Source organism: Fulmarus glacialis, unplaced genomic scaffold (genome assembly GCF_000690835.1).
Source record: "Fulmarus glacialis isolate BGI_N327 unplaced genomic scaffold, ASM69083v1 scaffold12913, whole genome shotgun sequence".
Classification (NCBI taxonomy): Eukaryota; Metazoa; Chordata; class Aves; order Procellariiformes; family Procellariidae; genus Fulmarus; species Fulmarus glacialis.
Window position 1 is genome coordinate 10,985 of NW_009204939.1, and position 71,607 is coordinate 82,591.

Here is a 71,607-nt window from a genome sequence, read left to right on the forward strand (position 1 = left end):
GAAAGGAGACGACTGGATGAAAAAGAACGGCTGTGCAGGTCAGGCAGTCTCAAGTGACAACCATAACTCTTTCAGTGGCTGTCTGCATGATGCAGGCAAATTTGTTCCTCTTCATTTCCCCATCTCTAAAGCAGGGTTTGTTGCTTTGAACATGTGAAAGTTACAAATATTAATGGAACTAGGTGAAGTGCCAGTTTTTCCTAATGCAGTTAGTTGCATTAAGTTCTTGTTAGTTCAGTTTGTTCTCATCTTGTGCACGTTTTTGCCTTATTTTTTTTTTCTTTGCAAGAGAAAAACTGAACAGAGAAAACGATGAATTACTGTACAAGGAAGAACATAAAAAAATGTTTCAAAAATGTCCTTACAAAGCATTACCTTTACATCATTTAATTTAGTCAACTGCTTCCCCACATCAAAACCAAGCAATCTGACAAATAACCAAGCCATATTTGTGGGACACCTTGGTGGCACCAAATTCTGATTGGTAAGCTTTCCTTCATGCTATGTATGTATATAGATAGGACTCATCCCTAATTAAAGTATAGCTGATCCAGTCTAATTGCTATGTTATTTGGCTGACCTCTGGAAAGAAGTATTCTCCTAATGTTTTCTACAGTGTTCTATCTGTGTGCTAGAAGCCTTAAAGCCTAGAAGTGAATTAAGAAATAGATCTGGATAAATGGCTCTTTGCATACATCAAGCTCTGCTTGATGGCCAGATGAGAAGTATGGATAGGGGAGTACCGTAAGTGTGGGAAAAACAAAAACATGAAAATGTAAAGTCCAAAACCATCAGAACCCAGAAGGCAAATAGCATGATTTTTTCTTTAGAAAAATTATAATTAATTTTAAAATAATGGATTTGACTCTTGGTCTTTAGACTGTCTTTGATGATGACCAGCATCACGGACAGAAGACTGTGGGAGCATTGTTTCATGCCAGGTATGTAAGTAGTGATCTAATCACCTCTTTCCACTATCTTGGCCTGTCACCACTAATGAAACAGCAGCAGTAAAAGCTCCCCTCTTCTTTCAGCTGGGAGGAAGGGACAAGGAAATAATAGAGACCATGGGATGACAGTTTCCTGCCATCCTGAAGATGACTCTCTGAGCTCCACAGCACATACTTGTAATGGTTTTAACAGAAACTCTGAAGAAACTGTCTAGACTGTAGCTCAGTCTGAAAAGCACCTGGAAGAGAAATTCTCCCCGAAGAAAATGCTTCCTAAGGGACATGTTATAAACTAAAAAGATATTCACCACTCTGTCCTGGTTTGTAGATGGGTTTGTCTGTCTGCACAAAGACAATGCTCTCTGTGTTCCAGATCATCACCGACTGCCGCTCTTCTAGGCTGACTGTGGTGCCCTTGGCAGAGAAGGAAATGAAAGCCAATGATGCAGAACGGACAGGAGGAATCTGTGAGGAAACAGAAAAACGGGGAGGTTGTCTGGAAATCATCTGCTCCAGAACCTGTTGAACAGCTATACCTGTGGCCTGGGCTCCTAGAAAGAGACACCCGTCTCACTTCTATCACCTTCATCACCTTCCATCACCTTTCTTGGACCATTCTTATTTCTTATGTCTATTAAAAATGCCTCCTTGTCTGTTACTATGTATCTCTCCTCTGCTTCCGTTTTCCTTCAACAAGTCTTATTTCTTCCATTGCTTGTTCCTCTCTTGTACTCTCTGCTGTGATTTTCTTGTCCCTCCTTACATTTCTTTTCCATTGGGATATAAATTAAAATTAATTTACCGTGAAGTTGAAGCACTGTAGACCATTGCTTGCTGTCATGGTTTTCTCAAAAATAGTGGTATTAACAGCACCATATTCTAGGATGACTCTGATGGATATTGTCTCGTTGAGGTTAAGGAACTGCAGGCAAACCTGACCTGGAGAGTCGATTTGGAGGACAGCAGGCACCATCAGGACATACTGCCTGTGAGATCCAAACATCAAAGTGTTCACATCATAGAGAAAGGAGAAACAGCCTCAACAGGACAAAACAAATACAAAATATTGTTATTATTCAGTACCTGCTGAGTAGTTTAGATTAAACATAGGACACTGCCACTGCCCCTCACTCCTGCCTTGCAGCTCCCAACTAGCCCCCAGCCCTGGGTTCCCCACACAGCTCTGCTAGCACCCCAACTCCTGCCCGTTTGCCCTTTATCTGAGTCCTGGACCCACCTGCTTTTAGCAAAGCACACTGCTGTTACTGTTGCTATTGTCTTTTCTGAACACACACACACACACACACACACAACTTCTATGGAAGTTCTGCAATAGGCAGAAGGTCTGCTCCGTATTAAATGAGAACCATACACTTGACATCCAGATTCCAGTTTAACTGAGCTCTCCAAATAGAAAAGATGAGTCATGGCAATATTTATTATTTAAAGTAAAAGTAGTGGCACTAATTAGCACTGTCTTTAAAGCCTTATCATGAATACTGTTAGTAATAATATGGTAGTTCTTACGGCTCAGGTTCCTTTGCAGCTGTTACATGCAGGAGAAGAATAGCCAAAAGAAACTTCAGCCACATTTTTCTCACTGGGAGACAGAAGAAAGAGATAAGCTCTCTTCCCAAGAAACAATTCATTGCCTGCTAGTTTAACAGTTCTGCAGCATTCCTCACCGAGCGCTCCAGAGGAAAGGAGTTGGCCCTTCAACTCCTCCCTGGCTCCTTCCCTAGATGTTAGTGCCTTTATAATTGCAGCAAGGGGTGGAGATCCCAGTCTATCCTACTGCTTGCAAGAACCTCCCCTAACCCTACTGCAACCTAAACCAACCCACTGTCTTCAGACTGTAACACTTCACTGCAGTTCTCTGAATGTCTGTGCAAAATGTCTTTAGTGGTCTTGTTTTCAAGGTGAGGGGCTTTGCTTTTTACACTGATGGTTGGCACAGCACAGAAAAGCACAAAATGACCTAAACCAGAATAAGCCTGTTAAATCAGATTAACATTTGAGGGTTTTCCCCATTGTTCCTGGAATTTACCATCTGGATTCACAGTCTGGGTTAAGTAGACTAACTTTCTATACTTTGACACCTGATTCTGGTTAAAATAATGTATTGGCCTCTCTTGTCTCATGCTTCATAGACATTTTGAATATTGCTGAAATGGAATAATAGAGAAGCCAGAGACAGAAAGAGATCTAAAAAGTCATAATTATTTCTACCTTGGCCACTGAGCACTTTTTGCAGTGGTGTTGAAGTTTGATTCATTTCAGCTTGAAATTAGCCAGTTGATGGGTCCATATAAATTTGTTAGTGCCCCAGGTTTATAGTTTTTACACCTGTGTGGAAGCTAATTGGTTTTTTTTTTAGGGGTAAAAACATCTGCTTTCAGTCAAAGACCTTATTTTAGGATAAAGGAGGATTACCTCCCCCTTTTGTTCTCTCGTGCTCTCAAGAGAAAATAAAGCACTCTGTTCTGCTCCCCAGAAGAAAAACAAAGCTGGAAAGCAGTTGTTTGATACCTGTAATTAATTTTTTTCCATTCATATTGATACTGGGTCTGGCTGGGATGAAGTCACGAAGTCAACTTTCTTCAGAGTAGCCTGTATGTGCTGTGCTTTGCATTTGTGGCTCGAACAGTGTTCATAACACACCAGTGTTCTGGCTATTGCTGAACAGTGCTTGTACAGTGTCAAAGCTTTCTCTCTCCCCAACCTCCCATCCAAAAGCCAGCAGGCTGGGGGTGGGCAAGAGACTGGGAGGGGACACGGCTGGGACAGCTGACCCAAACTGACCAAAGGGATATCCCATACCATATGACGTCATGCTCAGCAATAAAAGGTGGGGGAAAGGAGGAGGAGGGGGGACATTCACGATTACTGCGTTTGTCTTCTGAAGCAACCGCTACGCATACTGAGGCCCTGCTTCTCAGTAAGTGGCTGGACATCTGCCTGCCAATGGGAAGTAGTGAATAAATTCCTCTTTTTGCTTCTCTTTCACATGCACCTTTTGCTTCCCCTATTAAACTGTCTTTACCTGAACACAGAAGTCTTTTTGCCTTCCTTCTATCCCCCCCGCCTCCTCTGGAAAAGGGCGGTAAGCGAAAGGTAGGGTAGGTGCTTGGCTGCTGGCTGGGGTCAACCCACAATTGTACGTTATCAACATGGTTAAATTTTGTAGACCCGAAGCCAGAGAGATACGGGTTCAAGGCAGAGTACCTGGATGGGAGCATGCTTTTCTCTACTCTCCTGATAGGTTGTGTGACTATCTCTTCTTGTTTCTTGCTAGTGTGTAATGCAGGGAATGGTAGCACCTGCCACACAGGGCAGCTTTGAAACTTTCTTCACGTATGTCTTCAAATTTTCACAGAAGTATCGAACCATATGAAACTAGAACAGGGCAGCAGCAACAGGTGGTCTCCCAGAGGTCTCCCTGTTGTTGCTTAGACCACAGACAATGGTCTGATGTTCTGCTCTGAAAGCCCAGCTCCCTGTCATTTCTATTTAAAAGGATCTCTACCAGCTTCTACAGTTCAGGAGCTTCACTAGGGATCACTCTTGGTTTTCTCTGCAATGGGATACCCACACGAGGAGCTGTCAGGAACTGAAATTCACTGACGAAGGCTTGAACTTGAGTTGACACTGTAAAAAAAGTAGATGATCAGTATTGCATGTTCTTGCTCTTCCTGACTTTCTCAGGTAGTTATGAATATATTGCTACATAATAAAGTATTAATCCCAAACAAGCCAATTTGGTAATCATCACAGTCTACATCCTTTTGCAGCGACAAGTTTTCTGAGGCTACTTTTGAAAGTTTAATCAAAAGATCAAATGGGTTAGGTGACATTCAAAGGTTGTATCGATAGAGGAGGAAACCTGTGTATAACTTACTGTTATAAGGAGCAAGTTTTTTGGCCCAAATGTAGATTGGATTGTGGCTTTGATTAGAAAGTCCACACTCATATCTCCAAGAACTGGCACTAGTCACGATGTCTTCTGTGCATATATGCCTTCTGAATGGTAACCAAATACAGGACAAAAATGATCCATGCATCCTATATCCAAATAGCTCACTGCACAAGTCTAAACTCTCCACTAACCAGAATGGAGAACGTGTATCTAGTAACGAAAAAAGCAAACAAGAAATGCAATTATCTGGAATAGAGAAGTTATTGGACTAATATGTTTGCAATCAAACAAATACCCTGGATGAAAAAAAGTCACTACACCTTATCACAATAAAGGAAACTAAAAGTCAGCTCATCTTCTTGGCTATAATATATAATCATTTGTCTTTCACAGGAAAATCTAACGACATTCCACTTGATACAACAAAAGGGTTGTTTTCAGGGCAGATATTTACAAAACCATCGACATTTGGTTTTTCTGTTTTTTTTTTTTTTTTTTCCCCTGACCGCATCTCCTTGCTCTTCAAATCCTACCCATGTCATTTACCTCATCTATATATGTGCAAGAAGCTTGTGGAGATTGCTCTGTAGGAAAATCAGAGATGCTACGTCATCACTAGGTCAAGAGACTGTATTTGGGGTTCTGTTCTTTCCTTATAGAAGAATTAATTCAGGTGACTAGCACCTAAGTTAACCTGAACCTTCTCCCCACGCGCGTGCTCACACAGAAGGCGTATAAGATGCTCTCCTTGGTCCGCTGTCATTGAGATTTCTTGGAGATAGGTCTCAGGGCTGCTGTGTTTTTTAACACCACCATGATTCCTCCTCAGGAGATTTTGGAAGAACTCGTTGATCTTTCTGGGCATATATGAAGGACTGTAAAGTAATGTTGGAGAAATATCTGTATACAAATGGATTATCTTGCATTCTTGACTCAAAATGTTGTTTTCCAGCCTAACTTTGAATGTCACCTAAGCCATAACTTCGGACTTCAGCTAGTCTTCTTTAGTAGTAGCACCACGCTCAGCTAGATCTGTGTGTTTGCAGATGGAGAGCAATGAGAGTGAGCCTTGGCAACAGTAGAATAAGCTGATTGATTTAGTTAACTTTATGAAGAAACCACCCACTACCTGGGTATAGATAGCTTTCTGCCACTTAAACAGCTCTGCTGTTTAAGTTAGACTGTAAAAATTGTGCCTTTATGGTTGTGGTTTGGTTTATTTGGGGCACTGGATATGTTCTATCAGTAAAAGCTTATCTTTATGATTAAAAGCTGTCTTATTATGATAGACTATAGTAATACTACTCAACTGCAAAATTTTCTTCATAAAGAACTGGTCACAGTGATTTCTGTGTCAAGGAATGACCTGACCTCAAATTTCACTGACTATTATTGCAAACAGTCCATTTCTTTCCTGTGGGAGTCATAAAATGGCTCTGGGAAAATTCCAGTAGTCTCTAGAGATCCATGTTTTCTCCTCTTTTTGCAGTATTTGTAGCTGCTCACATTTCATTTCATTATGGTAGTCCTCCTTATTCTTGCAGTTTTTTGTCATCACCCAACCATTCTTTGTGCTTGACTGGAGCAGTGGAGGAGAGGAGAGTGGTAATTCTGTGGGAGTTTGCACAGCTTAGCACAGCAACTTTGAACTAGCCAGCTGAGCACTGCAGTAGGTAGTGGCATGACCTCTGGCAAAGCCCATTTGAGGGTTCCATGATTGCCTTGCTAGCAGCACCCCAGCTGGCAGTCTGAAGCCAACTTGGTTATGTCTGCAAGAGCTGTAGCCATATCTTTGTGGTGTAGACACTGACACCTTTCTTGTAAATAGGTTAATGGCTGCATTCAAAGGAAGATCAATGCAAAGAAACTCAGTCATTACAGCTACAAAAATTAATTGAAAAGCGCTGAAGCGATCTGTGACTTTGACTATGACTGCTTCCTATAAAACCTTCTTTAAGCAGATTAGATTGTATCAATTTGTTTAGGCATAGTAAAGGTCGAAATGCTTGGTTTGGCCCAGGTGGTTGGGGAACAATGCTGAAACATGGTAACTACAGGTAAAGTCCTACTTGGTCAATAGGGTCTCCAGTCAAGCATGCAAGATTTCTTTCATTGTTCTTGGACATGTGGGGCCTGGCAAAGTTCTCTAGCAGCTCTGCAAGCTAAGAGGATGGTGAGCTCGTTAAAGAAAATAAATGTATCCCTAGAGGAATAGTCACAGCTTGCAGTGATTTTGATGAGTGATGGAATTTCTTTCAACAAAATGGGGGGATGGGAGGGGGGAAGGCTGCAATTTATTTCAGTGGTCTATGATGTTTTCACTCCTGGAGAAGGCACTAGTGTAAAAGATGCTATGCGAAGGTCAGCCAGTTGCAAGGATTCTGTTACGTCAGTGACTCATGTGAGTGTGGATGGGTCATCCAGAACCTATTTTCAAAACTGAGACTTTTATCCTCCTATGCGAAGAGGCTGAGGTCTGAGCAGGGATAGCTCAGTGTGAGCTAAAGTATTAAGACTGTCTTTGCTCTGCAGTTCTGGTGGCAAATGTGCCAGTCAAAGGTGAGTGAAGCTGGAATCTGGCTACTGTCACTGCATCTGCATAAGCCTGGGAGTGGATACTGGTATACTAATGAAAATATCTTTCCTAGTTGTACACAGTTTACCTGGCAAAGCTCGAGCTAAATGCAGTGGTACAGTTAAGCTATTGAGTTAGTCTGCCCTTCTTTTGGGAGTGCTTTGCTGTTTCACTCTCCTTGTATGGACAGGACCAAGGGTTATTCAACCCTCCTTTCTGCTTGGTCTTGATAAGCAGCAGGAAGGGTTGGGTTCAAATGTAAAGAGGTCACTAATAAAACACCTGAACAAGCCCCACAAAAGATCTCTGGTACTTAGTAAGTTCACTCTTCATACTTGCAAATGTAAATCAAGTTTTTATTAGAGGGGGAAAAGAACGTACTTTACAAGAGGTATCAAGAGGGGAACATTTGACACGTAATTCCAAAAATATAGCTAGTTAAGCCCTTTCCTCTGGTGAGACAACTAGACTGGCTACGTGCTCCCTCCCTAAATCTCCCATGCTAGCAATCAGCTTGTGGCTGGTACTGAGAAATCATCTTGTCTACCAAAAGCTGACACAAGCTACACGTGATGTTGCCATGTATTTGCTCTCCCGGCTACCAGAAAGGGCCTTGAGGCTAAAACGGTCATCTCTAGCATGGGGAAGTCTGCCAAACCCATTCTCTGACCTTTCAGCCTCTGAGGAAAATGCTAAACCTTTGTTTATATTTCACAGCTATGCACAAGTCTCCTCTCTTCTGAGGAGACTTCTGTAACTTCTGCACTCTGTAGGTAGAAGCATTTGCTTTAAGTTCGGGTGACAACTTGTGCCAGTCACACGTAGAAAGAAGTAGCCGTCTGAGACTTTCATATTGCAATGGCTTTTCTCTGCTTTATGGAAAGCCTGCTTTTTAATTTCATTCCACAGAAATGCCTCATAAATACATTGTAACAACAGATTTATAAGTATTTGAGACTCCCTTAGTCCCTCTTACTTTCCTCTCCTTCCCTCCACTACTTTAAGTGGAGTAGTCTTCCCTGGCTGACTGCCCTTCTTTGGAGTGATTTGAGAGGGGTCATCCAGGAGTTCTGCTTACCCTTGGGATCTCAGCCGTCAGACTACAGAGCCTACAAGGGCTTTGCTGACATAATTGTACCCCTCAAGTCCTTTTGTGGAGTTGCAGGCACTATTGACATAAGAGATCGGAACCGTCTCTCTGAACAGCAGGCTGGGCTGTCTGTGAGAAGGGAACTGTGGAGGAGTAATGTCTTTACGTGCTCCTTCGGATGCGGCTACATGAATGCAGCTTCATGGTATGGACCTGGGCCAAATGAAATACCACTTTGCCAGGCTTTCTGCTTCATTTCTCAGACACATTTTTTGGGGAAATGCTGTATGGCTGTTCCAGCTGCTCTGAGAAGGGAAGTGTGGATCTTGGTGTAGTCAGTTCAAGGTTATAAAATGATGTTTTCAGAACCAAGGATTCATAGAAGATGAATCTGAGAAACGAGACTTACATCTTTAAGAGCAGGTGCCACCTCTTCTCATTTCTTTCAAGTCTATCTTCTGTATAGGCATAATATCGCTAGGGCTCGAATTTGAAAAAGAGCATGGACTTAGGAGTCTCTCGCAACTAGTTGATAACACCAAATGTTGGAGGCTACAGTCCCTTTGTGAATACGAGGGCATCACTTCGAACTTTTTGCCATTGACCAACACTTAGCTTCTAAATCAATTTTTTTGTTGTTGCAAAGGTTTTTTCTTTCCACCATGACATACCAGAAATTGAACTTGTTCCAGACACATTATGGGAGGCATGCAAATGCTATTCAGAGCCTGCAGCTTTCTCTCCCTTTATCTGTTATTATTATCTACTTGGCAGCACAACAATACTCTTGTGTTACCCGGTATATTAATTGCGCTACTTTAAGGATGCCCCCCAGGGAGAGCCTGTTTGTGCCTTCAACCCTTGACCTTATGCCTGAAAAGTTTTTTTGGATTAATTCTCCACACATAAAGGCTATTTCTGCTTCGTCTCCAGTGATAATATATTCTGCAGCTGTATATTGAACTACTGAGCACTGTACAGAACAAGCTGGAGGATGTGTCTTTGATGAAGAGCTGTCATTCTTTATTATCTTCTATTATCTTTCTAAACAGTTGAGGCTTCTGAGTTGGCTCAGGGCAAACAAGCTGGCCTCAGGCAAACAGGGAGCCAGAGAAAGTCCTAGTTGTACTGTTTTCCCTTTTAAAGAACTAGGTGTTTTTTAAGACTACTGCCTCATAAACGACCAGTGCTAGGCAAAACTGTCTGCTGGAGAGCACTGGGTGGAGATGAGGGAGTGACTGGAGAGTCACAGCCATGTCTGATGTCACCCCCAGTTGCTAGGCTGAGGGGAGCACAAGCGCTTCGCTATTATGTGAAGCAATGGCAGAGTCCTGGCTGTTCACACCTCTGAGGAAAGCCTCCAGAGTCTCTCCTGTCATGTTTCCATGGACTGCAGCAGATGGATCCCATAGGAACTACTGGAAGAACTGGAAGCAGATGGGTGACCTTTTCGCACACTGAAAGTTAAAGGGAAGATTGATTCATGGTAGTTTTAAGGTTCTCGAGCATCTTTCTAACCATAGCAATCAGACTAAGAAAACGTGACTCAGCTGACTTCTTTTTAAGACAGAGTGTGTCAGTTGGGAACAAAACTTGATGGCATCTTTGGCTGTGACAGCAGAGCCGTGGGTCCTACTAGTCCTGCGTAGGGGCTCAGCAGACTCCGAATCCTGCCAAAACCCAGGACTATTCACACTGGCTTTGGTAGGAACAAGACTCTAGAAATGGCTGGGCACAGCAACAGCGAAGCCCATGAGAGGCGGCTCCCTGGAGCTGTGCTGAATAGACAGAGTCTGTGTGGTTTGCACTCTGGCTGCGTCGGCAGCTGTACCCCAGGAACTGCTCTGAGTTCAGAATGCTCTAACGTTGCTTCGTTAAATACACAGTGAGAATAAAAAAGTAAAGTTACGGTGAATCTTCTTGCCTTATCTGACAAAAATAAAATGCAGGAGCAGCTAGGCACTGTAGGATCCCCCATATGTGCTCTCTTTATAGCCTCCAGCATGCAAGGCCTCAGCCTCAACATAACACTTTGCTGGCTTCTTGATTCTTCTGGCTCCCCTTTGCTCTGGCTTTCAGTCATTCTTTTTTCTTCCAATATATACCAACAGGCTTATAGTTCTTTAAGCTGTTTTGTGAGCCCTCCACTGACACTGGCAGGACTTTATATTCCTGGAAGAGACAGAAAAGGTCCAGGTAACCCCATCACACCAGAAAAAGTCTGAAATTAGTTTGAAAAGAATTATTTAGCAAGCCTGCTAGTCATAACTTGTGTCCAAGACTGACTACAAATCATGAAGCATGTTTTCAGAAATGCACGTAACGTCAGAACAGAGTGACCAGCTTGTTACTGAAATGGTTGAAAAGGTTGAAATTTTTCTGAATACCTTTGGCAATTCATTCCATCACTTTATGTAGGGGCTGGCTTCTTCTGATAATCAAAGGTAAGAGTCACATACATCCAAGAAACAAGCAAGAATCTACCCCGGATCATTTTATTTAGTTTCAGTGCTCTATGTCTTCTTCCTAAGTTTCACCTAGTCTTCCAGGGCTACATAAATATGAAAGCTAGGGGCATGTATGGTTTCACTATTCCCACTGTTTACAGGATCACAACTCAGATCGTGCTAGTCCGTGTCATCGCTGTTTGTTTGAGGTAAAAACAGTAGGAGCGTAACTTGAACAATGCTAAGTCACTGAATCCCCTCCAAGCATTCACATTCAACCAAACCAAGTGTCAACAAGAATGAAGAAAATCACGAGACAACAATGAAAAAAGTCATGATAGATGACTACAGCAAGCAACAAAGGTTAAAGGAAAGAAAAACTGCAACTTAACTGTTGGAGTCAAGTTGCAGAAATCAAGAAGAGTGAAACAGAGCGAGTAATGCTGCATATGTTTGCTCTGGGACAGGCTATTGAGCAGGGCAAATCTATTGGTCACGAATTCAGCAGAGCCTCCAGCACTGATCAAGAGCTTCCACAAGGTGCTGAACGTTTCATGCTGCTGGTCATTGAGTTGGAGGCATTTCCTGAAGTCTTACCTGGTAACCAGATGTTGCTGCTAAAAGGATCAGACTATCATTTAGGCTTTTAAACAGGCATTTCAAGGACTTGTTTTTATAGGCAAATATACACAGAAGACTAGTGCCCATGTTCAAACTAAAGAACTGAGCTTGAACATATTGTATTTTGCATCTAATAAGAAAACATTTGGCATTTTTGGAGATGGGAGGTGGCCCTTAACCATTTTGCCTGGTTGATTCACATGGTCCTAAAAACTCAGCATCTGAATTCCTGTCAATTGTTACATCTTTTCATCTGGAATTTTAACAAGAAAATCCTTGGCTCAGGTTTTCATGTATTTATTGTAGCCTCAAAGAGCAGTGAGGATTACTGCACGTTCCCAGTGCTTTAGGTGGAAAAAAGGTCTTTGCAGGTGTCATTGCAGGACACAGACTGCAAAGAACGTGGAAACAAACCTTTTTATCAACTGGCTGAGATAGGACCCAAAAGCTGCATCTTCTGCTTGTGGAAAAGGACGACATTAACATGGCTTCTAGTGACTTGTCTGAAACATCAAGAGTGAGAACTCTCCCACGCTCCCAAATTGATCTCTCAAGCTTATGTGGCTTTTCTAGAGATTTCTTCTGCACTTGTTCTGCAGCTTTTGTCTGTTCTTTACTTCACCACTTCAATTAAGATTTTCATCAGTTCTTTCCACAGGAGGGAGTTCCCTTTGGTAAGGCAATGCTAAGGGTTGGGTGGCTCAGCCGTGTGGAGAAGAAAGGAAACACATAAAGAAATAAATTGTACTGTACAACTGATTGAACAATAGCAAGGTGTCATGCTTGTTACTGCACATGATAGGTTTCTGCTGTAGTCTGCTGTGCAACATCTAGTTTTTTGCATCATTTAAAAATCAAGACTTTCTTATGGAGCTTATAAATCAATTCTAAATAAAATTTCTTAGGTAGCGACATGTAAGGGGGAAGAACATGAAACAGCATAACATGGAAGTAGCCAAATTTCTCAAATTTACTGCATGAGTTAGAGAAATATATACAGATATATCACAATGAATGCAGGCCAAACAACCTCAAAGCTCTACTTTACCTCTGGCAAAAAAATAAAATTAAAATCTCAGTGCAGCGAGAGCGTGGGACATAGTTCAACTTGTCTGACTTGCATTGAGGTTAAGCAAACTCCTGAGTTCCTGAATCAGCAACTTCGCATGATGCAAGCTCCATGTGAAAAAATTTGGGTCACTAGTTGTGCTGGAGGTAAAAGAGTTATGGAGGTGAAAGAAGGCTATAAAATGCAGATTTTGCTAGATACGACTGGCATTGTCCCAGCCACTCCCTCTCAGCCTAGTGTTTTGGAAATGTGTAGCAAAATTTAAATGCTGTACTTTTGAAAGAATCTGTATTTCATATCAGTTTCCATCTGACCAGGCTTGCAGTTGGCCATTCACTGGAATGGCATTAAATAAAGGCTTTTGTTTAGCAGCAGGCTGAGTGTACACAGCTGAAGAAGGTGGATTGAACCAGCCTGACTGACGCCTCTTGAAGCTCACACAATCTTTTCTGCTGACAGGGATGGGAGAGCAAGGGGGAGTTTGGGGTCACGGAAAAGCAGCTTGGCACCTTAACATCTTTAAAATCGTAGCTGATTCCTCAGCACGTGTCCGTCTGTAGCAAAAGCCACCCACAGGTCTCATGCAAACATGAAAACATTGCTTTCAGTGTGACTTTTTGGGTCAAGCATTGTGCTCAGGGCGTGCTTCTGATTGGAAGAGAAATGCTGGGGATAGGACCTCTGGGTTTTGAGCAGAACTGGAAGAGGTGAAAGCCACTCAGCTCACTACATCCTTTTCTCAAAATGTCATTCTTTTTTCAAAAGGTAGAAACTCTCATGAATCGCACTGCATAGAATTCCACCAGAATTGTCAGGGAAGAAACTACTCCTGTCCCTCAATAAAGCAAAGCTTAAATTCAACCCGAAGAAAGCAGAGACCTCCGTTCCCATATTTCTGTCCATCCTAAGGAGAGTACCCAATAATATTGGCAGCATGACATGTGCTCATAAATGTTGTTTTATGCATCAAAGTGCCTCTTCAGGCTCGCCTGCATGCACAGTGCTACCACATGAAAAGCTGCTACGTGCCTAATGCTGTCAAATGCCAGGTGGTGTATTTAAAAAGCTGAGAGAGATGTCAGAGCATGGGGTCAGCTTCTCTAGGGTGTTAAGGCACTTAGCTCACATCAGCCAGGATCTAAATTCACAAAGAGCCTTAGGGTGCTATGCCCAATTCCTCAGCTCTTTAGAGCAATGGTCCAGTTGCTTCCCAAGGTTTCCTAGGTCCTGATGTTGCTGAATTGTTGAAGTCTGCTTTTTTGCCTGGACCCCAGTGCCGTTCTCAAGCTGAACACCCTCCTGCTAGCTGATCTGCAGAAACTCTTCCCCTATCTCAGGCCTTCTCCAAATGCACACGAAAGGCACCCAGGAAGAGACTTCTGGGGGTTGTTACATGTGCTTGTACCTCCACCAGGCTAAGCTATCCAGTGGTAAGGGTGTTTGTCTGTGATAGAAATTATTTGTGAAGTCCTCTGTCTCTTTGGACAGAAGACCTGAGTCTCTGGGTGACTTGATGCAAGAGTCAGAGTAGCTGGTGGTGAAGCAGACTATGGATATGTCTAAATAGGCCAGTTAACCTCCAGATTTCAGCTTGTTCATGTCTTCCCCACCCAGATTTGTGCAGAAGGATTTGGATTTGTCTGCCTCTGTTGATGCATGACCAAGCAGAGACAACTAGGAAATGCCCAGAGCTATTCTTTGTCCTCAGTGTATGAAACCATCTTCACAGAGAAGATTGTGGAAATGGCTGAAATTTGAGATCCAGCAGATACTGGGACCTTGTGGGGAGAGACGTTTAATTGTTTGGTAGACTGGGTTATTTTTACGTGCTTCATGTCTTCAGAGCACAGCTCAAATTGCATAGAGCTACAACTTCATAGGACATGTGAGGAAAGAGAAATGGATTTCCAAGGACGAGAAAAGAAGGGACTTTCATATGACTAGAAATGCCACAGTTCACACTATTTCTCATTCTAGCTAGTACCTGGTATTCGGGAACCAAGGCTACCACAGGTTAGGTAAGACACACTCCCATTACCACCTTTGTGATCTGAGCAGTCAGAGACCAGAGCTCTCTGGCTTTGTTAAGTTGGGTCAGGACATTGTCTTTAGCTCCATAAACACAAGCAGGCAAATTATAGCAATGGAAGGGAAGGCTTATCCTGTTGCTGGGGTTTTGGAGGGAGAGCGGGAGAGACTTGTTACAAGAAGTCAAACTGGAGATCACAGTTGTGATCCTAAGCAGGAGCCACTGAGCACACACAGAGGCAGGGCTGTGCTGTGAGAAGGTAAGTAGGGTTGGAGGTGGAGGGCTGACACATTGCCTGCTCAGCTTCCTGCAAAAGCTCCCAAGATTTGCAGCATGGCTCTCTGAGGTAGCTGAGCTGTGTGCATGCCTTGCTGAAAGGGACAGTGCATTTTTTCCTGCCTGCTTCCTACTGCTTCTCTGACCCCATGGTAAGCCTGTTCAAGCAGATAGAAGGAAGAAACATACTTTTCCCCCTTAAATCTTGTCAGTTTTGAGTCGGGTCCCTATCTCTGACCTGCTCTCTGTGGGGTCAAGTTGAGCACCACTTTAAGGGTCAGGAGAGCATGGATGGGAGCAAAGGCAGAAAAAGGTGAGCAGGAACAAGACTGTGCTGTTCAGCAACACCTACCAGTTAGGCTGGCTTAACTGCAATGTGATTTGGGGTCCCAGAGGACTGGTGTCCCACCAGTAGCTTCTCTAGAAAAAGCTTCTCTTCTCTGTGAAGTTGCAGCCTCCTGCCTTTGGCTTTTATCCATGAAGGTGTCTGAGCAGAGGTTGGTTCACAAGGACTGTCCAAGACAAGACCAGTGACTGTTTTTGCATCTCCACAATCCCTTCACACACAGAGATGGCAAGGTTTGTAATGAAGGGTATTGTATTTGATTAAACCACAGACACCTGTAATAACCCAACTCATATAGGAGCACAGGAACCCTACTGCACTTCTGAACTTGCGGAAAACTGAGCAACAAGCCAAGAACTACCTGTACTGGGAGTAACAGATTGATGAGTAGGCTCCTTGTCTGTAGGTATGTGTACATATGCATAGGTTAATGTGTGACTCAGAAGAGAACCCCCCCCGCAGAAAAATATTGCTTCACACAGTGTGGCTGGAAGTTCAGCATAGAGAGTCCCTAGCATTGTGCTTTTGTTGGTCAGGGACAAGTGGCACATCATTGTCCTGGATGCAGCGAGACAGGTGATGTCAGTAAGCCTTTGCTGACCTTTAGGTTTTAGGTTCTGGGATCTTATCTCAGTGGAAATATCTGGTGCTAAATCACTTTACAGTTCTTTTTTAAAAGTATGTGAAAGTTGGTAAAAGACATAAAGAAGAAAGGAAGTTGTTTTGGGGATGATAGGTTATATTTTTACAGATTTCATGTGAAATGTCCTTCATTTCTTTCTCTCCCACCCCTTGGGTCTTTCCTTAGGGAACCTCCTGGATGGCTGCCTTTTACAGTGCAATGAAGGATGTAAGCATGATTGCTTTTGGCTGCAAGGAGAACTAACATTTAGTAAGTTGTTTGGAACTACAGTAGTAATTGCAGTGCAGACCTGATGGACAGTTCTGCCTGAAGGTCTGGATGACTTCTGTTACCTGAGTCATGCACCTTGATACACTGCTCACAGTTGTACCTCATCTTTACAGAGCCTGCATCCCTCAGGCCAGTGCTGGGGTCCTGGGAAGACAGCGGAGATTCTTCCTTTGCAACTGTCTCCTGCTTTGAGTTGCAGGTTCCTGCTGGGTGGTTCTGCTTAGAACAGGAGGTTTCAGTTGATGTCCTCTACAGGTCCCTTCCAAACCAACATTTATGTGCTTCTACAGCTTCCAAATTTCTTTTGCATCTTTCCGGGATTACATTGAGCCTGTGGGTCTCTGTCATGGCTGCCCCTTAGCACAAAGGTTCCGGCACTGCTCAGTGCAGTAGGATTAGTGTCACTTGAGCCATCCCTGGGCAAGCCTGACACCCTACTGAACAGTGGTCTCAGGGTGTACAAAGGGCTGCTCCTCTCCTACCACCTCCTGTGCTATTGTGTGGTCTGCCTCACAGCAGGCACGTTGCTGTTGAGTAAAGTGTTTGCAGGAATCAAAAACTGCTTTGAGAAGCCCATTTTCATGATAAATAAGCATTTCATGATAAACTAGCTTACAAGTTACAGTTTACAAGACTGTAACTAGGACTATGTCTAACACTCCGACTGAAGAAACAGCAGTTCAGTGATATAATTCAATTGGCAGATGTCTGCTCAGACTGTTACGCATATGTGATTGATTTCTGTGTCCTTCCACCAGTGTGATCTGGTCAGGACGAAGGTTATGTCAGGTCACTGCAGACTGTGAGGGACAGTAGCCACAGTGTGTGGCGGTCTGCTGTACCCATTCACTAAATGCATAAAGCAGGACAGGAAATTTCTTGTACTTTGCAACACCATCATAAGCTCCTGTGGCTCTCTTCATTTTTCACTCCCTCCAAATCTTCTCTTTTTTCTCCCTCCAAGGGCTCCATTGGATCTACCATTCCTCCCTAACCCCTTTTCAAAGAGTTTCTGTGTTACAGCTCTCTCGTTTCTCCCACCGTTAGGCTTTGGGTAGAAAGCTGCCATCACATAGGCCAGGGACCCGATCCTGTCTGTGCCACAAGATGTCACTGATGTCAGGATGTCATTGTCATTCATTGACCTGTCCAAGGTATGAGTTTTTTAGCTTATGAAATACTTTACAGCACCCAGTTCTAGATAAAACAAGGAGTGGAGACTGGGACAAATAGCATTGCCAATCAGAAGGTTTTATTACAAAGGACAGTAAAATATGAGACATTAATCTGAAGAAAACCTTTCTTTCTAAATAGAGGCAAAAACTGCATAAAAGTTGTCTTCCTGTGACTAGAATTCTGACATCTGTAAATGATTCAGTTCAATCACTGAAAAAGGTGAGGACCAAAGTAATTTCTTCAGATTTTCCTTCAGGATAAATGGAAAGACCAAAACAAATAAAATCTACAGAAGCAGCAGCAGCAGCAGATTATTCTCCTAATCTTGGATTTCTTAAGAGGAATTTGTGGCCAAGAATACACGTTTCAGGAGTTTACTTTTATACAAAGCTCCCACTGGAATATACGATCCAAAAAGATCGATGGTCAGGGTTAACAATTGCACAGTATCTCCCTTGTTAGGCAAAGCACTTTGTCTGGAGTTTCTGATCCACACTGACCCCAAGCTCTTTTGAAGTGTGGGCCAGAATGGGTCATTCTGATCTACTGCAATTTGGGATTTGCTTATTCCTCATTCTTCTACATGCTTTTCATTACCCTCCCAGAAACGACCAAGTCTCTTGTCCTCTTTTTCCTCTACAAATGCTTGCTTGATACCTTCTGAACCATTACTTCTCCTGGGACACATCTGATTTCAGTTGGAAGGTGGTGAGCAGGGTGTTTTATATTCTGCAAGGGCGTATTCATCTGAAAAGAAGAAAGGAAGACGACATTTGCATGAGAGTGAGAAATCATGCACATGGAACCCCAGTCCATGTGTACCTGTGATTAACACACTACGAACCAGAAAACATTTGATAGATTTTGTGGTAGTCTTCCAGTTGTCAAGGCACCCAGTTGCAGGGGTGCACAGTCAGAGCCCAATGCACTCCTCTGGCCATGTTTGTCAGGACGTATCATTAATGATCATGCAGGATGTGAATCAGGTGGCAGAACATGCACTCCAGGGTCAATTCTCTAGATACTGCTGCTCATCTGCTAGGATGCAGTTCTCAAAGCTTGTGCCAAGCTTGAGAAAAGCATGGGGGAACTTGAGCCACAGTTTTGATAACATAAATTCCACAACTGGGTAATGTCTGATGCAATTTTAGTTGCTTGAGGCCAGATCGAGAACGGTGGTCAGGCACTTAATTTTTTAGTTAGGCGCTTAAACTCCTGTTGGGTTCAGTGGGACCGTCTTTCCTACTTAAGTATTTAAATTCCACTAAGGGACAATTCTTTGACTGCAGCCTACTATGGCAATATAAAGCAAAAATATGAGATAAGCCAGATCAGGAAAGTCAGGAACACTGCTGCCTTTCAGTTATTGATTTTAACCATCATGTTCAAACTGTGGAAAGAAAGTGGAACCACACTTCTTTCTGTATGTAGTTTGTAAGACAGCAACTATCTAATCTGCTTTATGTTGAAATGAAGCAAGAAATTAAAAAACAGGGGGGCAGAAACTGTCCATGCTTTTGCAAACCCTTTGCAGTCTAGTAATCAAAAGCAGCAGAATTGCTAGCTAGCTCTCCATTTGTCTCTCCTGAGAAACAAAGGCAGCAAATGCAGAAAAGTGAAGAGAAGCTTTCACAGAGAAAGCAAGGGAAAATCCACTGTCTGCATCTTGTAAACGCTGAGATCAATACTTTGATTTTACAAGTTTTGCTCCAGCCTACTGAGGTCACCTACCTGTTTCGTAGTAATCGTAAATATGTACTGACGCTGGTTTGATATCTGAGACAGGCATGCTTTGCTCCACACTGAAGGAGAAGCTGATTTCCTTCTGGGAGACCTGGCAAGGCAAGAAAACGCATCACACTTTTTCTTTTCATATCTACCCCTGAGGCTAAGGTTGAACAGATGCATTTCTGGGTCAGACGGGGTAACAAAGCGTCATTCTACAATTCTCTCCAGATTGTAAACTTGATGTCAAATCAGATAATTGTTTAAAAGCTGTTGCTAAATATGTTTTGTTGCTAAAATTGTGTGCTCTTTTCTTTCTTCCTCTTCATATTTCCATTGCCAATTACCCCAACCATTCCCTGGTTACTGCGGCTTTCTGCACATCAGCATTCATCCTCTCATGGAAAGTTGCTGTTAGTTTCTTTCCTTGTGTTTTCCCAGCTAAAATCACCTTCAGCATCCCTATGAATCTTCTCCCCACTTTTCTCTCTTTAATCACATTGAACTCAAGATCCCCATCCTCCCCTGTGGTTCTGTTCCTCATTCCACACTCTTGCAGCCAAATGTCCCAAACTTTCCTCCTTGCTCATCTTCCTCAGCTTCAGGCTTTCTCCTGCGTGCCTGGGACTGTGCCCCTGCTCTCTTCCCCTTCTGTCCTTGTTTTTATCTTGCAAATCTCTTTATAGGAATGGAGCCATGGACAGGGGCTTTGGAGAACTTTCAACATCACTGAGGCCTTGCTGGGTAAACTTTTTACATCTCAGCATCTCAGCTTCTCTAAGAATTCAGAATACTGACTCCAATCTTCCTTATTAGATCCTTGGAGACCAACTAATAAAAATTAGTGTTTGAGAGGTAGATATTATTATTTATTTTTGCTTCCTCTCTCCTTCCCTTCTTGGTATTTGATGATCCCTTGTGTTTTGATTTTCTTCTTTCTCCTCTCTCATTCCCTTTGTTCATGTTATTGATGTGGGAGGGCTACTCTTTTCATACAGAAATCTCTCTAAATGGGAGGGTATGATACTGTCTCCCTGTAAACACTCTCAGATCAACTGATGAGAAGCATCACTTAGAGGCTGAAGAATATTATGTAGACTGGGAACTTTTGCAATATGGAATGCAACTTAGCTATGTTTGTGAAATGCTATTTAATCACACAGCATTCTTCACAAAAAATAATACCAAATACGTCTCTCTTCACTGTAGACTACAACTACTGTGTATATATATTTGATGTTGGACTGAGTGAAGCCCCTTTACATCTTTAAGACATTTGTATTTCTAATCTGCTATTAATGAGATTATTCTTTTATCTGTTTTAAACTTCTAATTTAATAAAACCAAAAAGAAAGCTCCCAAACTTACTTTCTGGAGGTAGAAGAGGACGTGGTTATTCCTGATATCTACACGATCCACAACAGAATTCTGGTACTGAAGCTTTAAATAAGGCAAATGATAGCAGTGTTAGCACAGGAGACTTGCCAAGGAGACTTACAAATAACTATTGGATAGCAAAACATGTTTGAAGTGGCTGCCATGCTCCTGTGGTGCCACCCTGACATCTCGTGGCCAAAATAAGAAATGCAAGTTGAGTATTTTCATAACATGACGAGTGCAAACCAATCACAATGAAAAATAGTTTTACTAGTCAGCTTTGCTGTGTGTGACTTTTATCGTTAATTTAAGAGTACTCTCATTTCAGTGAGAATTCACAATTACACGACCATTTCTGCAGCTCAAGATGACTCACTTTCTAGTGCATTGTATCTTTTAAAAACCAAAATTTTTAAAAAAAGTTTTAGAAAAGCACATGAGCAAAATTATTTTAGTATAAAAATACACAAAAATAAAATATTCCAAATGTTAAAAACTAGCTATTTTTTCCCATAAAAATAAGGAGGAGTACATATAAAGTACATATAATTACATAAAGTATGTATAAAGTACATATAAAGAGGAGTAGGATGTCAAACAGTGTAGCATCTCAATGGAAATATCTTCCAAAAAAAGTTATGAATTTCATACAGTTCTAGTCAAAAAAGACATTCCGACCTGAGTGCTGAATGGTTATAAATGCACCTAGCTATGAGTAGACTCTACAACGAATTGCATCCTTCTTTTTATCTACTTGAAGATTAAAGCTCATGGCTTGAAGATAATGCATCTGTTGCAGAACCTAAATCGTACCAGGAGCGGAAATGAAGTGCTTATCAATGCTCTCCCCAGAATTGTCATCATTGTGACCAAATTTCTGGATAATAAAGGAAGAGCAATACCCATTTTCTTCTTTGTTTGTTAAACTGTGCTGTAGAGGAAGGAATAACCACATCAAAGGGATAACGTTGCAAAATGCCCATTTGAGCAATTCACCTATGGCGGAAGTATTTCTTACATAGATTCCGTTAGGTTGTGTGATTAAAGGCTCATCCGCACAAACACAAAGGAACAGAATTAAGCAAAAGGAACAAGGGCAGGTGGGGAAACCCCGGTAACCTGAGCAGAGCCACCGGAGCACCCTGACCCGGCTCCTCCCAGGGCTGCCACAGGGCAGTGACCAGCCCCGTTGTGGGGGAGTGAGACCCACCAGGTGAGTATCCCTGGATCACCTTACTGACTTCAGGGGCATGGGGCTGAGTACGGGATGCTGGGACTCGAGAAACAGGATGTTTAGGGGAAGAACCAGAAGTAACAAAGGGAGGGATAAAGTCCGACTCGGAGGAAAAAGGGTGGGAAAATGGGATAAAAGAGTGGGAAAATAGGATAAAAGGGGCCGGTTGCACGTAAACTGTGCAGATTGGTGGTCAGTACACTTGTCTGGCCATGCCCAGCACCTGGGCACCACAGTCTCTCCTCTCTTCTTATTAAATTCTGTTCCTGAGTATTTTCCTGGGTGAGGGGCTCTCCATTCTGTGTGCACCTGTGTGTATGGAGTGCAAGCCTCTGAAGAGGGGACCACAGATCACAGGGACCATGTGTCTGTGGTGCCAGCATCTTGAGAGACTGGACTTCAGGCCTGTTGTGTATGTGTCAGTGGATGGTCACTAGTGAATATAAAGCTGGACTAGCTGGTAAGTTAAGTGGCTTGGCAGCCACCTGCTGAAGCAGGCATAAGTCTGGGCCAAATATTGAAGATAGTAGAGGATCTGAGTTGGCTACAGGAGGGACCAGGAGGTCTGAGCCTGTTACTGGAGAGACCATAAGGTCTTGGGGGCAGATACTGGTCAGGCCATTGGGCTGGACCAGCTGGTGGAGACTTATTTGGGTGTGTTTGTGTGTGTGTATGTGTCTGCGTCAGGCAAGTGGGAGACCAGGGGATCCAAGCCCAGCTGCAGAGACAGCATGTCTAAGGCTGGTTACTGGAGGTACCCACCATGCATATATGTGGATGTTCCAGCCACTGGAGTGGGGCTGCAGTCTCGGGGGCACGTAAGTCCAAGTGCCAGCGACGGGGTGGAACAAGGATCCAGGGCAGCTACTGGGCAGACTGAGTGTCTGAGGTCAGTTACCAGAGGGATCCGTGTTGTGTATTTGCATGTATATATGTGTGTGTGTGTGTACATATATATATATTTTTATCTTTTCCACAAATGAGCTTTCAGTCTGATCAGCCAGAAAGGGGAACACGATAAGGCCATTTGTGCTATCTGTGTTTGTGTAAGTAAGTGCTGTCTTTTCTGTCTCTGTTGATCTGTGTGGCCAGCTGTGTATATACGTATATATATATATGCATACATGTATATATGTGTGTATATGTATGTACAGTGTGCACGTCTGCCTATTGGGAATACACATTCAGCCTTGCTGTTGGCTGGGCCTGGGGGTATGAAGCTGCAGCAGTCTCACCTCTGTTGGGCTACTGGATTTGGCAACTCCTAATAGATTTGTCTTCAACAGATGAACAGCTACAAGTCTGAGACACAGAGCATGTGACAGAGAGCTATGCCCAGGGGACTTTTCAGAATCCCTATGGGGCTCCAATTTGCCAACCAGAGACTATTTTTATCAACTTCCTATGTTTTCAGGGTTTATCATTCACTTTGCTCCCATTTTTTACCTTTTTCAGGGAAGATCTTACAGGAACAAAACCTGAGAGCATCTTCACGTCAATAATAGCCATGTTGGAGACTTCGCGGTTTCCTGTGTAACTAAAATGAGAAAAGTTCTGTTAGTCTGGTCTGCAAATGGAGACGAGACCAGTGAATGACATTTTCAGCTCCCAGTGATCCTGTTTGTCTTCCTGCAGCTGCATGGTAGCAGTTAACTGCTTGTACTTAAATCCTTCCTTGGATGCTTTACCAAACTGTGACTGCAAGGGAGTAGGTCAATAAGAAGTTACCTGGCAGAGAGGACAAGGACAAACTTTGGTGGGAAGTTGCTTGTGCAGGATACATTGGCCGGCCGTATGGAGAGAGAAAATCCTGCAACTTTTTTTGGCAAATGGACGTTGTATCTCAGGGTGGTCTAAAAGAGATGGGAAGTGTGAGATGGTCACAGACCTATAGGCTTTTGTGGCTTTGGCATGAGGTATGGAGAGGAATGAGGTATGGAGGACTCCCTGCTTAGTTCGCAGAGGGATGGTGCTGAGTTTCCAGCTTACTTACCTGCAGATAGACACAGCCAGTGCCATTCACTTCCACACTGTAATTCCCTGGAATAGTGGGGAAGGAAGCCTGCTGCAGTAGGAAGCGGTTCTTGTCATTCACCTGGAAAGTCTTACTGGGGGACTCCATGAAGTTGACTTGGACTGTGTTTAGACTTTTTTTAGAGAAGGTGAGGTATCCATACTGGGCTAAAGCTTTGAGAGCAACAACAGTGTCCTGAAAAGAACAACATGATCCCTAATTAAATAGATGCCCACCTGTAAGACAGTGCATGAGATTAGCACAGCTTCTATTTTCCTGATGCTTTGTCAGTGCTCATAAAGGGAGGTGGACTTTGCAAAGAGCTAAGGAGACAAGATACGAGTTCTGGGGCAATAGATTTGAATTATCCCAGAAAACCTGGGATAATGCTGTGTCAACAGTGACTGCTGTTTACTGCTAACTTGAAACTCAGGTAAATTCCCATTTCCTAAAACTAAAATATATATGAAGCTGCCTATGAAGAGCATGATGTGCGAGAGCAAGGAGACTTATGGGAGCACCATTTATCAAATATTATTCAAATGAATATGCAGTCAGGAAGATATGTCATACTATCGAGACCCAGCTTGCAGGCTGGACTGCTCCCAGAAGCTTTCTTTTTACCACACCCAGTTGTTACCTGGCTGGAGGAGAAACCACCATACGGGTTCTGTTGCTTGACAAGCCAGTGCACAATGCGAGAAATGTAAGATAAATCTTCTGGAGTGAGTTTGGCTTTGTTGAGCAAAGCCAGGAGCACATAGCTGGTCATTTCAATCTCAGCAGAAGAGGCACGGGAGTAGAAAACAGGGAAATGTTCTGCTGCTGGCTTATTTTCTCTCTGCCAATGAACAGAACCACCTGAAAACAGAAAAGTGGGATATAAAAAGCATGGAAAAATTACTTGCTGATCAATTCACTACAGTATCACGTGGGAGACAGGCATACAAATCCCTCTCTGCCTTTACCCAAAAGTTTTTTCAGCCATCAGTGTCCTAAACTGGATAAGTTTTAGTTCCAGGATGAAAAAGAAAACAGGAAGGGATGGAAAGGGAGTTAATAAAAGGGGTCTGTATAAGTCAAAGAGGGGTTGAAGTGAAGGCAGTGCAGCAGAAGAATGCTAAGGCAGTCGCGGACTGGAGCACATGACAGAGTCAAGGGAACTGGGTTTGTTCAGCATGTAGAAGAGGAGGCCAATGGGGAAACCAGGTACAATCTTCCACTACCTTGGACTGAGACTTCCAGGGGTCTCTCCCCACCTACATTATTTCATAATTCTAAGAAAATCAGGCCACAGCTCAGTCTTCTGTGAAGCCGAAAGAGACAGACAGAGAAGTTCATAGAGATAAATTCAGTAACATAGTAGGCATGAAATGGGAAGGGAGCAGCATGAATGAGAAAACGGTACATCAGAATAGCTTACATCATACCACAGGCCATTCCATCAGCTGTGTTGCCTGTATCATGGCCATACTGCACTTACCATCTCTGGTAGCTGTCTTGTCCAGCTTCTCAAGGAAGAATTGACGTCTTTGCTCTTTGTTAGCTAAGCCATAAGCATAGGCAAAGAGGGCCTGGTTATAGAGGTAGTGGACCCCATTGCCAAATGCAGTCTCCAAACAGTTCATGCCACTCTGAACGACAGGATGCTAGTAATGCAAAACACAGTAGCTTGTCAGGTATTTGTATTTGTGCCTCAGCTTCTCTTTAAATACTTCCATCTCTGCTTAAGCTGCCATCACTGACCCTTCATGCTAAAAATATACATGATCCATGGCATGTTTAAGGGCCTACAGTGTGTATCCTGCCCTTCCAGTGGTGCTGCCTTCTTTCTGCATTTATTTAGAGGCAGCATGGCCAGACTAACAGAGCACTGGTTCTTTTCCTGACTTGCAAGATGACCTTATGCAGGTGAATTCTTTGTCCCTTGTTTGCTTTAGCTCTAAAATGTGGATCATTTTTACAGAACCATGTAAAGTGCATTGAGACCTCATGATGAAGCAGGCTTTCTCAGGTGGATGTTATTACTCATTTGCTAGCTATAGCTATCAAGATAACTCTTCAGCCCTTTTACCCTCACAGACTATCTCTGTGAGCTCTACTTCAGCTCAGACATCACCAGCACACTACTAACCATGTCCTGTCTATGCAGCTTCACTTATAGATGTCGCACCAGGTTTTGGAGCTTCTTATGAAGATATTGGGAACTAAATTCATGTTGCTGAAGAACTATTTCATTCTGCAAAATGTTTTTATCCTGCCAGTCTGAGGTTTTTAAATAATGCCACATACCACAGCATCTGAGGGACCTGCAAAACTCAACATGCCTAGAATATATTTGCTAGGTTGGGAACAACTCTCATCTTCCCCATTTTACAAAGAACAAAAAATCAGCAAAAAACCAGGGTCTCAAGAATACGCAGGAAGTGTTACAGAGCACAGAACTTGACTCTCATTCCCCCGTGCCTGGCAAGTATTCCAACCAGCAGGTCATCGTTTCCCTCCATTATTAACAATGACATAGGGAAATGGAAACACAGCTTGGATCTAAATGCACAGAGAGAGTTGGTAGGACTGAAGATTTGGATAGCTTGGACTTTGGACTGGGCAAATTCAGAGAAAATTCCAAACTGGACTCTGGATGGAGTGGGCAAATTCAGTCTGGATTTTGCACCTACATACACTACATACCATTGTTTAACACAACTGGATTCCTTAGGGGTTTTTCAAATTAATCCATAGGAACATAACTGATTTGTAACACTCATCAAATACCTACGACAACTGCAGGGTTCTGGAAACAGATTTCCTCAGCTGACCCTACTGTCCTAGAATCAGTATTTACCACACTGTTAAAGAATACGGATGTGAGGACTATGACTTGTGCGCTGTTTGACAAATGGCTGACTGGACTAATAGAGCACAACAGCATAACAGTAATACCTACCGCAGCAGAGTGTCCAGCCTCCAGCAACGCTGCCACAACGTAGGCTGTGAGTGTGTATTCACCTTCTTCTTCACCCTGAAGAAAACACAAGCAAAGAACAGGTCAGTACAGATGTCCTAGAAAGACAAAAAATATGAATTAATTCATGGTTCAGATACCAGTTAGATTTGATATCAGAAGTAATTTCTGTCTCCCTGTGTGCGCAGGAACAAAAAAGATCAAGTTCACTCAGGATAAAGCCAAAATTATTTCATGCATTTTCTTGGCTTTTGCACATATGCAATAAAGCACATTATAGCCTGTGGCTGAACACATAATGCAGTGGTGGAGAATAAAATCTGAGACTTCTGACTCAGAAAGTTCTACTTGTTTCTACCTCATCATCAATAGCAGACATAAGAATCATGCCCTGCTTGTATATGAGAGGCACGAGAGAACAGTACTAGGAATAGTAACGGTGTGGTGATAAGCTTGTGTCTGGCAGAAATGATCCAAATCAATCCCAATGCCAGGACTGGAAGTTTGGGACTCAGTCTCAGTTACCTTCAAAGCATTGTTGAAATGTGACCCAGTATTTTCAAAGCAGCCATCTGACTTCTGCTTGCTTGCCAGCCAGATTAAAGTTTGAGACTGGACATTGTCGTCAATGTAGATGTAGCGTCTGGCTTGTGCAAATGACTTGTACACAAAGGCAGTGAGCCTGCAGGTGAACCAGAAACAGAAAGCAGGTAAGGTGTGAAGAACAAGAAGGTTTACCAGCAGTTGGGTATACATAGAAAAATGACATAAAATGAACTCCATAATGTCCGAGGTAAAAGAAACAAGCGTTTTGTAAGTTTTAAATAAATAAGATAGTTAAAATCCTGCTATTAAAAACTGACCTGAGGTTTCTCCATTACTGTGCTGAAACCATTCTTTCAGAGCAGGGATAAAGTATAGACACAGCTTGATGATTGATGATAGTAATTTCTAATCTTAATTAATAGAATTATGAAATAAACTAGGTGAGAAGGGACCTCTGGAAGTCTCCAGTCTAACCATCTGCTTAAACTAGGGCCAACTTCAAAGCTCAGTCAGGTTGCTCAGTCTCTTGTCCGATCATGTTGTGAAAATCTCCAGGGATAGAGATATCCACATCCTCTCTGGGCATTTGTCTCAGTGATGCAGCCTTCTCCTGGGGAAGATTTCTTTTCCTTCTACCCAGTTGGAGTTTTCCTTGTTGCAACTTGAGTAAGGACAAACTCTTGTCTTTAGTCTGCGCACCGCTGACAAGAGTCTGACTGTCTTTTCTACAGTCCCCATCTAGGTAGCTGAAAGCTTTACCTAGGTTCCCTATTAGCCTCCTCTTCTACAGGCTGAACAAACACAGTTTCTTCAGCCTCCCCTTGAACATTATGTACTCTGGCCCCCAATTATCTTATCATCCTTTTGTTGCTCTCTTTCCAGTTTATTAATCTCTCCTTTACTAGGGGATCCAAATTAATTGAGCTATGTCCATTTAGTCTATTAAAAATAAGAATCACTTAATACTTTGATCATTTTTCAAAGTCTAAAGATCCTGCGCTAGGGAAATAGAAAGTGTCATCACTTACCATAGATTCCCTTCCCTATCTCGTCTCCCAAAGGAGCTGTAGGATCCATCCCCGTGTTTGTATGATAGCTGTTTTTGGTACCCTGAAAACACAATAAAGATGACATTTCTCTAATCAGAGAAAAGGACTAGTTTTGCTGTTTATTCAACTGAAGCAGTAAGACTTCTGGATTTAATATTAGGTACTGTATGTCTGGTGAATAAAGTCAGCCACTATGAATTCTAGCTGCTTTTGCTCCTGGAAGTACGACATGCTTCTTTGGGGTGCTGTCATTGCCTGCTCCTATGCAATAAACGTGGTGCTAGAACTCAGAGACCAGTGTTCACCATGTAGAGCTTTAGAGTTCAGTGCACACAATCACAGTATTAGATGGAAGAATCTGAAAGCCTCTCACCTGCGGATAAATATCCAGTACCCTTGAGTCTAATCTCTTCAGTCAGCTGCCCAGTCTTATTCAGATAATCCAGGGCATAGATGTTGGGTGTGAACAAGGCCATGTTCTGTTCTCCACAGCCATAAGGCATATGGAGCAAGTTCTCCATGTTCCTCAGGGCTGTGCCCAAAATGTCTCCTGAATGAAAGATGTAAGAAGTCAGTTCAGTTCAAACATGTTTTTATTACACAGCATTATACATTGCTTTATATTACCTTATTATGAACCCAAGGGCAATGACCAATATAGCGTAATCACAGTAACCAAAGACACAGCTTAGAAGAAAGGCTGAAATGCCCCCATTTTTTATTTTTTATTTTGATGTTGGGAGAAACTGAGAATTTGAAAAAAACCTGAGCACCAATACTGGCTGGCATGGGTTCTGAGAAACAGCTATGAACCTTTAGAAGGGTTAGACTTCCCTGCCCTTTACAACCTGCTTCCCGTTTTGTGTGTACGTGTGAGAATGATATGTGGGGTATGATGCTGATGGGCTACAGAGGCTGTATTGCACCATATCAGCACACCTCACACTGACCCAGGCATGAAAAACAGCTGTGTTTAGAAAGCGTTCTGAGTTCAGAACCTCAAAAATTTTTCACTGAAGAGAACTGTCAGTCTTAATAATGACTCTAAGATTAGTAGAATTGAAAGCCTTATTCCATGGGAACTTATCAACTAACAAATGTTTTTCATTATGCGAGAGTATAAATTTGAAATTATGCAGTCAGCAAATTTCTGAACTCTTCTTTCCAAGAAACCAAAATAATTTTTTTCAAAGAAGTCTGCCTTATCTTACTTTTCAGCCGAATTAACTGTTTTACTATACAGAACAGGATATGTTAATGCAGTATAATCCAAAATGCAATATAAGTTGAAATAATTTGACTATTTTTTCCTCTTTTTATATGAGAGAATTCCAAGCAACTTTTGTCTTTCACTGCTATTTTGCAAAGTAGGAAACGTTTGCTTTAAAATCGAGATTAAGTATTTCCTCACCTTTGCATTAGTTTTGCACATGTATACATGATGGCACTTGGTGCAGCATAAGAGAAATGCCATTTACTTTTGGTTTTAGTCTAAGTACTAAACTTACCAATAACAGAAAAATAAGCTCTGGCTGATCCCTGCACTAGGTTTCTTGGCAGGCTGAGAGACACTGGTTCAGAAATCGTTATGCCTAATGAGAAAATGTAACAAAAAGAATTGTTAAAATCATCTTTTTTCCAGAAGCCTTCACTTTGTAAGCATTACTACAGTGACTGCTATGATCTGCAGTCTGGGTAAAGAAAATGCCGCAGAGACTTGCCCAATGTGTCAAAGGTATCTCTGAAAATCCTGAATTGTAGCCCAGCACCTTGACCCTGAGACCTTCTTTCCTCCCCTGGAAGGGTCTCTGGTTTTGTAAGACAAAACCTACAAGACAGTGAAGCAGTTCCACTGACTCCCTAGAATGAACGAATGAACTTGCCTTACCTTTCGTACAGATGAGGGAGCTTTGAGTCAATTCCTTTTTAATACCTTCAGGCTGTTTGATTGCAGGCAAGTGGTCAGGAAGAGGGAGAAAAGTGTAGAACATCACCATGAAACCGTGACAATTTAACAGTATGTGGATGTGGCTATCCAGACAGTGCACCCCTTGTACCCAGTCCTACCCTATCTCCACTGGAGTATCTCTTGGTTCATGGCTCCCTGTCCCTTTTACCCAACACCCTGTCCAGAGCATGTTTCTTCTTAGAAAGCAGTTCTAAAATAGACATTTCCAGCCTCTGCGAGGGACTCTGTCCAACTAATCCTATGTGGCTGCTGCTTTATGATGCTCAAGACAAATCCTTTTCCTTTTATATCTGCCCTCCACCCCCCTCCCCAGTATAAGAGTCACAGCCTAAAGGTAAGGTATGGAATCTCCTCCCTTCTGGCCACATATCTACTGGCATCCATGGAGTGTCAGGGCATGTATGCTCGTGGTCCCAGGAAGGAGACAGTGGCAGGAGGACAGTGGATGCCACTGACCGTTGTGATTTACACTCTCATTTTCACGTGGAGAAGCCTACTGTACACAGCTCCATCTGTGTCAGGTGCCTTGCCTCCTCACACTAGCTGACTGCTTCTAACCCACAGCTATAGGAATTGCAGTTTCCAGTAAGCAGAAAGCACATGCAGATTTCCTACCGTACCTCAACAAGTAGGGTTTGAATCAGGGTGTCCCTGCGAATTGTCTCCTCTTCTGGGCATGTGCTGTTTCCAGTACCTCTGGTATTCAGTTTGGCCTCAGCAGTAATCGTGAATTTCACCTCACCTGGAAAGCCACCCACCAGCCCAAGAAAAGAAAGTTATCTTCAATGTCTACAGTTACCCCTGGTTTTCACTGCCTCTTCTAGGCTGATGGACTGCTGAGAAATGTATTCTCTCTGAAGGCAGCTTAGTAGAAACAAATTTCATGAAGCTCCACGTCTGTCTGCTAGTGGCAAGGAGTGGTTGCCTGGGGCCCTAGTATGAGGAACGAAATAGGGGTGATGCTGGCCAAACAACTGACAGTACTCACTACCAGTTTCCACCTCTTCTTAGCCTTGTGCTGAGTTTTCTCTGGCCTAGGGCAGTGATACAATAGTTACAGCTCTGCTGCCTCTTTCCTTCAGATGGAATTTGTTAACAGAGGGGCAACACTGAGGAGCAGCCTCAGTGCTGCTGCAGCACTGAGGAGCAACCCTGAAGTGAGCAGCTTTGGAGGTGTTGCTCACTTCACCCCTGCAATCATTGCAAAATCCAAAGGAGTTTTTTACTTGGAACAAAATGCATTATTATCAGAATTACCAGGGAGAGACAGCAGCTTTCTTTTTTTCAGCTCTGCAGTATTATTTCACTGCATATCCAGTTTTCATCTCACAATACATTTGCATCTTTCTCAATGAGTTTGAAGGAAATTAGTCATACTGACTATAGGGTTTTAGAAACAACCTTTTAAAGAAAAGGTCCATCTGTGGTTCATTTTGAGAAGAACCTTTGCTAATTAAGTTTTTTGTGCTTCAACTTTTGGGGCACTTACATGTGCAAGCTGTTGTAATGTTTTTTTAAAAAGACAACGTTGACTTGAAGGCAGTGTAAATTAACACAGCTGTAAAATTGGGGAGGAGCAATATCCTCTTTGCCTGTTGAGAATCCAGTCCAAAATTATTAGCAAATTTTATTCTTTCTGAATACAGTTGGTTAGGTGCAAAACTGTCAGCTGAAAGGTCATAAGCACATGAAATTCTGCCAATATTTCATACATAATGTGGCAAGTGAAGAGTTCTTCCTAAAATGGACAGTAAATGGATTACCAAAACCAGAAGAGATAAAACACCAGAACAATTCACTGCTCATTCAGTGCACCTAGGGAAACTTTACCAGAAGTCCAATACTAAATTCTTGGAGCAATTAATGGAGCTGTCCAGAAATGCCTGCCTGTGGTTTATTGAAGCTGCATTAAAGGGTGGGAGTGACAGAGGCAGAAAGATCAAACAGGGATATATTGAAGTGATGAAAAGACAAATTTACCGAGTTTGTGGGGGCTAACAGCCCAAATATAGGTTTTTCTTTCATTGGCACACACCCTTGCTGTGTTGCCCTCTGGTGAAAGGATTTCTGCCTTGTAGTCACTTGACTTTGCCAGTATGGCACTGATCTGAGACAAAGAAAGAAGGACCAAGATTACAAATGAAGTAGGCTGTCCCTAAAGTCAAGCTTCAGGGCAAGAGAGACTTGCTGAAGAAGCTATTTGTCATCTGAATCTGTGGGATGGTACCAGGACAGAAGGATGGGGCATTTCTTGAGGGAGTGGCAAACCTGCCTCTTTTCTGCCCACTGTTAGAGTCTGTTTTTGACAGAAGTATACCAACATGTCTGTGCTCATTAGTCATGAGTCACTTCTTATGAGTTACTGCTACGTACAACACAGTATGTATTGTGTTTTGCACAGCACAGTACCCATACCCTCTGCTCAAGTTCCTTCTTCAGGCGCAAAAAGAAAAATTAAATTAGGTAGGGATAAGAAACAAGTTCTTATCTTCTGTGGACCAGCCACGGTGATCATCGGCCACATTTTCCTAATGTTATGACACAGGGACAGGTCCAGGGAGAGAGGGTGAGAGAGTAATGTGTCAGGCTAAAGCGTAAGTTAAACACTTATTTCTGCATTTCTGATGCATTATGCAGGAGAATGCTGGGATCTCTGGGAAATAGACAAACCATACAGGAAGTAAAAGGGAACTTGATATACCTGGATGCATTTGTTGAGGTAGTTAAAGACATTGGCTATTAAATTAAATTTCTCCCCTCGAATGACAGAGTATGGCAAGGTGAGATCCACAAAGAATGGTTGGAATGCTGTCAGTGAAACAGGTGAGGAGATGCCAAACCCAGCATCATCCTGCACGCAGAAAGCACTGGCTTTCCATTCTGTGATGGTGTCAGGAATGGTGTAAAAGACATCGACCTCTCCCCTGGAACTGAAGAAAATAAGAAAAACAAAATAAGAAAGGATCTTTGGCATTTTCAAGCCAATTTATAAAATAGGCTCCCTGCTTGAGTTAGTACTTCTGTTTTCATCTCACTTTCTGCAAGATACTTCTCTATATTTAAAAAAAAAAAAAATAAAGCTGGAAGTAAAGATGAAGGTGCTGGTGAACTACATGTTAAAAAGTATTTGGAAGAATACTCAGCTTTTTTAATTTAGAAATATCATTTGTTTAAATACTGTAATGCCCAAACATACAGATTAGAATCAATACATTTGGATTAATGTTAAATTTGGATGCGCAGTTAAGATGGAGATATTCTCATTGCAGATGCTATGATAGGCTGGAAAGAAAAACAACATAACCTGAGTTTTCTGCTGCTGAATTAAAAAATATGATGAAAAATAACAAGTTTTGCTCCTGCTCTCTCCTAAAAAAATGCTCTTATTTTAGTCTTAGCCCTTATTCTTTCTCCCCATCAGAAGGATAGGGGGCAGAGCACAGAGCAGATGTCATTGTCAGTTCAAGTAGGTTTGACACTGTGTGCAAGGCTGGGAACTCAACAGTCATTGAACAAGATGGGAAGAGGAGACCTGCACCTACAAAGCAGACATATGTTCCATGGTTTCTTCCCAGAATTCATTTCAGCAACATGTATCAACTCAAAAATCCACACGAGAGGTAAGAAGCAAAGATAAAAATACTCACTCCGTATGAACCAGATCCCAAATCCAGGTCTCTGGGAAGAATTTCCTAACAGTGTTAACACCACCTTGAATCCTTGACTCATCTAGAAGATTGTGTATAGTTAAATATAATATTAGAGAGGTCAGGCCAGAAGAATCTGAGCTGCTGTCAGACATGCTCAACACCATAAACAAACACTAAATATTCCATTTGAGCATTTTTCCATTCTTTTTCACATAAAAAAGGAAAATTCTAACAGACACAGGGTATGAGAAGAAACAATTTCTTATCTATTCTCCTTCCCCATGGGAAAATACTAGAAAATTTAGCTATTTCACAAGACATTTCACTTGTTTCGTATTGAAAGGTCCCATCATCCAGTTAGAAAGGCATGTTCCCAGTCCTCTACCACCAGCTCTCTTTGATTTGCAAATGGGCAACAGTAGCCAGTATTGTCACCAAAGCTTATAAAGCTTTACAAATCTCCCTGGGAACTCAATCATTTTTACCCAGTTCAGTAGTTAAAACTGGAGCTGAATATCCAGTCCATTGGAAAACTACTTTTGTTCATATAGTCAAACTACAGGTCTGATACGAGGAACCAAGGCCTCTTTCCAGTTTTGCCATGGACTCAGCTGTGATGTCCAACAACTCATTTAGCATGGAGGTACCTCAGATTTCCTAGCCATATCATGGAAATAACAATACTTTCTTATTTTGCTGGACTTAGAATCATAGAATCACAGAATCATTGAAAAAATCTAGGTTGGGAGGAACCTCTGGAATTCTCTAGTCCAATCTCCTTCAAGTAGGACTAACTTCAAAGTCAGATCATGTTGCTCAAGGGTCTTGTCCAGCCCAGCTTTGAAAACCTGCAGCAATAGAGATTCCAAAACCTCCTGGAGAACCTCTTCCAGTGTAGCAAAACTCTCATGGGGAAGAACTTTTCCTAGTGTTGAATAGCAATTTCGCTTGCGGCAACCTATGACTGCTACTTTTGTTCTTTTGCTGAGCAATCTGACTTGGAGAAAGATAATCATAACTCTTGCTGATCTATAAAGTGCTTTGGAGACTATGTGCTAAGTGTGCTAAGTGTGCTAAGTATGCTAATTGCTGTGTGAATTCCTAACATTGGGAATTGCCATTATTTTTCTGCATTGGCATTTCCTTTTAAATATTTAATTGAATTGTGATTTCATGAAAGGTTCTGACCTGAAAAACCCTTAAAAACTAATTTCAGTTTATGAAAGGAGTAGCATCCCTGTATTCCCTGTCTTTTCTGTATGCACCCTGTACCTAAGTGAGAGAGAATTGACTCCACTGCAAGGACTGTCAGAAAGAGATTACTAGAGGCAAACTGGGACACATAGACCTGTTCCACAAAAAAACCTCAACATGCTGGCTGTTATTTTATACAGGCAACAGTTTTGAAGGTCAGGCAGACTGGAACTGGAGATACAGTATGAACCTTCTTTTACCTGTGACAGAGCCACCTATGACATGGGCGACATCGTGGTCAAAATAAACAGGGTAATCTTCTATATCTGATTTGTCTTCGTTGCACAGAACTGGCTTCCGAAGCACAGAGTTGGTGAAAACCTTCAGGCCCATATCCTGAATGTGAAAGAATAAATCATGTCACTCAGGGCATGCACCAGCTACCAATGCATGCCACTTCTCCCACCTGGATTATCATACCTCGTCTCTCTCCTCCCTCCTCACATCCCACCCTTTCAACCCACCCTGAATGTCACAACTCTTCCTCTCCAACCTCTATGTCTTTCTTACAGAGCAGTGACACCTGGTGTTCTGTGAAGAGCAGTAATGATGGGGCTTATGTTAGGTCTTAAGCCATGGGGCCAGCAGGGAGTGCAGGCAAGTGTATCAGGAAACAAGTGGCCTGCATCATGGACTCAGATCTTTACTAGGAATGCCTGAGGTCATGAGTCGAGGTCATGAGCCAAGGCCATGGTCCTGCTTAGGAAATGTCTACTGAAGCATGGGCAGGATCCCAGCAAATACATCTAACAGTGATTGTCAGTCTTGCTCAGTAAGACTTGGGGATGAGAAGGCAGAAACTGGGTAGTCAGAGACTTTAGGCAGCTCCAGGCATCAGCTGCCTTCTCTTAGCAGTAAGAACCACCACCTGAGAAAGTTTAATGCTAATATGCATGAATTCTTCTGGAATACCTCCCACTTAAAGAACCACACAGAGCACATACCCTGAAAATCCCGTAGACATCGCCATCACGACTGACATTCACAGGTTCATAGTACAAGCCATCAAAAAAGGTGGTTTTGACTGGGGTACACCTCTCTGGCTTGTCATCTTCCAGGTTGAGCCCATTGTAGTAATAGCCATATAAATTGCTCCCACGAAATTGGTAGTACACCTGGGAGGTGAGAACGACTAGTGTAAACAGAAGGAAGGTCCCAGGCAAGTGCAAAATCACGTATATTCAAAGCTTATGGTGGCCCCTGAGCAATCCCATAGACTGTGGTGGGTTTGCCTAGTGATGCCTACCTAGAGATGAATAAGCAATTTGGCTGGTGATACACAAGAAAGACTGGACTCTACCCCCCTCCTTCTGCAGCAATGGCTTTGTGGAGTGTACTTGAGCAAAAAGCACGGAGATATACTCCTGAGTTATGCAGAGAGGAGACTGGAGTCCAACAAGATACTAGCTGACATCTACAGCTTTTGTTCTGGGCCCAAGGCCTATTTAAGTCATAAAATGCAATTTTGACAGAATCACTCCTCAGGGAGGAACTATGCATTCAAGGATTTACATTAGGCATATTCTTAGGACGTGTCTTACGCTGCCATGCTTTCCAAAAGTAAATGTTCCACTATCAATTTCTGTCTTTGAAGTGTACGACTGTTGTAGACCTTTCTTCAATCACTGAGATGTCTGTTTCCAAGGGAAAAATAAAAACATAGCCAGCAGCAGAGAGATCACAGGTGGGAACTGGAATGTCATTCTGGATGTCCCTAGGTCAAAAGAACACAGGACTGGGGATGTGGCTTACGCTCTCGGCAGATAACTCCCGCTCAGGCTGAAGAAGGAGGACACTCTGATCTACAGCTCTCAGGGCACAGTAGGAGTTGGCAGCAGCTTCAAGATGGAGACTGACTTTAGAGCCGGGGAGACCCTGCTTCTCAGAGAACTCAAGCTGGAGCTGGAAATGAATAAATCCAAGACAACCACACAGAAATGAGGACAATCAGCTTAGCACAGATCTAAATCTCACCTTTCACCAGCACTCACTCTATTCTCCGTGGGGCAAAACTCCTACCGCTAGATGACCCTTCTGAATACCTCTTCTGTAAAAATCCACAACTTCTATAATCCCCTAGTCATCTCCCTCTCCCCACTCCATGGAGAATTTATTTTGAGTCTGAGCATACATGTCAATTCCAGGGACAGCTCCTCATGTTCCCCGTCACATCTGTGCCTTTTCCATTCCTAAAGGCCGTTCCTAGTGCAGGGCTCTTGATGAAGTCATTCCCTAGCTGTTCTCTCAGCAAAGAGCCAGCTGATATAACCCTTGATAAGAAAGCAAATGTTTTCACCTTGTTTTTGAAGCATATATCACTGCGTATCCAAGAGCTGTCAGCCACTATCTCCCCATGAGGATGCACCGTGTAGAGCAACAGCCTGGCGCTGGGGGCAAGCTTCTCAGTAACAGTTAGTGTGATGGAGAATGTACCTCTGGGAGCTGTGGAAGTAACATGAAACAGGGGAGGAGAAGCCAACAAAAGAGATTAGACACACCTCAGCTTTGGTGGAAAGACCACATATTTATCCATAATCTACCAGCACCTTTAAAAACAGGGAAGTTGGATATTGGAAGATTCATCTCTCAGCGGCTGAGGAACAGCTCCCATCAGCAAGACAACAGGATGCTGAGAGCAGGGTGCTTTGCAGAGAGGGTCTGAGATGAGTAGAAGTTGGATAGGGGAATCTGTGCATGATTGCTACGAGAAGAGCACAACATTGCCTTTGGGTCTCAAACCTAGCACCTCCTACACCAGAGGAGATAGGCCAATCTCCTGAGCTAAGGGAGAGCTCTCTTAACACTAGGAAATATGAAGTTCTTATCTACATGGATGACAACTACTAGAGCAGGGACAGGAAATTAAGCTTTCACGTAAGTTTTGGTGAGTCACACACTATTACACACCTTAGTATTAGCCCCCAATAATACAGAAAAACCACATGGCTTCAAGTTGATTTCATGAAGGGAAAATCATGTGATATCAAGCTGTCTTTTGATGAATAGGATGCCTGTGCCTAAACCATAGGGAAACCTATACTGTGCAGCCATAGTGCATGAATACCCAGAGAAAGACCAAAAATGACAAATACTAAACAAGTCCTATACGTGGAGTGAGGCTTACTTAAGCCAGCTACTGAAGACTGGAAATAGACCAGGTTCTGCAAGAAAAGGTATTTTTAACAATGAAAGAACAAAGTTCAGTTTGTTGTGATTGGTAGGAGCATTGTAATTTGTGGGTATTTGGAGATTTCTGAAAGTGCAGTGAATACCAAGCAGTTAACTGCTAAATATCCCTGTCAAATGGGACACCTATTATTTCAAACTTCAAAAAGTATTAGTCTTCTAATCGGTGAAAACTTGGATCTCACAGAATAACTGTGAAACTGCAAATACTCCTTGGCAAAAAATAAAACAGAAGAAGGTTACAATCCTTGGTGTCTGATCACAACAGTTTTCATCTTTCAACTAACAAGATCAATTTGATTATGATATGGGGGATTAGCTAGATGCTGCTGCAAAAGCAAATGAAACTGAGTGGTGACAGGTCATGGGCTTTAAGAACTAGTACGTGATTTAGCTGCAGTTCTCTGCTTTCATCCCTTCTTGCAAAAATTACTAATGCTCTGGTGTTCAGAATGATGCTCTGAAGCACAAGTAAGTAATATGGCCTAGAACTTACCACCAGAGATGCTGACTTGCTTCTGGCCACTGAGAGTAATTTTTCCTTTTGTCATCACCTGGACATAGAAAAAATGTCATGAGACAGGATCAAAAGCACCTCCTCCCCTCCCCCTTGAAATAATTGATTTTGCGTAGTGTTCTGAGAGGCTTCAAAGGCCATCAAGTCGAGCTGTGATCCGAAACCACCGTCTGGCCTGGAGATTTCTGCCTTGTATGGTGTTCCAGAGAAGGTGAAAGAAAAGAGATATTTCGGGAGTCAAGGTAGCACTTACCACATAGTAGAAGTTTGTGTGCCTGGCATTCCTAACATAGTGAATGTTGATTGTTCTCTGCTGGCCACAGCTGAGCTTCTCCTTCACTGGCTCAATTTTCACAAAGCTGTTGGTCCGTGAGTAGAAACGCCGGACAAAGAATAAGGCTTGGGGCTCATTGTCATTCCTCCACATGAAGAAGTCTTCACAGTCATCTGGTGCCTGCCTGACCTATGAAGCAGAACAGTCATACACGGGGAATCAACAAAGTGGAATATAAAAAAATGGCAGGCAGGTGAGAGGCAAAGGCATCTTCCCTCTAAAATATCCTGTTGGGAAGCTGATTTTGTGGGGCTGTTTAAGCCAAGAGCAAGAGCTGATGTGAAAAATTTGTGCTTCACCAGTCCAGGGTGCGGGGATTTCTGGACACCTTAATGTACCCAGACACCTATGGCACATTGCGGTAGGGAGGTTATTTCAGATTCTTGCAGGACTGGGACAGGTTCTATAAACTGCTAGGACTTATTGTGAGTTAGAATGGCATTGTTCTCAAACAGCCTTCTTTTTCTCAGCTCTTCCCATCACACCAGAGAAAAGGCATGAGAACACGAGAAGACAATTTGATGGTAACAGGCACGAGTGTCTGTCAGCAGAAAGGCAGGGACACAGGCAGCAGCAGGGGAAGAGGCTGGGGTGCATCCAGGCTGGGGGAGGAAGGCAAGGCAGTCTGTGAGGTAGGTCCTCCAGCACACAGAATAAAGAGAAGGAAGATGGCTGCAGGAAGGGCTTCTGAGTGGAGGAAAAAGTAGGGAGGTGCTGAAGATCACTGCAGCCCAAACACTCCTGGGGTGCAGTCTGCCACTCTTCAGGCACTGGTGCTTTCTCATACTAGTTTCACAAAGGTTGCAGGTGTTGGTGGACTGACTGCCTTCTTTCTTCATCTGAAACAATCCTGCCAGCACCTGGTGATTGCTTCTAATCCTTCTCTCCAATGAAGGATTTTTTCAGGATTTAGACTGAAGCCTGTATTTACTCACTCTCAACTTAAAACTGCGATCAAAGAAGTTGAACGTGTCGATGGAGAAAGCAGCAGTGCCGTTCTTGTCAGTGGTATAGTTGGCCAGGTATTTTTCGTTGAGCTCCAGCAGGACAGTCCTATCGGCAACGGGCTTGCCATCCACATTCGTCACAGTGATCTGAACACAAAGAATACACAAGGGATTCAGAAAAAAACCCAAAAGAACGGGAAATGCTCTGCTCACCAGAGGATGCCCACTTAAGCACTAAGGCCAATTGCAGGGAGTAGAAATCAAGAGTGAAATGTATTTAAGAGGCAAATGCTCCTCAATATTTTGAAGGAGCAGGAGTTCTGTGACAGGCAAAGGCAGGCAATTTCCATCAGTGCAAGGACAAACTATATGTCACAGAGGGAGAAGGAATTGTTTATATACGTGATCTCATACAAAAGATTCTTTTAATGAAAAGTCCTCTGTTTCTCTAGCAGAGAAACACCTAACCTGTGGAGCTCAGTAGCACCTCCCAGCTCCTGGGCGTCTGTGCATACCTTCTGTCCCCATTGCATATCAGGATGATGCTGTACGGCTCATCCTTCCTTCTGTGCCTGGGTTTATCCTGTATGTGCAGGTTGGTAAGAATTTTGAATGTTCTCCAACACCTATACTGTTTTAAGTAAAAATCCCTGGGACTGTGTGATGCAACACAGGGTAAATTCTACCTTCAGTTTAGGCACAGCTATTGCTGAAGTAGTTTCTTGCAGACTCTTCTTCCCCACTCATATGACCTTTCATTTACCCACCTTTTAGGTATTCTTTAATTACGGCAGAAGAGAGACCCCAACACTCCAGGTATAATACAATTTTCTTATTTTCTCTAGGAGCATTTAACGTAACGAGAGAACTGTGCAGCAGTCACCGTTATGCAACATTATCACCGGAAGTTGTCAGCACAGAGTTAGGGGACATCCATAAATGGGGCAACGCAGGGATCATCATGCTGGACCTCATGGAGTTTTGATCTAAATTTATCCTCTCAGGTACCCACCTCACCATAGTAAGGAATTCCCCTCTTGTAATAGAGATCCATATTCTTGAACATCACTCTGTCATTTTCTTGGCTGACTGCAACATAGTCATAACCTTTCATCTGGATACCTGTGAGACAGACCCAGTATAAAGGGGAGGAAATAGACATGGGCAGAAAACTGTTTCCTTTGAAAAGCTATATGGAGCAGTGATGCTCTGGAGGGAGAGCTACATGAAGAAAATGGTGATTGTTGGTTGTTTGCTGCAGATGGGGATCCAGGAGATTCCTCTCAGAAAGTACCACCTATTAGCTTTAATCAGCTACTCCCAACCTCCACTTGGTGTTACCTGTCCCATTTTCAGTGACAATGCTTTCTACGTTGAGGCTGGTATACATCCTGGCATAGCTGCGGTAGAGCTGGAATGATTTGACAGAGACGACACTGTTGAGGCAGCCATCCTTCCCCAGCTGAAAAAGGAGCACAAAGGAGAAAGCCCATTTTTCTCAAGGTTTGGAAAATTGCACTGGAATCTGTATTAGTGGGTCTCTGAAGAGCTTCATGCCTCTGCTCACATCTTCAGCTCCTACTTTCTACTCGCTCCCTTCCTACATTACACTTCTCACTCCCTGGCTCCTTTCCCAGCTCGTTGTTTCAATATCATCTACCCTTGCACCTGGAAACCTTTCTCCTCGTTCCCCCTAGTCCTCTCTATGCTCATGCCCTTTCTCAAACCCATCTTGCATGATGCCTGAGCTCTATGAGCAGAGCACTTTGAGTCTGATCTAGTGGAGAAATGAATCATTAGTTTAACATTATTAACTGGGAGTCCTCAAAGTCTCCCAGTACAGATTCGCTGATTACACTTGGTAAGAACACACGTCCAGTGTTTTAGGAATGATCACAAATTTATTGTTTCATAAGCTTCCCTCCCTCCTGCTAACTCTTTCTGAGGGAAAAACCAAAGTCTCCTAATAAGGTAATTGGTAAAAACTACCTTTATGGTCTTTCAGCGTTGCCTGTGAGATAGTGAGAGAAAACATGCCTCTGGGATTGTCTCTCTAGTGTTCCCCAGGAAATCAATGAGGCCTCCAAACACTGTGCTACATGTTGGGTAGGAAAGCTGACAGGGAAGAAAGGCCTTGCCATGTATCATACCAGTCCAGTGACAGCTTTACAGGTTTCTTTCTGCTTTTGCTCACATCGTGGACTATAAAAGCGCCGCTGACACACATTGATTCGGGCATTCCCTTGCACTGGTTGGCCATAAGTGTACCTAGGAGAGGAAGACACACAAGTCCAATCATGTGGACTTAGCATGAAACCTGCAAAGCTGCAAAGCAATGCAGGCTCTAAACCTCTCAGACGTGCCCAGAGCACAGACAGAAGAGCAGTTGGGAATTAGGACCAGTTAGCCCTAGCAGAATTCCCTTCAACTATTTTTAGGCTGTTTCTAGCATCTTGTTAAAAAAGCCTGCTTTAATCATTGTCTTGTTGTAGTCATTCTTCAAGGTCTGAAGCTGGAAAGTGGTGCTGGGCTCAGGGTTGGGATATCATTCCCTGCTGCTTTCTTTTTCTCGTTAGTGCCTTAAGCAAAGCAAGACGTGTTGCAGAAAGACCCCTATTTACCCCTTTGGCTTATGCCACCCTGCCCTTTGGCAGTGTCACAGCCAGCAATCTTAATGGTAGGCTCTTCTTCTGTACTATTTCTCTCCTTTTCTGTAATAATAAAAAACAACAGCTAGCGAGTAGTTCTAGACTCTCCCAGTTCTAATTCTGCTATGTAGCGGGAGGAGAGTTATCGTATTTCATGTCATGGAAGTCATAGCTAAAGGAATTGCTCTAACCCGTACTCTGAATCAGCAGCAGGGTCCCTGCTTTCCAGCATGACACATCATCCTCTATCCCGTGTTTCTTGTGCACAAATGTGTTGTTCTCAGATCTGATACTTACGAAGCACAGACGTTCACCCTGAGATCTTCATCAAAGAAAGAGATCCTCTTTGGCACACTGGTTGTCACTTCAAATTTCGGCAGCACTGGGAATGCAATGTGAATATGACTGCTGAGCAGTTGTATGCCACAGGCAGGTGTGTGTGTGGAAGACAGTAAAAAAACAGTTGGCAAAGGCATTTTCACCAACAAGGGAGAGGAAATGGTTCAAAGAAAAGTCTATCTAAGAGCTGGCTGTAGGAAATTATCGGGGAAAAAATCACTTTAGTGGTAAGATGAATAACTTGGTTAAAATGCAATAATCATCATAATAATTATAATAGCCACAGTAAGAACTGTGATAAATCACTTTAATTGGCTGCACATTTTCTTCAAGAGAAAGGTGGGAGTAGTGCTGATGTCTCCAGTTAAGCCCTGGAGAAAAAAAAGTTATCATGCAATCCAGCCCCATTGAAGGAGAAAAGCAACAGATTAAGTGAAATAGTAAAATCAAACAGGTCACTGTCACTCCCTCTTGTCAGCTTATCTTTTGGCCCAGGTCACCAGCAATAATGACAACATAGCTGGAAAAGCACCTGTACACAGGACACTGGAAGGTATGAAAGACCTCTGGAAAGGTGCTTTATTGCAAAAAAACCAGACAACTGGGAGTTGTCCAAGCCTTCCCTGGGGACTACTAAGGAAAACCTGCCACTAAAAGATGAGAAAACTTGTAAAATCAAAATGAATTTAGCAACTTCCTTGCTATGGTCTATTCCAGAGAGTAAGCAACCACCACGAGGGCTTTGGCATCTCCACTATCCATTGTTTTCCATCCTGTGCTTTCACTGGCTATCCAGCCTCCCCCAGTAACAGTCTGGTACCTGTTATTTAATCTCTCTGATGATAGTTAATATCTTCAGATTTCTACTGCGTATTTTAGCTGGTGCTCTTTACACAGTGATGACCTCCACAAAACAGGATAGGCCTGACTCACTGATTTTGCCTCTGAACAGATGGAGAGTGTAAGGCCTGAGTGATAGGATGTGGATCCCAAAGTCACACAGTGACTTTATGCCAAGCCTCGAAAAGAATTAGACTCCTAATGTAATTCCTGAAAAATGCTGCCTTTTTCGGCATTTCTTTTTTCCCTTATTGCCTTCACTTTCTCCACCCAGCTCTCTCCATGTCTTTCTTTCTCAGGCATGAAGTGGAGAATTCAAAGCACTTAAACTCTGCACTAGCAGCTCCTATCTGACTTAGGCAGAGCCAGCCTCATTGATGGTGCAGGGCAGTTCACAGCCTTTGCTTACCATATTCCTCCACTGTGAAGAACTGGAACTCTTTTTCACCTGAGTTCTTCTCCACAGTGATGTGGTAGGTTCCCAGAATTGGCTCCGGGATTAGTGGAAAGGAGAGCTGGACAATTCCATGCTTAGATGCTACCTCCAACCACTGGAAGATCTTGTTTTGCTCTGGATCCTGGGGAGTGGGAGAAAGAGATGTACCAAAACCTTTACCACCCTGTTTCTTGTCTTCTTGCCTTCTTTTAAGTTTTGTATCTGTCGTGGTTTAACCCCAGCCAGGAAATAAACCCCACGCAGCCGCTCGCTCACCCCCCCCGCTCCGGTGGGATGGGGGAGAGAATCGGGAGGGCACAAGTAGGAAAACTCCCGGGGTTGAGATAAAAACAGTTTAATAATTGAAATAAACCGAAGTAGAACAGTAATAGTAACGATGATAACAACAACAATATCAGAATATACAAAGCAGGCGATGCACAATGCAACTGCTCACCCACTGCCAACCACTTGTCACAAACGGGGGGTGAGCCCCCACACACCCCTGGTTTTTATACTGAGCATGATGTCACATGGTATAGAATACCCCAGCTGGGTATTGGCCAGCTGGGTCAACCACCCCGGCTGTGCTCCCCCCCAGCCCCAGCTTTCCCCGCCCCAAAGAGAAACCAAAAGTCTCCCTGGTGAAAGCACCACCCAGCAACAACCAAAGCATCAATGGGCCATCACCGCTCCTCTAGTACCAAACCCAAAACACAGCACACCCCGCAAGCTACTGGGAAGAAAGTTAACTCTGTCCCAGCCGGAACCAGGACAGTATCCTGGCATATTGGCTAAGTGCATCACAGTGTGAATGTGAGTTTAGGCTGATGACATGTACTCTGACTTCCCACTAATTTTCCAGATCTGTTTGTTCATTAAACAAGCCTGAGTTTATGTTAAACTGGAAATTAGCTACACTGCCAGATGATCTCAGATCATCTAGGAATAGTACAAGATTGGGACTCAGTTTGCTTATCTGTAGCTTTTCTAGTGTAAGTCTTTCTGACTCAACTCCTTCTGTAAAATGGGAATATTATGCTGGCCTCCCTTAGAAAGTGCTTTGAGATCTAGTGATGTGAAATGCAGTAGAAGACTGATTCATTGTTAGCCTGTCCCCCAGCAGAACATGGCATTTCAGAAAGTTACTATTCTTATGCCTGTATGAGAATGAGGCTGTTTCACCAGCCCATTTACTGTAGTCCTACCAAAGTAAGACTACACTGAACACTCTTGTTCAAATCCTAACAAAAAGACACAGCAACAACCCCATGCCATCTCTGACTAATGTCTCCAGTTCTGCTGATTTCTTCTCTAGTGTTTGGTAATGGGTACTGCCACTATTCAACCTCAAGTCCATTGGCTTTAGACAGTGTGCTTTGGGTGAGTCTCCCTCAGCTATTGACACTATGGGGAATGATGAAGCATACATAGCCTTTCTAAAGCAACTTGTGCTTTAATGACATGTTGCATCTCTTACCTCAATGATGATTCGGGGATACTGGAAGAGAAAAAAAAGAAAAAAAAAAGAAAAAATGATCAAAACATCAAGAAATTAACTGTGGAGCTTGAAAAATACTAGAACATAAAGAAGGCTGTGAACAGCTTTCTCTGGACACAGAACACTGGGCCAAGCAAACAGTTTTAAACTCATGTCTGTAATTCAAAAGATAATTTTAAGGGGATAACCTGTTTGTGAATTTATCTTTTCTACAAAAAAACATCCAGTCTCTTTCTACGTGTCTGTGGCAGACGAAGTGACTACAAAATCTGAGTGCTGTGAGAAATTTCCAGGAGTGCTTTCAGATCCTTTGCCCTCTATAAAGGCAAGGAAGGGGTGGAGTGAGAAGTTAAGGAGTTACAGCAGTTCTTCAAAAACATCAGGAAGCCTATCCCAGGCCCTTTTAATTCAATTTCTAAGTGAAACAGTCTCAGCAAGCAGGTACTCTGAGAGGGTGCTTGAAAAATCTTGACCATCACTCATACTTACTCTCTCCTGAACAGGTCTGAACTGGCTGTCCAAAGTGACCACACGAAACATCACTGAAAAAGACATAGGAGAAAAAAGGATCGTTCAGTTTAGCATTGGTAAGTCAGTTTCAACATACAACTGAAACAAAGTTTGCCCAGGCTTTTAGGGAGAACTAAAGAGTCCCCAGAGAACTAGAAAGGATTTGATTATCTTAGCCAGTGAAAAAGAAAACCAAAATAAACTTGTCAGCTGAAATATCTTAAATTCTGACCCGCTGGGACTGAAGTAACCTCTAAAGTAAATACAAATACTCTGTACTGCCTTCATTTCTTCTTGAAGGACTCAGTTCTTTGGAGCGTTTCCTAAAAAAACTGTTTAAACAAACCAATTCAATGAAAAAATCAAAGAGAAGGAAGAATTTGTCTTTATTTTAAGTGTAAACCCTGTGCAGCACTGAAGTATAATTATACTAAAGAGATAACTAACTATACCACAGCTAGTACTGTCATTTAGATACCGTGTTGGAATCAGCCCTGTGAATTAGATTAGCAGTTAAGTAGAAAGAACTGTTGACAGGAAATGACATGCTTACTTTATACGAATTTCGTTAATTCCAAGCTTAACCTATTATTATCTTTATTTTTAAGGACAGTTTATGAGACTGACCTCAGTAAACCTGGCAGAACTCAAGATCCTGTAAATGCAATTAACTCAGTAAAAACACATGAACTCCACTCCTTTGTTGCAATTTTGTGAATCCATTCTATTTTTCACTGACTTTTGATGAGCCCAACCTCAGATGACAATTATACACTATCTGAACGATTGCTCGTGGCTGTCGCAGTCCGTGGTCTTTTCCTCCACAAGAGGAAGTCCTTGTCATTCTAGACCCACCCTTGCACTCAGTTTCCCAGTTCACTAGCTGACTCAAACTCCTCAGCACCTTTTTGCCCTGGTTTGTAGATGGGTTTGTCCGTCTGGATGAAGAGAGTATTATCCACATTCTGAATTGCCACTGATCTTCTCTCAGCTAAGTTGACTGTGTTGCCATCGGCAGAGAAGGAAATGAATGCCAGGGGGTCAGAAATAGCAGGAGGAACCTGGAAAGAAACAAAACCCCAGAGGAAAAGTGGTAAATGAGATATGTTAAGGTCCCCTGATGCCCAGGGTTCTTGAGTAAGATACTGACTGTCAAGTGAGTCATAAATAGCTTGTGCAAAGTCATGAGAAGCCCCATCTTTGCCAGTGAGATAGTCTCTGGGAATTTCTGCTGTGGAAGTCCCATAATCTGTCACCAGGTACTAAGGTTTTAAGCTACACCCTTTCCTATGTGTTTCCTCATCTCATGTGGCTACCTGCCTATATGCAGGTTGCCCCAGCCGAATAGCTCAATTCTGAGGTGTTTTCTCCTGCTGCATTCTGGAAGACCTAACCTTGGGATTTGTTTGTCATATCTGTCCAGATCTTGCAGAGTCACAGGAAAGGGAATGAGCATGTCCCAGCTGGGTTCTCCAGCTTGACAATTATGACAGTCCCATAGGGCGCATGCACCTGTGAGGGCAATCAAAAGCCTTTTTCTATTCACTCTGTGAATGAAGATGGAAAGTCTTTCTCCAGCTTCCCCCTACGACCCGTATGCCTTTCTTTTTCCTGTCTATATTGTCAGCCTTTCCAGCAGTTTATCTGTTTTCATCCTATTCCCTGCCCGCACTCTTCATCTTCTTGCCCTCACTGACAAGGAGAGTTGCACTCAAAAGTATTTCCAGCTTCTACACCCTCTTCAGTAGTCTCAAAAGAAAAAATACCTTGAACTCGCAGCACTTGAAGAAATCATTCTTTGTCACAGATTCCTCAAAGAGAGTCTTCCGGATACTGCCGTATTCCAGGATGATGCTCAGGGACAGAGGCTCACTGAGTCTGTGGAACTGCACACAAGCAGTCTGTGGAGAGTCGCTCCGCACTACTGTCGGGACCAGCAGCACATACTGACTGCAAGAAGGCAAGGCCGGATCAGAGTTCAGTCATAAAGGAAAGTCAGAGCAAACAGGAGAGGAAAATACCACAGAAATGCCGTATGTGTGAAGGAAGACACAGTCCAAAGCTTGCTCAAACCAGTGGAAGAATTTCCATTTCTTTCAATGAATTTTGAATAATATGCTAACAAAGTACAGATAACAATTTTTTGTCCCTCACAGTTCTTTCTGAACTGAAAGACTGGCATCATTCTATGCAGTCTTTTACCCAGCATGATACTGCATCTTTCCATTCCAGGTATTTACACAGCTCCAATTACTAAAGTGTCTAAACACCTGACAAGCATAGCTGCATTTATCCTCCCATGACCTATATGTATGCTTAAACCTCTGGAACCTCCCATAAGAACGAGTGATATTTCGCTTCTTTTTGAGATCAATGACAAAAATACTAGTTAATGGTTGCAACAAATTTTTGATTTCTTTTTCTCTGAATATATCTCCCTCCAGATAAGAACTGACATATCATAAGTCAATCAGCATAATGCACAAGAAATGATCCTGGGTTTCCATTTTGCAGAATATTCCAGGGAGCACTCAATCTCATCTGCATGCTCTATTTTGTTTCCATGCCTCTCCCTGTGTTGCTTCCTTTGCTTTTTTCTTCCATTGGGCTTTTTTAGTTATACTACTCTCTATAATTAGGGCAGCCTTCCTTTCCCAGATTCTTCCTCTGAAAAACATTCCTTCAGATTTGCTATATTTGGCTAAGGTTCTGTTGCTGGCCTCCTGTTCTCTGCTGCCCAAACTGGTCTTTTTAAATAACGTATGTCAGAATTGATGAGTTGGTTCTGCAGCACAACATGAATCACAAAATCTTTTCTTTGTAATCTGATCCTTTCCCTTCTTTTCTCCCACGGCTTTGCTTGTTCATATTGTCTCTATTGTTATTTTCACTTGCCCAGTTCAGACTGCACGATATTCAAAGACCAAAAGTAAAATGATTAAAACCAACACTGTATCTGAGAAAGCTAAACCCTCTGACTTTCACAGTGCTTTCCTTTACAACTTTTGAGAAAGGGGTTTAAGCTCTAATGTTGGTGTGTTTTTGAAAATTGTGGATGAAATCTTCTGTTTGGGTAAAGCCAATGGACATTGACAGTGCTGTATAAGCCGTGACAGCACGGCAGGTGTCATACTAATACTAATACTAATTACTAATACTAAATACTAATACTAATACTAATACTAATACTAATAATACTAGGATTGCCATTCAGCATAGTCCCTAGTACCAGCCATTATCTGGCCTGTAGCACCTCCTCATACACCATGCTCTCTCTGTACTGCTGATGCATATCAATCCTGATCATTAGTACTACTTGCTAGTCTAGTCTTGAATCTCCTCCCCACTTTACCCATGCACTTCAGAATTCATCTACTCCACATCTAGGTTTCTGTCATTCAAATCAGATTTCATAGCAGTTTTATGATGGAGCGCATCATTCCAAATCATCCTTCAATGTCATCTACTTCCATTTCAGACACATCTCAGAACATCTCAAACATCCAATTTATTATATATGTCCAGAAGAAATTAACTGGTGGGAAATATAATAAAATATTTTATCATAAAACCACAGAATGTATGATCTCTTACGGTTCAGAAGACACAGTGGCAATCCAGTTCAAGGACAGAATACTCAGAAGAATCCTTGACCACATCTCTGTCCGTGAAGAAGAAAGAAGAGAGATTGATCTCAAGTAGACAGCCTGTCTTCTGGCTTTTAAATTGGCCTGATATGATGCTCCTCCTCCACGGCTTCAATCATATTTTAACAAAAGATATCTACATAAAATTTGCATAGGTTCATCTTCCTCTCTCCTGTCTGTTCTCACACTCCTTGAACTCTCAAACAATAGCTTAGGAAAGCACTCATATTTCACATAGCTTTGTGAGGTATTGCAAGCCAAACCGGTTCCTGCCCATCTGAATGTTTTATTGAAGCTTACCTCTCTGATTATTGTGTCATTGACTGCGGGTTCCTTAATGTTTCAACCTGTTAGTATTTGCCACTGCTTAAGTATTTCCTTGTTCTGTGAAGATCTCCCATAGATATATCTCACAAAACAGAAGTAATCATAACATAGGGCTATTGTATACCTGCATAGGGGCCTGGGCGGTATCAGACTATATCTGCATTCAGTATGGCACAGAATGAAACTCCTAATTGTAATCCAGATTTCTTACTGCACGCAGCAACACTCAGCAAGGAATGGTGTTGGCTAGTTGTTTACCATTTTTGCCAGTGCATATCTCTAGGGAAAGGAGTCTTACAGTGTTTCTTCATTTGTTCACTCATCTGTCTATCAGTCTGCTTTTTCCACCCATCCCTGCTCCCCGGATCAAATAACTTGTTAGCTTGCTGGTGAATTTTAAGTAAATCTGACTGAGAAGAAGCTTCAGAATAATCAGGATATAGAATAATAAAATAATTTAGATAGAAAGGAACCTCCTGACATTAGGTGGTCCGATCTCTCCTTTTAAGCAGGGCTAGCTTCAAAGCTTGTCCATTCATGTTTTGAGTATCTCCAAGGATGGAGAGTCCACATCATCTCTGGACATCTGCTCCCATGCTTAACGAACCATGTTGTGAAAATTTTTTTCCTTAAGTCAGAATTTACCATACTATAACTTGTGTCCATTATTTCTTGTCCTTTCATTGTGCACCCCTGAGAAGAATCTGTCTCTGTCTTCTCTATAATCCCACTTTACATAGCGGAAGACTGCAGTTATGTCCCCCCTTAGTCTTTGTTTCTCCAGCCTAAATAAATGAGGCTATCTCAGTTTCTTTCTGTAGGTTTGTTCCAGCCACTGACCATCCCAGTGACCTTCCACTGGACTCCTCCAGTCTGTCAACGCCTTTCTTGTACTGGGGAGCTGGACACAGAACTTCATATGTGGTCTTACAACTGCTGAATAGAGGGGAAGTATCAATTTCCTTGATGTGTTAGCTACACTCGTGGTAATGTAGCCTGAACACAGGAAACTAAATAATCCATAGTAGTAGAGGACTGTATTCACATTCTTACATAGGAAAAGAAAAAAAACAACGAAACAAAATAATACCCAATTAACATGTGTGTAACTGCGACCTAGGGGAAGTAATAGGCAATTTCCCTTCCTCTTCCTCAGCCAAACAGGTGATGAATGGGAAGAGGAAGTGGGAATACTGCAGGAGTAATTAGGGACATGAAAGAGAGCTAGGGGCACTGAAAAAGGTGTTAGGCAATGCAGAGTGGGCCTGAAGTTACTTCAGTGGTAAGGGGTAGAAGAAGGAAATTAGGACTATTATAGTGATATGGTACAAATGGATGTAGGACTGTTGAAAGCCGGATTCTATCAATTTCACTTCTCATGATATAATACAATCTTGCTAATGATTCAGCTGTACAGGGATTATTCTTGCCATTAGCATAGGCGATACCCTAAACTACCGATGCTTAACCAGTTTACCTACCCATCTTTCCCAGAAGCTTTCTGATGACCAAGTTAGGACACAAAGAAAACTGCCCCGGGTGCTGCTGGACCTACTGTCTATTCCCACTGAGTTACAAGTGAGAAATATTGCACAAAGCTTTCCAGAATGACCTGACATTAAAGTGACAATGCTGCGTGGCAGGTGGGTGGTGTGCAAACAGGGCACTCACATTGTGAAGAAAGGTGCTGCATTAGTTGAAATGAGGGCAGAAGACAGCTAAGAATATGTCGCAGACATGTTTGTTTTTGCAGCTTTGAAATGCCTTAGACCCCATGTCTTACTTCAAACAGGTACTAAGTAATAGGCAAAAAAGAATTAAGGAGGGAGAGGGAAATACCAATCAATTCTAGGTGCAAATTGCTCCAGAAGCTTATCCTTTATTTAAGTGCAGCATGCCTTTAGCATGAATGTAAGAGGGCTTTTTCGTTGACACACAGACATAGAAAAAAAAAGGTAAAGCATTTGAAAAACTGAAATCTTAGAAGGTGTTATGTTCAGATCAATTAAAGAACATGTTTCTTTGGAAACAAGCTATTGAATTCATTACTTTAATGAAATGATTGATCCCAGAGGACCTCTTCTTGTTGTAGCAATGTTGTGATAAAAAAAGTAAGCTCAGATTTTTATGCACATCACTACTATGTCAGGGATAATTCTTAAGAAGACCACAGTGCAATGGGGAAATTATTCCAGTTGTCTCTGGTAGGAGGGAAAAAGAAGAAGTTTTGGGTTGTATGATTAAGAAGCTAGGAGCAGGGGGAGATGAATCATCTGGGAGTACGAAGATCGAGATTTAACATGGGGGAGGTAATGAACCTCACACTAAGCAGCTGTTACAAGACAAACACACAGAAGGTACCTTGATACTGGATGTCATATAAACCAATCTGTTGACCTTAGACTGGCACTGCTTTGTATTGGCGTAAGGAAAGATGTAATTGGAGATCATAGTTTAGCTAGAAAACTGATAAAATGAGGAACACTGCCAAATGTACTTCAAGACCAAAACAATGTAAATACAGACTTAAGTATCACATGTCCACTTGGTTTTCAAAGTAGAGTCATGTTGCATGCTCTTCGGACAACAGAGAATCAAGATGTCTTCAACTCATTCAGTCCCAACTTCAGAAAGTTACTGCATTTGCTCTCTGTTATGAAGAAACTTTATACACACATACATTTTTTTTTCTCCATTCTTTCTCTAGATGAGTCAGAGGGATGATTGTTGCAGTTGCATTGGAAACATATGTTTTTCGCAAGTTAGTTTTCTTTCAAATAAAGCTGAATTTGCCAATCCATTTTATCACATCAGATGCACCCGTCCTTTTCTTCTCTTTGACACTGGGCACACATACACAGCAGGGCAATGTAAAGTTTTCCAAGTAACACTGATCCCACTCACTTTCTGGGAGCAGTTAAGTTCAGTGTAAACTGCACTCACAACAGAAAATTCTATGAGGTTGTGACTCTGACCCCCCGGCTACCATGCATAGAGCATCTCAGACGTCTCTACGCTGTCCCAAAAAGCCCAGTATAGCTGTATGTGCAGAATCTAGATACTAGATGTAGTCATGAATTAGAAAATAAAAAAATCAAAGAACGTCCATTTGCCATGCAGAACACTGCATAGTGTGAAACTGGAGTTGAGACATTCAAATTCTAGGTCAATACAGATCTAAGTCATGTGTCAGAGAAATAGCAGGAAGTTCAGTGGAAATATGAGCAACTTTCAGCAGTGAAGCCTTGGATTTTCCAGATGAATGAGTAATACATAATTACTCGTTTCTTTTCTATGGCTCCACTTTACATTTGCATAACACTTAAGGACTGAGAGTACTTTCTAAGTCATGACTTCACCTGAGATGAAGTACAAACAATCCACCCCCCACTACAATACCTGCTTTATTGTCCAGTTTCTTTCTCTAAAACAGAGAGATGTGGAGCCAGAGCCTCAGCTTCCATTTCACTCATGCAGATACCCTCCTCAACAGTGCCAGGCTCTTAGCTAGCCTGTGATCTTCTCAGAAAATTCTATGGTAATCTGAGAAATGCTTCCCAACACATTTATCAAACCCACTCTAACAAAACATTTTGTTTTAAAAAGTCAACATATCTCTGAATAGTATTGTATATGTCTAGAGTTTGGATACCTTGGAAGAATTTGCCTACACAGCCTTCCACTCTTCCAAGGCATATCCCCATCTGCAAGCTTTTAGGTTTGCAAGTGATGGTATTTCTCAGAATGTTTGCTGGCAACAGGCAGCTCGTAGTGCGGTTGGTAGAGTATGCTGTGTCATTTCATGTTGAATGGATGGAACACTTTTCCGATATTGCTCATTTTCTGTAATAATAAAGATCAGGTATATTAAGCATTGTAACACTGTTATATTGAGAAGAGTAAACAAAACACTGTTCAGTCCCTGCAAGATCTTTTTACAGATAGACTGATAGTAAACTAACTAGTATGCTGTCAACATCATCCTTCTGGAACATATTTTAGCCCTGCCTATGAAAAATGAACTATTACAACCTCATATGGCATGAAACACTTGAAATACCATCCATTTTTCTTGATCTAGAAAGTGTAACATATATAGGCATCCTTGAAAAACCCCTGCTGTGTCTAAATGATGAAAATAGGACATAAACGTAGCAAGGCAGGCCAAATAAGATTCTAAAAAGACTAGCGAAGGCAATCAAAACTGATAATCAATCTTTCTTCAAAAACAACAGGAATAGGAAGCCTGCCAGAGAATCCACAGGGACACGTAATGAGAAGGGTAGAAGATGAGGTCAAGAAGAGTGCAGGAGCAGTGCAAACAATAACTACTATTCCCTGTTGTTCTAGTTAATCTAATAAGTATTAAATATTACTGTATTTAAATGAACCATTTGATATAAAAATTTAATTTCTCAAAAAATAAAATACCCAATAATCTATGGACAATGTAATTCTAATGCAGTAATTACATTGCCGCCATTCTGAATTAGCTCAAAATCTTGAACCAATGACATATCGATTTAACTTAAGATTTGGTTATTACAGACCTTTGCCTTAAGGGACCATGAACACGTATTTCACTTTATCACAAGGGATGAAAACATTTGTCAGGGAGCCTTTTAAAGGGTAAAAATAATTTTTCCTTCAGTAAAAAATTTTCCTGTCTTCACTATCTTCCTTGTTCTCTTATTCATATTGTTCTGCTACTTTAGGTGCAGATAGGCAGACTGACACACAGTGCTTTTAAAAAGGCAAACAGTAATTGAATTAAAACAAAGAAACAGATTTGAGAGCTTCTTTTTTGAAATGTCAGGATCTCAAATTTTGGTTTCTATTACAAAGAAAATGAATCAGAATCAGTTCCCTCCAGATTCAGTTTCTAAATAACCTCCCACTCCCTGTGGTTAAAGAAGTTCATTTAGGTTTCATATCTAGTTTTTTTTAAAAAAGAGAACAATACACCAGCCCCTACAATAGCCCACTCAGCAATCTCCCATTTCATGGGACCCTCTTGTTTTCACCCCCTTGGGAACATCCAAATTCTGTAAGTCAAAGGTATATTTTGAAATCACAGGAAAGCCAGGCTTGAGACCTAAAAACATTGCTGCTTTTCCTGCTCTTGGATGATCCTTGCCAATAGAGATATGCTCCATTTCACAACATATGCTTAGGTTGAAGTTGTAGTTGGTCCATGAGCCAGGAAAGACTCCCACTGCTCACTCTATAGCATCAGCTGGAATCGTTGGAACAGACGCCTAAGAGCAACAGCTCCCCAGTTGCATGGTCCAATGAACCACTACCAAACAATCATAAAGACAAGTGGACTACCACGTGCAGGTAACCAGGCATCTTGATCATGAAAATTCTAATTGAAAACACTACAAAGAATAGATGATCTAATGGATAAGCTGAGAACTAGTTAATACGGTCTTATGGTCTGCCAGCGATTCAGGAGAATCGGTAGTTTAAAGACATAAGAGATAAAGTGATGTCATCCCTCTTTGTATTTTAAGATCTGGTTTTCCCAGCCTTTCGAGCACAACACATGCCTTGCAACTCCAGACTCCATTTAGTACAAGACATTTTTCAGGTGTGTTGTTTCATCTAAAAAAGGCTTACAGGCTGCTGAAAACTTATCCCTGGTGATATGAAACAACTGCAGTAGCTACATGTACCTGCTGTGGTACCCACTGTAATTTTGCAAGGGGAGCACTCAGTGAGCTAATCTGTAAGCAACAGGAAGCTGAAGAAGCCTTCAAGAGTGATTCTTCAGGCAGCAAAAACAAGGCTTTTGCATCCCTCCCCATTCTGCCTGAAGACCCAGTCATTCTTGCATGGATCGGGGACCAAAGACTCCACAGCTCAAATCACTTTGTGAGTCCACGTCACTTTTTCCAAAGAGTGCAATCACCCTGCAGCTCATCCCCTTGAAGAATTTGCATTTTCCAGCAGAAACACCTTAGATGCTACAAAACCCTGAGAGGCTTTTATAACTCTTCCACCCCTGTGTACCTTCATGCAACACCACTGCCACAGGTACACTCACATGATCATCCCCTGCCTCTTCAGTTAACACCTCACCTTCTGGGTATTATCTGCATTATTAGATCACTTGGCTCCCATGACCTGGTTCCTAGTTTGTCCACCCTGCATGGACGTCAATTCACCATAGGAGCTATTTTGGAATGAACCAGGCCGTTCCTTCCAGGAAGAAACCTAGGTACAGTTCTGGTGATAATTCACAGCAGGGAGCACTACTGATAGTCATGATGGGTTGGACCAGAGTATTTTAAGTCCCCTTTTTGCTTTGTCAGCAGGTTTTGCCCTTGCAGTCACCCCCACATGCCTCCATTGTGCGTATCAGGGACATGTGACACAACCTTGTGGACTGCAGCAGAGCCCTCATGTTACTTCTACATTTACAGAGAAGACCTAGGCCCAATACTGTGCAATTCAGCCACTCCAATCTGTTCTAGAGCCCTAAGTTGGTGGACACAGGACATTTAGCATCACGTGGTCTGATCAGAGATCCCTCCCTAAAGAGGATGCATTCAGCACTAGACATGCTGTCTCTGTTGTCTCCTTTTGACTGTCTTTTGGTTACAGCAGGAAATATGGGAGCATGATGTGTGATATTCAGGAAGGTTAGTTTTCTCTGCAGGAGTGGGGGGAATCTATTTACATCCCTCAGTGGAGTCACTCTGAAAACCTGCAGTTCGTACTGAGGAATTTGAGCTTTGCAGGTCTGCTTGTGGGGTAGTGACCAACAGCAACTAACCAACAAGGACCCCAGTGGGAAATGCTTAGATAAGACATGCAAGCTCCGAAGTGTAATATAGGTCATCCTAATTCTGTCGTCTAAAAGAAAAAATTCAGCCTATAGACTAGGAAAGTGAAGCACAGTACAGTCAAGAGTGTGGATTTTGATCAAAATGTGCCAAATATAAAGTGTAAAGCAGATTCCCATTTCCATGCTTTAATTACTAGAATGTTCTTTCTCAGTCAGCCTGTAGTTGGGACCTGATGTTAGAGGAACATTGGGCTGCACCTCAGCTGATTCACAACAGCAGCAAGAACTTGATGAGTAGCTCCCTTCACTAGGTAACAACAGCAGCCCAAAACTGAAACTCATCTGATGTTGAAAGCTGGATATTTCACTCTTAAAAGAACAAGAAACTACTTTCTGCTGGTGAGATCTGGAACCAAAGACTAGAATTGGATCTAAAGTGAATTTTAAGTCCCAAAGTTAATTTTGGAATTTTATCTATCCTTACATAGCACATTCAAGCCATGGAGGGCATTGTCTATCTGTTTTACCTGACCTGATAATATTTTGGTTTACAAGAGCCCAGCTGCTGATTGGATCCACAATTGTACATATACATATGTATATATATTTTGCATTAGTGGACCTCTATCCTGCTCAGCCAGGGAGGACAAAAGGAGGGAGGGTGTTGATGCCTTTTTTGTTCATGGGAGTGCTTTTTGTGTCTGCGTAGATCTGCGTGGTGGCCATGTATGTATGTATATCTGTGGTGTGTATGTGCATTTGTGTGCGTGTGACTCCTGGGAATAACATGCTCAGCCTCGCTACTGGGGGCAAGGAGCTGCAGCAATTTCACCTCTGTTGGGCTGCCAGATTCTGTCCTCCCTAAGAATCTTTTGCAATGTCTCCATTATAAGGTACATTTGAAGATTCAAGCACAAGCAGAAGGCTCTGTCTGCTATCTGATTAAGGAAGACGTTTCAGCAGAGAGTATGTCGAAGACATGAAAAGAGCTTAAAAGCATGTTACGTTATTTGAAAACTACTTTTGTGTAAACTCATAATTCAGGTCCTTTCCTCAGAGAAAAAGAAGATGAGTAGAAGCACCAGTGTCCCAGTCTCCCTCTGTTCATCAGTGTAAATCTTCGTAATTTATTAGCACTCCTAGCTGCTGAGTTGCTAAAAATAAAGCCATAATGCAAAAAAAGGTTCCTTAAATCCGCAAAGAAATGCTTCGAAATATAATTTGTATTCAGTGTTCCTAGAGAACCCTCACATGTAACTGCATAACTGAACATAGGCCTTACGCTGAAAGCCATGTCTCTAGAGGCAGCTTACCACTAAGTAAGAGCTTTACTTTTTTGTAGCTGAGAAACACCTCAGAAAGACATTTGCAACAATAGCTAGAATAAGAGAGTAAGTCTAGGTGTGGCCCAAGTCTGCATTTTATTGTATGCATCTTTATTTTTAGTAGAAGTGCTTTTAATTGTATAAACAAGACCCAAGCCCTTCACTTTGTTAGATTAGTAATTGCTCTAGTTTTCAGTGTGCCTGAATCTGATAGGAACAAATCATCTCTCTCTCGAAGCAGTGAACACAGTTCAATCAGTGCTGAAAGCAAATGCTTTGGGCCACCGACAACTGAAGGAAAATCTGAAGATCCCTAGAACCAGGCTGTGTCACCTTCCAGTCTACAAATAGTCTGCCTGGGGACTGGTGCTGCCATGGAAAAGGAGACTACTGAATTCAGAGTCCCTCTGGCAGGAGTCAGGCAGTAAAAGGACATCCTGAAACTGAAGGAATAAATCCTTGTCACCACAGTGACACCGGCCACTGCGTGATTTCCCCATGCTACTGTGAATGCCAGATGTATGTTCATTATAATCCCGGATTACACTGTTGCGTTGCAGCCTTCTGACCCTTGTTCAGGCTGCATAGGAGGAAATAAAAATAGCAGTTCCTGAGGGAACACAAGAGCGAGTCCTGCCACATAACTCAGGACTCTCCTGCACAGAGGGGAACGAGGCCCTCCAACCACAGCCCAAAGCAGAGCTGATACGGAGATGATGCTGCAGCCGTAGGATCTTCCCCTGGGTCTCTTGGACAACAGTGCCAAACCACCCTTACAAGATGTGCAGGAATAGCATCATTATAAACAATGATTACAGTTTTCATAATCTGGGGATGATTACCCAGTAATTAAGGAGCATTCACACGCAGCTCTTCAAATGATGTCCCCAGCCATCCTGGGACTGCCAGGAATTGGGAGTGGCGGCTATGGGTGTGGCGGGAGGTGCACTGACAAGCAATCAGGAAACAAAGGGAAACTAAATGCAAAGCTGTCACTGGATAGATGTTCCTGCGTCAAACAGAGCAGGGCAAATACTGAAAAATGCTGAAGACAACGGCTGATAAGGAGACAGACAGGGAAGTGTGCTGAGGAGAGAGAGGGAAGGTACTGGCGTCACATTGGTGGGGATGACCTGTCACATCTCCTGTCAGCAGGCTGGAGCAGGCACCAGGCAACAGATGTCTCAGGGACACCAGGAGCCACCTGAAGACGTCTGCAGCAAGACCATGACACCTCCAACCTCCCTATCCTATGCCTATGGGGAGGCTGGCTTTCCAGGCAGCAGGCAAAGCTCTTCGGCCAGAAGAGCAGAGAAACGCATATTTTACCGTAGCAGTACACAGAGTCAGTAGCCTCTGTAATTTATCTACTTCTCTGTTACTTATTGCCCTCGAAGGGAGCTGTTGGGCTGCAGGGAGCCACCAGACTTGACGCGCTGGCCTTCCCTGTCTGGCCCCTGGCGGCTGAGGAGAGCCGAGGGGACAGGGCCCCATGGAGGTCCTGGGGGGAGCGGCCAGGCGGGCAGAATCCCCAGGGGGCCCTGGGCCAGCTGCCGTGACTGCTACTGCAGGGAAGTGCCCAGTGGGACCACCAAAAATTTGAGAACATTGGATTTTGCAAGGTGGCTTGTGATGGCCAGGTCACTGAAGAGAGCCAAGGAAAGGGTTTGCAGGGTGGGCACCAGCTGGTGGAGTGGAAGTTCAGATGCATTTCCCTGCTGTGAGGACATCTAAAATCGCTCTTGTGCCTCCGCTAGCCAAAGCGGCATGAAAACCCAGAGGTGCTGCTAGCAAAGTTACAATGCACCTTTCCGGCATCTGTGGGCAAGCAGTGTGTCATGCCCAACATGAAAATGCTCTGTAAAATCATGGCATGAGAAGCCAAGCCAAGCAGTAAGTAAGATTTGGTTTAATCTATGCTAGGGAGGGAGCTAGGGAGCATTTCAGTGAAAAAGGGTAGGTCTGGGAACTAAGCAGACAAAAATTTCCAAAACTGTGACTGGGGTAGGAAGCATCACCCCTCAGATAATTTACACATTTTTCTCATTATTCGATGCACTTTCTCTTAAATGTCTCTGGCAGCGTATCCAGGCTCTCAAAAGACATCCCATATGTCAGCTACTCTCAGGCAAATGCAGCCAATTATTAATTCATAGTCCTGCGCTAAACTCTGCTGGCTGGTTAAAAGCATGTCATTATTAGAAAAAACAAAACTGATGCGTAAGCTTGTCTCTACTGCAGTCTACTGAAATTAATAATCTTAGTTGAGTGAGGCAATCAATGTTTCCATGTATACATTTCTTCCTGAAGCCTCGCTCTGTACTCTTGGGCCTACTTAAAAGGACATTTGGGCCTTTCTGGGGCAGGATGATTCCTCTGCTTTCACTTTTCACAAGTGGGGATTGCTCCGAGCAAATGAGTTTTTTCAGGCTGATGCCAACTTGGAATTTACATGATGTATTTTGTTGTGGTGCTTTTTTATTAAACCTTCTTGCATAGTCCTTGAATGTTAGTTTTTGTCTCTTGCAGGTGGTGTCCCTCTTCTCTTGCTGAGTTAGGAGTTAAGACAGTGGTGTGTCTCAGAGGAGATGGAATAATGCAGCAGCCGTTGCTCCGTCTGCTTTGAAATTTCAGTTAAATGTTGAACGTGCAGCTTGTCATGAGCTATTCTATAGAGTTCCTCTATGATGCTGAATTGCTGTGGGATGCAGTTCTCCTCAGGAGGAGTAAGCAGTGAAGTGAACTATTTCACTATGTGCCTTCATAATATACTTTTGGTCCCATGAGGGGGCAAATGTAATAACCAAGCCAATTAGTTTCTCTAAAGATCTACGGCACAGCCTTTCTTACTTGCAGCACTTTGAGGGAACTCACCAGCTCTCTGCAGTTTCTAAAACTTGCTCTTGACTTCCGCGTTTCAGCTGGCTTGGATTCTGATGTGCTTTCTCAAGGCTGATTCAAAATGTGTTTTGGGTAAAAGCTGCATCTGTAATCTGTTTCACATGCAGCAAAAAGATGCTGCAAAGATGGTTTCCAAGGGACTTAATGATACTGAGTTGTATTCTGGAGTTTGGTCTCTTCATCCTGCTGCAGAAGGAGAACTTGCATGTTGGTTAGCTGAGCTCTGATGTTTATACACCAAGTCACTGTATCTCTTTTCAACACATGTGGCATTGGTTGAGCTCTTCACTTGCAGCTTTAGACAAGCTAGGCTTTGAATAGGACCACATAAAAGTAATTGCCTTTTCAGCTGGTGTCTCTCTAAAATGGAATTGAAAGGTAGGGGAAACACGGGAAATTGTTTCTGCTGAGTTTGTATTCAGAAAATAAGCTGTACCAGACAGTTCTTAATGCACTGCATTATTGCCAGACTGTAGCATTGTCCTCTGAGAGCCAAAAGCAAATGTCAGCAGGGGAATCTCCAAGTAGCACAGGGGTGGCCCTGTTCTGAGCCCAATGCTTCTTAGTAGGTTGGGGAGTTGTCTGGTAGGTGTTCCCCTGAGCAGAAAAGAAGACCAATCCTCAGCATTAAAACTTTACAGACTGAAAATCACTCTTTTTATCTAATAACGATGCTTGAGTGGTAAAGTTCACTGGGATGCACTTTGCTCTGTTTTTTCATGCAGAGCTCTGGTGAGTGATGAGAGCTTTTCAACATGACAGAAGTAAAAAATAATAATTAACATTTTATTTTCCTTCTGCCACCCTTTCATGTAACCATGTCTCTGCTTGTTATTTTCTTATGCTGTAGGACTTTGTAGTCTGCTGGCCATATTGTTAAAGTTTCCTCTTGGATAAAAAGTTGGATGAAAAAGCAAACAATATTTTTTTGGTGTTTTGTGTTTATGCAGATACATAAGGATCTGTGAACTAGAGAGTAACTGCAACAGGGGTATGGGCCACATGCTGAGTGCTGTAATCTTGGTGGAAAGGAGATACACTTTTCAAACACCCAGCTCATTGATCTCGTGTTGGGTTTGCAATTCTCTTTCCTGTTTTAAATTTTGATTAAAATAGCCAGTTTTATAAAACTGTTAGTGTTCCATAAATAAGTGAAAGTGATCTGCTCTGTATGCTGCCTAATTCTGCTGGTTGTAGATCTGCTCTACATTTCAACACCTGTGGCACTGACAGTTTGGTTTTTTCTGCATTTGGCGTACTTGATTATCTGCTTTGAAATGTGCAACAGTAATTATCTGAATTGCCTTTGTCACTGTCTTAAAGCACTAGCATCCAACAAGGAAGGCTGTTCCTCTGTTCCACTCTTCTGCTGCTTGCCCTTTGGGAGGATGCACATTGAAGCCTGAATGATGCTTACAGTCCAGAGCTTGTAGTCTGAGCTGCACTTGTGTTTACATGGCAGGAGAAGTGTAGCTGTGAATGTGTGATTCTTCAGTACAGGTAGATGCTCCAGTATTCAGCTACTGGCTCTGAATGAGCATGACCTGCAGTGGGTAAGGTGTGGGTCCAGTAGGAGTTTTGTCATTTCATATGCCTTTAGTCCTTCTGAAAACATGCACTGTATTAAATTAGATTTTAAAAATGGCAATATCTCCTTTTTTCTTTAAAAGAGGGAGCTAGCATTGGCAACCGAGTCCCAGCTTTCCCATAAGTTTGTGGAAACCGTAGTACTGTAGGTAAACCACCTGCAGCAGGCCAGCAGCTGCACATCCTCACCTTAACTTCTTTCTTGGTGTAGCAGCATTTTTCCCGCTGCAAATTGCTCCTAACCCATTGGAACAGGGATTTGACTGTTGGGGGACATTGACAAAGTCTTTGAGTTTGAATAACTACTGAGATGCAGGAAATGGAAAAACAGGGTGTCTGTACCAGGCTTGTACATGTGATACCTCTTGTGCTAGTATATTTTGATCCTAGAGATATTACCTCCTCTCTGAGTGACTGATGGAACTGAGTCACAACATGATTTTAAGTTGGGAGCTAAGATTTAAGAAAAATTTCCATTTCAGTCGGCTTTTAGTTTTTCAAGCCTGATGACCATAAGCTGCTCTTCTGAAGGCATTCTGGAGTCAAATTCATCTCATTCAGGCAGGAATCAAAGTGTTAGGTGAAGGCTGATATCTCTGTAAGCTTTGGTGGTCTGCCATGCTCATTAGCAACACTTATCCAGTACATCCTAACGTTTTGTGCATTCAAACACCATTCTGAAAATAGCTAGTTTTAGGTAAAATCATCTATTCATGCATGGAAATGAAGGAGGGAGCAGAAATAGAGGCTCAAAACCTTTCTGTTCCCCTGGAGCTACTCTGTATCACATGAGATTAATTAGAAGACCCGTGTTTTTTACAAAATTTCAATGTAAGAAGTTTCAGGTGTCCTCTTGGCCAATAGCACAAATCGGTGTCAGTTTCTGAAACAATGGCAAAATCTAACTGCATGAGGAAGGACATAACAAGGTTGAAGAGATGAGGGACTAATGTCTGTTACAACTAGAAACATCAGCTAAGAAACTTCTTTTTCCTTTGCTCATCCTTTAGGATGAAAAGATTATTCTGAAGACAGAGACTGCTTGTTTTTATCCCAGGGCCAAGCCACTGTCAGAACAATAACGGGACTTGCAGGAGCAGCATGTGCCAGGCACTTTTTGAGATCAGACTAACCGGAGTAGTTGTCTTGGTGCTAAGTGAAGGGAAAGGTTCATTAATAGTGACATTGGTCTACTATTTTTGACCTTCTCCCTTCCTCCACTGCCCCTAAGGCAAAAGGAAAATATTTTCCAACTTCCCCAAGCTCTGGGTATTCTTCCTATTTGAAAATCAGACCATTCATTTAAAGAGAAAAATACGTGGCAATAATCTTTTTCAGTTTTAAGATTCTGGCAGACTTTTAACAAGGAAAGTTGTAAGTGACGTGGATTTCTTTGAAACTGGAGGTGGGCTTCTCAATCATTTCAGTATTCCGGAAACTGCTGTCCTTGTTGTCTAGCTTTCTGAATGTAACTGTGAAAATCTCGGCAGGGGACATGCATGTACTGCCCCGGTCTGAAGCAGCTGTTCTCAGGAATTGTTGAGGCAGAGCTGGGCTTGTCCTGCCTGCATTGCTCCAGGGCTTTCTTGGCAGTCAAACAGTGAGCACTGCCAATGTTGTAGGCTGCGTTTTGTCTGAGCCGAACTGGAAGGAGTAAAGGTATCAGGGGCACTTGGGTGCCGCAGACAAATCAAATGGACCTGTCTTGTAGTATTACTGGGGGCTGAGTAATTAGGAAAGGTGACCAAATTACCTTGCGCCTGAATTTTGGAGGCTTATTCTGGGCTTTGATGCTGCTCTTTTCATTTTCAGCTGAAAAAAAGAGACACATTTTTGCAGGCTAGTTCAGCTGAAAAAAGCCAAATCTTTGCAAGTAGGAATGTGCATATATGTGTGTGTTAATGCATGTTTTACACCAACTGGAATGAGCTGGAATCATGGTTTTAAATAAAAGAAAATCAAAACCAGTAGAAGTTAAATGCTAACAGTTTTTAACCTTGTTTTCAGGGGTGGAAAAAGCTCGTTTGACCTTGATGCAAAATTCTCTTTCTATTGCAAGCGTTCAAGTCTCAGTGTGTCTATTTAAGTATGCACATAGGCATGTGCTCTCTAATAATATTTTCAGTTTTAATGGAGACAGTGAAAACCTCCAAAAGATTAAGGAACTTTCTTATTTCAGTCCCCAAATACTGTGTGCTTTCTGGGATCTGCAATAGGATTGTGCCATTTACAATTCAGAATTTTCTGTAAGACCATTCTGCATATACACCAGGCACAGATGTGCTCAGTACTGAAACAGAGAGCAGGTAGCTCTGGAAGGGAGGGAAAAGATATTAGCCCAAAGGGAATGATGCTTTGTTATTCCTTGAGTATTCTGACTATTTTTCTTGAAAACCTGAATTTATACTTCCAAATGTGCATCCATTTTTGTTCAGTGGTTTGCTTTATCATAGCACGTTGTTCTTTTGTGGCTGCTTGTTTCAGCTATGTTTGCATAGCTAAATGTTTGCTGTGCCCCAGACATAAATTTTACTCTTCTATCACATTATTGTAGCCCTCAAGAATCAAAGTATTTCTAGTGAAATGAAACCTAGGGTAGCAAGTTACATGGAATTTCTGTGAGCACTGTGGCCAGAACTGACCCGGAGTCCTCCTCCTGTGCCAGCATGTATATTTGCGTATGCCCTGCAGTTAGCCAGATAGAGCAATCTGGGGTAGAATGAAGTCTTGTAGGCTAGTTCTAGGTTGGATCAGTTCACCAGTATAGCACTCAGTTCGCCTTGTAGCTTTGTAAATGTTTGTGGTGGCACACAAGGGGCAGTGGCAACGGCTTTTAGTGGCTTAAAATGGTCATGGAATGGCAGTCTTCGGGTGTGAGTGGAAATTTGCTTGTTGAGGTTAAATACCTCATTATATGTGTGTCCACTTTCCAACTCAGTGGGGAGATTTTTCCAACACAGGTGACTTAATAGCACCTGTTTTGAAGAAGAAATCTGTTAAATGCAACAACCAATTCTAGGTGACTTGATGTTTTAGTGGGATGTTATCATGATCCAATTGCAGGATCTACATTTTGCCCTCTGAACTATAAGCCACAATCATTTGCACAGCTCTATGTAGGAGGAAGGCAACACGCAGTCTGAGACCATGTTTTCTCTCAGACAGAAGAAAATATAGAGAGTAACAATGAAACGCACAATATTACCTGGTGTCCTTCCCTTTCTTCCCCCACATCTGGAACAGACCAGGGAGTTTATTGTCCTACAGTTTGCAATACTATGCAGTGCCTTTAAGGCTGGATCTTGCACTATTTTCACAGAGAAGACGATGGCATAGTCAAGTAAACCTTTGCTTTTAGGAGATTTTTCTGTTACTTACATTTGGTTTTCCTTGACTTCATACCTTTCTGAACCTTTCTGGTTGAAATGAAATGAAATTTTGGGCACTGAGGCACAGAGGCATGAAGGAGAAAATAGGGAAAATGAAGGGAGTGAAGATGGAAGCAGTAAGTCATTCTCAGTTCTCTTCCAGAGAGAATCTGTTTTAATTTATAAACGTGCATAATGGTAAGTAGATTTTTTAAATGCAAGCCTTTGTAGTGGTGTGGGATAAAATGGAAAAATCAAAGAAAACAGGAGAAACTTACGGGGTAGAAGTTGTGCTTTAAATTTTTATGCTTTGTTCCTAGTTTCCTAGATGTGAAAAAAAAAAATGCTATGTTGTCTACAACGGTTTTTGTAGGAAGGCTCAACGTGAATCCTTCTGGAAGGGGAAGATGATTTTTATTTTAAGCAAAACTGATTTCACTCATGCTCCTTCTGCCATGGATTTCACTTACTCATTCTCTCATATTCACAAATGCCACACAAATGTGTCCAAGTAAGCTGGGAAGGAATAATAGTGCCATAGGGGAGAGGTGTCAGCAGCTGCTGAGTCCTCATCGTGCCTCTAGGGGTCCTTCTTGATTGGCAATCATTATTAATCATTACTAACTGAATTTTGGTTGTGCCTTTTGCATCTTCCATGAGTAGAGATTTACTGAGTTCATTTGCATGACTATCCTCTCTTGCCCCTTGCAAGTTCGACGGAAAATTGCTGAGTCTCAGTGTTCTTTATTTTTGTACTGAGTATTTTATGGCTTCAAGCCTGTTTTTCAGCTCTTTGTCACCTTATCTTTATGGCTTTAAATTGCTGCTGTTCTTGTTCTCTGGTTATTTGAATGACAACCTTCTGCACCAATTAAGGCATGCCATACCTTTACCTCTTGTTCTGCTCTATATTCAGATGCCTCTTCATACATATTTCCATTCAGATAACATTCATTCCAAACTCAAGATTTCTGTTACAATGTTTAATGCAGTATTTGTCTCAGAAAAATACATGGGACATACATGGATAGCTTTTCATTGCTTTGGATGCCAACTATAGAAAGCTTACATGTAGAGGACCTGCGAGCAAATGTGCAACGTACCTGAAAAGTAGTGTTTACTAGAAAATACACTTTTTGTGACATAGCAATTAAATCAGCAGGATTTTATACTTAAAAACACACCCTATACTTAGCAAATCTTAATTATTTGAAAATTACACTATGGTATAGTATAATAATATAGTAAGTTTAGGATACTAAAGTTTGTTACTCGAATGTTATCAAACAGAAACTGAATGCGGTATGAAATCTCATGTGCTGACTTTTAAACCAATGTACATTACTCCATAGCTAATCAGTGCAAAATTCTTATTTAGATAAGACCAAGAGTATATGAAAGATGAAATAGGAATTGAACTTTTAAAAGAAGCACTTTCTTTTTCCCTGTGTCCTGCTTATAACTGCCTGTAGCACCGACATCAGTAAAGTTTGCCTTTGTAGGACAGCAAAACAATGGGGTATCTCCTAAGGGAAATGGGGGGACCCTGGATAGTCTCGGTGTTGACCTGCTGCCACCTTCTGGTCATAGAATCATAAAATCCATTTAGGTTGGAAAAGACCCTTAAGATCATTGAATTCAACCGTTAATCTAACACTACCGAGTCCACCACTAACCTATGTCCTTAAGCGCCACATCTACACGTCTTTTAAAGACCTCCAGGGATGGTGACTCAACCACTTCCCTGGGCAGCCTGTTCCAATGCCTGACAACCCTCTCGTTGAAGAAATTTTTCATAATATCCAATCTAAACCTCCCCTGGTGCAACTTGAGGCCGTTCCCTTTCATCCCGTTGTTGTGCCACAAACAGGTAAGGGCACTTTGCAAGCATGAACTACGACAAGTTCCTCAAAATCATTGCTGTGGGTGCCGTCGTCCTATTCATATTTCAAAACACCCTTAATGCTCTCCCCCAGTGAGGTCTCTGCAAGCAGATTTTTAAAGCAAGTTTTTTTTCAGAATGATTAGTAAAATGGGAAGTCTTAACCTTTGTGCCCCAAATTTGAAGGGATTTCACTCTCTCAGACTGGGTGGTTGGGTCCCAGCTTCCTTATACGGAGAAGTAGCACTGTCTCCCTATTGTGCTTTGTACTTACTTGGAAGAAGCCACTTTTTGACGAACAAGTGAACTCAGTTCCATGAGAGTTGGGGCAAAAGCTAAGTTGCAGACCCTTATCTTCCCAACAACTAGAAATCAGTGATACCCATAATAGACAGGTGACCTTTCTGAGCAGAACAACTCAAGAACAGAATTTTAATTTCTGTTGTGGGTTCATAAAAGTATCTGCATATGAAATCTCCTGCAGTATTTAGTTTTTTACCCAAGCTGTTTGAATCATATGACATTGGGAATATCGGTTATTAATTTTAAAGGTAGATTTCTAGTTTCCAGTATGCTAAAGAAATCTAGGAGAACTGAACCCAATGGATTTGTAAGATACTGCCACACAAGCATTTATTCTGTTAAGAAGTTCCTGCTGTTTGAGAGATCATGGATATCAGGAGCCTCAATTTGTGGAGTATGTGTAAGGAACAATGCCACAAAGGTAGCAGGATTCATAGATATTAATTTGGATCTATGACTGCTTACACAGACTGAGGCATTAAAAATCAGATTATATCAATGGTAAGAACTCTGTGGAAATTGGAAAGCAATAAGAATTTACTATTAATACCAGAAGCCAAATATAAAATGGAGTGCATTCCTGTTAGTGGTACAGGCATTTGAAAACACACTATTTCTGAAATGACCTCATGCACGGAGGATGTTCATCTTTCCATCGCCCCAGAGAGTGGTTCTAAAACTCCATGACTATCCTCAGAACACCAGGAAAGGCACAGCTCTGGGTCCATGATATATTGCTCTTATACGAAGCAGCATGATTTATCCCCTGTGCACCTTTGCTAGAGCTAACCTGGAAAAAAGTCCAGCTGCCACCTTTTGACAGGCACAGCCTCTGCATCTCATCAGGCTGCCATATACACTTACAAAGGTGTCCCTGAATCAAGGAGTGTAAGAACAAACAGTGGAAAATTTGAAAAGACATGGGAGGAAGATGGAGCCGAGGGGAAAACCAGGCTTTACTATTTGGGTTGAAGTGTGGAACCCACTTTGGGCAACATGAGGAGGGAGTGGACTTCCAAAGTACCTAAATGATTTGTGGGAATGAATTTTTAGAAAAAAAATAGTAGAAAAAGAAAAAAAATGACTCCTCTGTGCCGTCTGAAAAACTACCTATATTGCTACAAAAAGCCCAGAAGGCTGAATGTGCAGAAATCAAAAACAAATGTCTCTAACATATCTCTAAAATCTCTAATGTCTCTAACACATCTAACATGTCTCTATCTTGATGGAAGGCACTTGAAGAGACCTCAAGATACAAATCCAGGCAAAGTACATTGCCTGCATTGCCTCTGGGGTGAAGTACAGGAGAGACAGTGCCACAGACAGGAATATTCTGCAGTCCTTGAGAGGTTCCCAAGTAATTTCTCCTCTGCAGCCTTGCCCAGACACACCTGCCCCAGGCAGTCACACCCCAGGTACCTGTGTCTTTGTTAACCAAACCAGGTATCGGGGCTGGTTTGGGATTCCTTCTGCCTGGGTCACTCTCTACCCTGCCTTGCCCAACAAGGGAGGAGAAGGAAGGGGCATTGGAAGAGGAAGGCACAGGAAAAGGTGGGCTTTGGCTGAAGGGAAGAGCTGAGAGAGCTGGGGCTGTTCAGCCCAGAGAAGAGAAGGTTCACGGAGGGTTGCCTAGAGAGGTTGTGGAGTCTTCACCCACGGAGCTATTCAAAACCCAACGGGACCCATGTCTGGGCAGCCTGTGGCTCTGGGATGTCGTGACACAGGGAAGAAAGTCCTCTCCCCAAGAGTGGCAATGTGGGTTTGGGTTGGAGGGGAGAGGCAAGGGCTGAAGGGAGAGCTGTCGCAGGGCAGGGCCAGGGAGGAGAACGCAGAGGAGAGGAGAGCGCTCGGCCTCGTAGCGGCTCCCCCCGTGCCAAGCGCTGGGAAAGTCTCTGCCATGGAAAAGAGGAGCGGAGCTGGGGAGCAGAGCTCACCCGCAGAGGGCGGAGCCAGCGGGGATGATGTCACAAGGGGGGAGGTGAGGTCACAGAGGAAGTCCCTTCCTATTGGTCCCCGCCACCCCAGGAGAGCCCTTGCTCCCGCTGGCCAGGAGAGCAAAAGCCCGAGCCTGCGCAGGAGAGGGCCTGAGCCCGAGCCCTTCTTCCGAGGGGCTGAGCCAAAGTGTCTCAGCCACAGACAAGGCTTGGCCAGGCCGGCAAGGACAAGCGCGGGCAACCCAAGCCCGGAGACAGGAACCACCAGCGAGGGCCAGCAAGGGAAGCAAGGGCAGGCGGGCAAGGCAGGCAGGGCACGGGAAGGCGCAGCGTGGAGATACCCGCGGGAGCACGCTGCCAGCAGCATGTCCGGAGAAGAGGAGGTCTGCCCAACGCCTGAGCGGGAGAGGGAGCCCGAAGAGACATGTTCTGGGGGCCCCTCCGAAGGCGGAGAAGCAAAGGGCAAAAAGAGCCGCACCTCCCGGTCCTCCCGGGCCGGGCTGCTCTTCCCCGTGAGCCGCGTAGACAGGCAGCTGCGCAGAGGCCGCTTTGCTGAGCGCGTTGGAGCCAGGGCCCCCGTCTATCTGGCTGCGGTGCTGCAGTGGGTGACGCACAAGACCATGGACGCGGCTGTCAGGATTTCCAAGAAGAGCAAGCAGCAGCGCATTTCTCCATCGCACATGCAGGCGGCGGTGCAAAACAGCTCTGTGCTCAAGCAGCTCCTGCAAGGCGGCGTGCCCAGGCGCCGCGGCAGGGCTGTCCCCCAAAGCCAGCGCGTGGCCTCACCCTCCAAAAGGAAGACGACCGAGAGCAAGAAGAGACGCCCCACGCAAAGGGCGGCACCTGCCCGTGCCACGGCTGCTGTCGAGTGAGAAGAAAGTAGCAGCCCTTGCCCCACACCAGCAAGGCAAGGCAAGGACTACCACATGTGCAAGGCACTAAAGTCTAAGGGTACAACAAAAGCTTTTGCAATGCCATACGGGACATGGGCCTTTTCTGCTGTGTGTCGGACTAGCGTCTCCTGGCTGGACAAGGGCCTGCAGCTGGATGCAGACAGAAGGCTCTGCAAAGGGAGGCTGTAGAGCAGCCCT

The 71,607-nt window shown here is 42.8% G+C and overlaps 2 protein-coding genes across 2 annotated transcripts in view; both read right to left on the reverse strand.

The window, feature by feature from the left end:
* The window catches only part of LOC104074898 (ovostatin-like), a 13,601-nt gene extending 10,945 nt beyond the window's left edge, over positions 1–2,656 (reverse strand). The window contains exons 1-3 of the mRNA XM_009575196.1: positions 2,478–2,656; positions 1,753–1,936; positions 1,259–1,415 (exon numbers count right to left, since the gene is read on the reverse strand). Coding sequence (XP_009573491.1) covers positions 1,259–1,415; positions 1,753–1,936; positions 2,478–2,599 — 463 coding nt within the window. The 5' untranslated portion in view covers positions 2,600–2,656. The remainder of the gene's footprint in view (positions 1–1,258; positions 1,416–1,752; positions 1,937–2,477) is intronic.
* A 15,446-nt stretch (positions 2,657–18,102) lies between these two features.
* Positions 18,103–50,108, reverse strand: LOC104074899 (ovostatin-like). Its single transcript, XM_009575197.1, has 35 exons — positions 50,044–50,108; positions 48,216–48,399; positions 47,354–47,510; positions 46,429–46,481; positions 45,919–45,939; positions 44,412–44,580; positions 43,121–43,205; positions 42,326–42,443; positions 41,517–41,637; positions 41,188–41,297; positions 40,164–40,322; positions 39,148–39,357; positions 38,874–38,931; positions 37,488–37,633; positions 36,944–37,093; positions 36,136–36,306; positions 35,392–35,527; positions 33,935–34,016; positions 32,989–33,217; positions 32,268–32,394; positions 30,908–31,029; positions 30,207–30,258; positions 29,827–29,910; positions 28,692–28,868; positions 28,298–28,379; positions 27,249–27,405; positions 26,706–26,780; positions 25,242–25,407; positions 24,399–24,619; positions 23,738–23,953; positions 23,473–23,597; positions 23,191–23,281; positions 20,502–20,573; positions 19,140–19,242; positions 18,103–18,155 (listed from the first exon to the last, which is right to left on the reverse strand). The coding sequence occupies exons 1-35, from the start codon at positions 50,106–50,108 to the stop codon at positions 18,103–18,105; spliced, it is 4,347 nt and encodes a 1,448-aa protein (XP_009573492.1).
* Between the last annotated feature and the right edge of the window lie 21,499 nt (positions 50,109–71,607).

What these genes read in the sequence shown, in the direction of transcription:
- LOC104074899 (XM_009575197.1), bottom strand. Translation starts at nt 50,108, where the DNA reads ATGTGGTCAAGGATTCTTCTGAGTATTCTGTCCTTGAACTGGATTGCC. An exon ending in CATAGGTGGCTCTGTCACAG is followed by an intron (nt 34,017 to 35,391) that starts GTAAAAGAAGGT and finishes ACAATCTTCTAG; the next exon opens with ATGAGTCAAGGATTCAAGGT. An exon ending in AGCTTATTTTTCTGTTATTG is followed by an intron (nt 28,869 to 29,826) that starts GTAAGTTTAGTA and finishes TCTTTCATTCAG; the next exon opens with GAGACATTTTGGGCACAGCC.